This window comes from Rhinoderma darwinii, chromosome 7, assembly GCF_050947455.1.
Source record: "Rhinoderma darwinii isolate aRhiDar2 chromosome 7, aRhiDar2.hap1, whole genome shotgun sequence".
Taxonomy (NCBI): domain Eukaryota; kingdom Metazoa; phylum Chordata; class Amphibia; order Anura; family Rhinodermatidae; genus Rhinoderma; species Rhinoderma darwinii.
This window is the reverse complement of record NC_134693.1, coordinates 48755073-48819996: the sequence shown is the minus strand read 5'-3', so window position 1 is coordinate 48819996 and position 64924 is coordinate 48755073. Positions and strand designations below refer to the sequence as shown.

The 64924-nt window shown below is 41.8% G+C and overlaps 3 protein-coding genes across 3 annotated transcripts in view; 2 read left to right on the top strand and 1 right to left on the bottom strand.

Annotated features, from left to right (window-relative positions):
- Positions 1-4817: 4817 nt before the first annotated feature.
- On the bottom strand, positions 4818-21510 carry RTCA (RNA 3'-terminal phosphate cyclase). The gene is made up of 12 exons (XM_075833349.1): positions 21423-21510; positions 20619-20725; positions 19223-19323; positions 16320-16463; positions 12946-13069; positions 12356-12414; positions 11576-11717; positions 10815-10939; positions 9919-9977; positions 7133-7227; positions 6585-6689; positions 4818-5171 (listed from the first exon to the last, which is right to left on the bottom strand). Exons 1-12 carry the CDS (start codon positions 21493-21495, stop codon positions 5079-5081), a joined length of 1227 nt encoding a protein of 408 aa, XP_075689464.1. The 5' UTR covers positions 21496-21510; the 3' UTR covers positions 4818-5078.
- Positions 21511-21981: 471 nt separating this feature from the next.
- On the top strand, positions 21982-38066 carry DBT (dihydrolipoamide branched chain transacylase E2). Its single transcript, XM_075832223.1, has 11 exons — positions 21982-22077; positions 23878-23995; positions 24456-24531; positions 25086-25267; positions 26161-26285; positions 29302-29545; positions 32136-32302; positions 33364-33441; positions 33568-33759; positions 33846-33917; positions 37125-38066. The coding sequence occupies exons 1-11, from the start codon at positions 22027-22029 to the stop codon at positions 37290-37292; spliced, it is 1473 nt and encodes a 490-aa protein (XP_075688338.1). The 5' UTR covers positions 21982-22026; the 3' UTR covers positions 37293-38066.
- Positions 38067-62751: 24685 nt separating this feature from the next.
- LOC142657170 (dynein light chain Tctex-type 5-A-like) overlaps positions 62752-64924 on the top strand; it is a 4088-nt gene continuing 1915 nt past the window's right edge. Inside the window, exon 1 of the mRNA XM_075832222.1 lies at positions 62752-62990. The gene's annotated coding sequence lies outside the window, so the exon portion shown is untranslated. The remainder of the gene's footprint in view (positions 62991-64924) is intronic.

Sequence of the window (64924 nt, the reverse complement as noted above, 5' to 3'; positions counted from 1 at the left end):
AGTGGCAGAAGTGCTCGTATGAGCACTGGGCCGCTTAATTTGTGTTCGGCTTTTTCCTGAAAGCCGATGTAGCGGAGTACGGGCTCATAGACTTTCTATTGAGCCCGTACACCACTACATTAATTTCCAGAAAAAGTCAAACAGAATCGAAGCGGCTGAGTGATCACATGAGAACTTCTGCAGCTTTGTTTTAGCGATTGGTGGGGGTGTCAGTGCTCAGACCCCCACCAATCAAAACTTCCGACATGTCACTATGACATGTCAGAAGTTTGTTGAACGTTTAGTTACCCTTTAAAAAATGGTGGACAATAGTTTTGTGGCACGGTCTTATCTGTAGTCCAGCCCATGACAGGTCAGAGCAGAGCGCTTGTACACTGTAAGGGTACGATCACACATTCAGTTTTTCGATCAGTTTTAGGTGTAGTTTTTAATGCAGTTTTTTTTAGCCAAAACCAGGAGTGGATGCAACAAGGAGGAAAATATAAGTCTATTCTTTATAAGTCCCCTTTCTTTTGAATCCACTCCTGGCTTTAGCTAAAAAAAACAAAAAACGGATCACAAACTGAACCTAAAACCACACGTGATTCCATCCTCAGGCCAGTTTCCAATTAGTTTAAAACGGGCGTATTTGTGTGCCCGTATTACGGGTGCAAATCAAGGCCGACAGCGGGTCAATGATCACAGTGACTTCAATGGTATCTGATGGACAAGTTCACAATTTCATACAGTACCGTTGTAGAATTCATGCATAAAAAAAAACTGTATTGTAACCAGACACTATGAGAGCAAGGTAAAACTTAGGACACTGGTATTAGCGTGGTAGTAATCTTTTAATCTCACAGCTGACACAAGCCGGGATTGTCAACCTTCTACAAAAACCTCTGAAGATGAATCTCGGTTGCCATCTTACGGTTTCATCCAGCAACTTGTTTGGAAATCCATTTCACAGCTAAGAATACGCTCACATTGCATTGGAGTCATATGTCTAATGTATACCAAAAACATTTATTTTACAAACCGGTTTCTGTGGGCCTTTAGGCTGGATTCACACGAGCATGTTCGGTCCGTAAGGGACGGAACGTATTTCAGCCGCAAGTCCCGGACCGAACACACTGCAGGGAGCTGTACATAGTTATGTACGACGCTAGGAGTCCCTGCGAGACAACTGTCCCGTACTGTAATCATGTTTTCAGTACGGGACAGTAGTTCCACAGAGAGGCAGGGACTCCTAGCGTCGTACATAACTTTGATGCTAGGAGCCCGGCTCCCTACAGTGTGTTCGGTCCGGGACTTGCGGCCGAAATAAGTTCCGTCCTTTACGGACCGAACATGCTCGTGTGAATCCAGCCTTATAGTTTTAGCCTCTGTCTGGACACCATATTCAACACCCAAAAAACTAAAATAAAATAATCGTTATATTACCAACAGTATGTGGACACCCCTCATTATTGAGTTTAGATGTTTCAGCCACAGTCATTGCAAACAGGTGCATAAAGTCAAGCACACAGCAATGCAATCTACATAGACAAACATAGTAGTGCAGGCTGTACTGAAGAGATTAGTGACATTTAATGTGGACTGTCATAGGACGCCACAAGTCAGTTTGTGAAACTTCTGTTCCACTAGATCTGCCAGTCAACCCGTAAATGCTTTTAATGTGTAGTGGAAGCATCTAAGAGTAACAGCTCAGCCACAAAGCGTTAGACCAAGCAAATTCAGAGCCTGGCCACTAAGAGCTGAAGCTCACCTATCATGTGTTGCATCACTTCGTTCCAAATTGCCTTTGGAAGTGACATCAGCACAAGCAGGGCCGACCCTAGGATAGATGGCGCCCTTTGCGAAATTATCTTTCGGCACCGCACCCCATCATTAAAAAAAATGCCCCATAAAAATTTTTATAATGTCCCTTTAGTGCTCCCATACAGTATAATTATAATATTCAATAATATAATACATTACAACCCCTTCAAGGAAGCAGTATTTTGTCCTCTAATTGTGCCCACAGTATTATGCCCACTGTGGTACCCCTACACAGTATAATGTCCGCTTAGTGGCCCCCACACACTATAGTGCCCCCTGTAGATTTTGCCATATAGCCTCCCTGTAGACAGTGCCATAATCCCCCACCTCCTTTTTGTAGATCGTGCCATACAGCCCCCCCCCACCTCCCCTTGTAGACAGTGCCGCAAAACAAAAATTGTACTCACCTAGGCCCCGTTCCCATGACGAACTGAGCTGCTCCATGACGGGAACCTGTAACCTAGTACAGAGTTTCCCAACCTTTTCGGACTCGAGGCAGCACTGGGAAAATAAAATTTCCTCAGGTCCTCCCTACCAAAAATTGTTTTGAGAAAGACAGAACACGGCTAAGAACAAGCACTACACTCGTAGGGTATGTTCACACACGTTTTTTGTAAGGCAAAAAATATCTGTCTCAAAATTCCTTCAGCAACTGACAGCATTGTTTGACCTTTTTTTTGTGTTTGTTCTTAAAATGTTGAAGCGAATGCAAAAGATGTAGGCAAAAAAGCTCCAAACGGGTGCCGCAGGTATTTTCTGCCTATTAATTTAAATTGGAGGTCAGTGGCGGAAACCACTTGAAGACCATCAGCCCACCACTCACAGATTCCCCTTGTGGGTAGCGCCACACAGCCCCCATGTGGGCAGCGCCACACAGCACCCTGGTGGGCAGCGCCACACAGCACCCTGGTGGGCAGCGCCACACAGCACCCTGGTGGGCAGCGCCACACAGCACCCTGGTGGGCAGCGCCAGGACTTAGAAATGACCCCGATAGCTGGCGGCCGTCAACAAAGGACAACTGTGCAGGAGCATACCAAATACCCAGCTTTCCCGGCTATCAAATAAATGTGTGGAAACAAACAATGATACAACTTTTATTTAGTCTAGCTAAAAGGATTAATCCTTTTAGCTAGATTAAATAAAAGTTATAGACTGAATTGCTGCGTTTTTCAGAGGAGATATCACTATCTCTAGTGTTTTTGGACTTTGCAAAGGCATTTGACACTGTCCCTCATAGACGTCTAGTGGGTAAATTAAGGTCTATAGGTTTACAAAATATAGTTTGTAATTGGATTGAGAATTGGCTCAAGGACCGTATCCAGAGAGTTGTGGTCAATGATTCCTACTCTGAATGGTCCCCGGTTATAAGTGGGGTACCCCAGGGTTCTGTGCTGGGACCACTATTATTCAACTTATTTATTAATGATATAGAGGATGGGATTAATAGCACGATTTCTATTTTTGCAGATGACACCAAGCTATGTAATATAGTTCAGTCTATGGAAGATGTTCATGAATTGCAAGCGGATTTAAACAAACTAAGTGTTTGGGCATCCACTTGGCAGATGAAGTTTAATGTAGATAAATGTAAAGTTATGCATCTGGGTACCAACAACCTGCATGCATCATATGTCCTAGGGGGAGCTACACTGGGGGAGTCACTTGTTGAGAAGGATCTGGGTGTACTTGTAAATCATAAACTCAATAACAGCATGCAATGTCAATCAGCTGCTTCAAAGGCCAGCAGGATATTGTTGTGTATTAAAAGAGGCATGGACTCGCGGGACAGGGATGTAATATCTAGAATATGCAGTTCAGTTCTGGGCTCCAGTTCATAGAAAGGATGCCCTGGAGTTGGAAAAAATACTAAGAAGAGCAACGAAGCTAATTAGGGGCATGGAAAATCTAAGTTATGAGGAAAGATTAAAAGAATTAAGCCTATTTAGTCTTGAAAAAAGACGACTAAGGGGGGACATGATTAACTTATATAAATATACTAATGGCACATACAAAAAATATGGTGAAATCCTGTTCCATGTAAAACCCCCTCAAAAAACAAGGGGGCACTCCCTTCGTCTGGAGAAAAAAAGGTTCAAGCTGCAGAGGAGACAAGCCTTCTTTACTGTGAGAACTGTGAATCTATGGAATAGCCTACCGCAGGAGCCGTCACAGCAGGGACAGTAGAGGGCTTTAAAAAAGGGTTAGATAATTTCCTAGAACAAAAAAGTATTAGCTCCTATGTATAGAAATTTTTCCATCCCTTTTCCCATCCCTTGGTTGAACTTGATGGACATGTGTCTTTTTTCAGCCGTACTAACTATGTAACGACCATACGCCATCCATTCCCCCCATAAATAAAAAACAAAAACACATTCACCGCACCGCTCCTTTTCTCCCCTCATTTTTACAGCGCGGCTCATACAAGGTGTTCATGCCGAACAGTGTCAGAACCTTATATGTGACAACACTTCAACGTCAACAGTGCTATGGTGCATACTATATCCTGCCACTGCCCGACATCAGTAAGTTGTTTGAGCCGTGTCATGCGGAGGGGACCCGAAGGAGAGCAGATGAGTGGGGAGGTGAGCGTAATTAAAAAAAAGTTCTATTTCACTTTTAGTTTAATTGACGGTGCAATAGGTGTGTGTGGGGGGGGGGGGGGGGGGGTAAGGTACGAGGCCGAGCACGTATTGGAATTAAAGTCATCTAGGAGCTGGCATAGATTTTCACTATAATTTCTGGCATAAATTATAATAATTTTTTTCCGGAACTGTGGCCCCGCCCCCTTTCCACATAAGTGCTGAGGGTGGCATAAAAAGGTGGTGACTTTTGCCCCCTTTTCTACACCAGAAAACTGGTGCAGAAAAGTTGATAAAGTTCCCCTATTGTCAGTCAGAAAATCCCAACATTATTTCATATGTAATCTGTATGCAATCCATATTATAAAAAGGAGCGCAAAAACCCCCCAAAAGCCATAAGATACATTTTAATGTACAACTATACTGATAAAACGAAATTCAAATGTTTTCCCCAGTTTATTTGGAGTCATGGCGCATATCAGTCACTCAGCAGTAAAATATTAACTTAAACTCCGCTCATGCGCACGATCTGTCTGATTCCCTCAGACAGAACAGAATCAGAATGTAAAGCTGTAAACAAATGGTAATAAAGCACTTGATGATCACTGCCCTCTAGTGTCATGCTTTGTTCACTGCATGCTGTGCTGTTTTGGGAGACTTCACTCATTGTTCTCTTCTCTGGTATTCTTAGAGGATTGTCAAAGATTCTTATTCTGAAGGCCAATTCCTTGACACTCTATAATAAAGATGTCAGTGCCCGGCTCTTCACACTTTGTCACGGTAAATTTGGCCTGTTGGGAATAAAAAGGAATTCTTACAATATAAAATAGTATTATAGTGATGCTTCGCTAACAGGCGAATCAACTTCACCAATCAACTGTTCTATAGAACACGAAAAAAAAAAAAAAAAAAAAAAAAAAAAAAAAAGGAACCACGTACAACTGCACACACAAACACACAGGCCGGGTTCACACGTAGCGTGGATACTGCGGATTTTCCGCAACGGATTTCATTGCAGGAAATCTGCAGCGCATTACAGTAGCAGCAAAGCAGATGGGATTTGAACAAGTCTTCTCCACATGCTGCATAAAAAAAAACGCCTAAAAAAACCTTTTATAAATTGACTTGTGGTGCAAAATTTAAACCTACAGCAATTCAATTCATGCTGCGTTTTTGTTGCAGGTTTTCCCTATTGAATTCAATGGGGATGTAAAACCCGCAACAAATAGCCAAGTGTTGCGACTTTTGCGGCGGAATCGCAGCAATTCCACCGCAAAAACCGCAAGTCGGAAAAAGATCTCATACATATCCAGAACTCTCTGCTCTTGCGTCCAGCTCGGCCTCCAGGGACGACATTTCATCCCATGTGACTGCCGCAGGCAATCACAGGCTGCAGCTGTCACAAGGGATGAACCCTCATCCCAGGAGGCCAGGCTTCAGAACGACAGGACGTGTCACCGTGATGTATGAACATTTTTTTTTTTACAGCGCTGGGGAAATTCCGCCCGAAAAACTGCACCACAATGTGTGTTTTTTTTACGGAATGTGCTGCAGGTTCTAGGCCGGATATGCAGCGAATCCAACCATAGGGAACGGATAGGGCACTAGAGAGGTGTGTGGGGCCTTACTGTACCTCCATATGCCTCCAAAAAAGCATGGTACAGTGGCACAAAATCTCTGCACGGTATGGAGCTGTGTGCCACTGTACAGCTATACAACAGATATGAAAAATGCATCAAAGGGGCTCGGACTAAAAAACTTGCAATGATTGCTTCAGATTTATTATTGAATTACAGCCTTTTTGTGGTGTATTTTTCTTTTCATGAGTTGAATTATTTGCACCGTTATTATAAATTTGGATACGTTAGCACCAAATTGAACACCTTTTTTTCTTCTTAGTCAAATGTAATTACGATTACTCTATCGATGTGCCCTAATGTTCGGTCGATCTTGGTAATTTACTATCACTAACAGAGAACAGACAACAAATTCAGCTTGTAAGCAGGTGCAGTCTACAACCTCCAAAACGAAGAACTAGTTTAAGCATTTATAGGCATCTTAGAAAGTCCCTTTTTTATAGTGCATTTGCTGCTTTACAAATGTTTTTAACACAGCTTTGCACACAAAGAAAAAATACTAGAAGAATAGCACCCCAAAAATATGTTCTCTGCATCGAATAAGAAAATCTGGTGAATCATTCTTACCTTGGTAAGAAGTTCTACAAAATGGATGGCTGTCTGTGTATGTAAGGTCAGGGGTCCGGTCTTGATCCGTGAGACCCCATCTGCCAGGGCCATAAAAATGATCAACTGGAGAATAAAAAAGCAAAAAAAACAAAAAACACAAATATTAAAAAACTGAAACTACAGTTTGAAATTCTATGCCTAAAATCACCAATTGTAGTTTAGCTTCCATTTTCATTCTGTTCTGTAAAATTACATAAAACCCAGAATCTAACTAGTTGATATGGAGAAAGGTAATTTTTTTCTTGGTGACAGTTTTGATAGATATGGCCACATGTTTTATGCTGGATCTATAATAAAAAAAAAATTGAAAAGCACAACACATAAGTGCATAGGCGAAATAAAATTAGCAGTGGTGGTGTTAAAGGGTGGCTAGCACTCTCTAGATCAAGCATACTGACATTTCCATTGACTGTGGCCTGGTCTACATTACGTGTCTACATATTCTATAACTAACCCTCTTTTCTATATAATGTTTATCTTGTGTAATTCTTCCTGTACAATTTTACCTGGTCCTGTAAATATTCATCAACGCAGCCACCATGACGAAGGTTTCGGAGAAGGATTTCTGCAGCTTCAGCACCAACACGGTCTGAGGGTACCCCTTAAAAAAATATAAAAAAAAAAAATAATCAAGAACTGTGGGTAATATAATTGTATGAATTCCTCTTAACGACAGTTTTTCCTTTGCCAGAATCAACGTTTAAATTTCACAAATCTTCTTGTAGGAAATTCTGACAGGCGCTGGTAACTGCTCAGGAAAGAAAGTCTGTCAAGTAAAAAAAAATTGTCACCTATCCTCCATACGTGATTTTATTAAAGCAATCTGAAGATTACACGACCTCAGAATAATAAAAAAAGTCATTCATATTATGCCAACTTCTTAGTAAAACTATTTTTGAAGGGTAATATAAAAAGAGAAATTACCATTCTGGCATATCGGTTGTCTCCGCTCCTTCAAACTGTGATACATAGTGACCAAATGGGTTTCATGCCCTTACGGGAAGCAAGAGATAACACCACACGGGCAATTAATTTAATGTACCAGGCGGCAGTCATGTCACTCCCCACTTGTTTTTTGTCAACGGACGCGGAAAAGGCCTTCGACATGGTCAGTTGGGACTTTGTTGGCCACCCTACGACATATAGGAATAGGGACTCATATGATGTCATGGATCTCTGGTCTCTACTCCTCCCCGTCAGCTCAGGTCAAGGGGCACCTCTCATCCTCCTTTACGATTACTAACGCCACACGCCAAGGCTGCCCCCTATCGCCTCTGATCTTTATCTTATGCCTGGAGCCCTTGTTGTGTCATGTCCGCTCCAACCCGGACATTACAGGTGTGGACCTGGGAGGCAGATCCCATAAGGTTGCCGCTTATGCGGATGACCTGCTGTTCTTCCTCACAGCCACTAGAATTTCCCTGCCTAACCTGATGGCGGAGCTGAGTAGATACTCGAGATTATCCAACTTCAAAATAAACTACCAGAAGTCAGAGGCCCTTAATATCTCGTTACCACAGACTTTGGTCGCTGACCTGTCGGAGTCTTTTTCCTTCAAGTGGGCAAGGGACTCGCTTAAATACCTGGGAGTCCGACTTCCCAGTGATCTTTCTCGCCTTTATGCGGTGAACTTCCCTTTGCTTCTTCAACGTATAAAGGCGGACCTGGACTCGTGGACGTCGGGCACTTTCACCTGGTTCGGTAGGTGTGCGATTTTTAAAATGAACATCTTGCCACGGATTCTGTATCTCCTACAGGCACTACCGATCCATATCCCACGCCCGTTCTTTCAGTCCCTGCTGTCCCTGGTGCACAAATTCATATGGGCAGGGAAACCAGCACGTATCGCCCGATCTTTGCTCTTTCGTGTAAAGGGGGAGGGGTGCATTGGTCTTCCGGACTTTGTTTCCTATCATCACGCCTCCCACTTGACACGAATCTTAGACTGGTTTCGGCACGGCGGGATGAAAGAATGGGTGTCTATGGAACAGGCGTTTATGTCTATCCCATTGCAGGCTCTGCCGTGGTTGGGCAGACATGTTCCCAGGTTCGCGCGGTTACACCCGACAATCGGCCCCACTCTGGCAGTCGCAGCGCGGGTGTTTACTCGGGCAGAGTTCTCGCCGTCCCCCTCCCCGCTATTTCCAATCTTGGGCAACCCTGCCTTTCCACCAAGACTGGATAGTGGTCCATTTCAAGTATGGTTGCGGGCGGGTAAGTTGCAGGCCCTATAATCCGACATGCTTTATCCAGAATCTATGCATTTTTGATCTCGCCCTCCAATTTGCCGCTACCTCCGTACTTGCTCAGCTGGGAGAGGGATTTGGGAGAAACATTTACACCTGAACAACAAGACCGCCTGTTCACCATGACACATAAGTCCTCCATGGCCAGTAGATTCCAAGAGGCAGGGTTTAAGATATTGTCCCGTTGGTACAGGGTGCCTTCCAGATTGCATGCTATGATCCCGGCGGCCTCGCCATTATGCTGGAGATGTGGTGACCATGTGGGTACAATCCTGCATATTTTCTGGGACTGCCCACTCCTGACTGGGTTCTGGTCCGAGATGTGGCGCATTTCCTCAAAGTTTACAGATTACCTTCTCCCGAGATCCCCGGGCCTCTTCCTGCCTCATTTGTGTGAGGTCCCACTGCCCTCGTATAGACGTTCGGTAGTTCGACACTTGGTAAACGCGGCTAGGGCATGTGGAGACAGTCCTGTCCTCCGACAGTGGGCATGTGGTTCGGCAAGATCCAGGAAATCATGAGAATGGAGGACCTCACGGCATCAATGAAGGGGACTCATGCCTCCTTCCAAAAACATGGCGTGAATTGATTCGTTTCCAAACGACCGAGGAATATAAAATCATCATGGCCTCGTGAATTCCTGTCTAGATCCGGAATGTCAGGTCAGCCCCCCCCCCCCCCACCTCACCTCCCTTCATGGTCCCTCCCTCCCCATTTTTCTCTTCTTTCTTTCCTTACTAATTTGCCTCTCCTTCTCTCTGTCTCTGTTTCTCTCTTTAATGCTCTTATACTCACTCAGGACATACCATGCACGGCTGCGGGTTCAGGGTGCATATCGGAGATTCCTTAAATAAGTGTTTTCAGCGACATGGTACTCTCAGGTGACCCCATGTGTTGATGTGAGGCTGATAACTGACCTGTGATCTGTTGCATGTTTTTCACTGCCTTTTTCACACTATGTTGTGTATATTATTTGCACGATTTGTGATATAAAATAACAAAATGACAAATAAAAGAATTAAAAAAAAAAAAAAAGGAGAAATTACCTTTCCGTCCAAGAGAGGACCCCGCAAATAAACAGCCTGTAGAGGTCTCTGCAATAATTCTAGAAAACAAAAGGGAAATCTTTTTTGCCAGCCTGTGTCAGATGCTATTTATTACATTTCTCTTGAACTTGGATCTGAGGACATCATATGCAGAAAATGTCCTCTGGATAAAAGGTCCACCTTGGCACTGGGTCACACTATCTGTGGTAAATTCCCCGGGGTGTTCCTGCCATGTCTCTAGGGGCTACTTACACTGTCCTGAGGCTTTACATTTAATTGGTGCAAGCACAGTATATGATCATAGCCTTGTGTAGGATGATATAAATGATTTTGATTAAGGGGTACTTGCCTTCGTAACATTGAGAAACTCTGCTCTCGTATAGATGGTTTACTTTTTCATACTCATGTTATAGTAATGATGTGTTTCTATTGTACTCCATGTGCTAAAATGGTCGTTAAAAGTTCAGCTTTGTAAGCCCAGACACAAAACCAAGTAGTAAAATCTAGTTTTGGCTGGTTCATAAAGGAGCGGGCATAGGGACCATCTCTTTGTCCTTTTCCGTTACACATCTGGGTGTATCCCACTAGTAATGTATGCATGCTTTCTTATATCTTAAGTTGTTATTCCATACTACGATTGGTGATCGATGCCCGACGGACGTCGAATGCTTGGTGTTGTGTCAAATGATGCTCTAAAATGTACTCCCATTTTGCGATACAATAAAAGTAGGAGCCTGAGGGAATGTCCTTAGAGGCTCTGTGAGACCAACCACTGTGTCTGTTCACCGACAGCTGTCGTCCATTATAATTAGGAAAACAGGGTGAACAGATTTGATAGCATTTGTCTATCACCCAACCTTTGGATTACTCTAACACCCAGTACAAATAAAACGTACATGATCCCACTGCCATTTCCTACTGCTTGGCCTCCAGTTTCTTGAACACCTTGGATATTCACATAGAGATCTCGGAGCTCCCGTCGTATGCAACGTACTGCAGCTGAAATCATATCCTTTACCATCTAGAGAAATTAAAATATAAATAATTTGCTTATATATTCCAATGAGTAAAACCACTAGAGCAGAACCATAAGCTTAAATAGGCACAACCAGCCAACAGAAATGATAAGCGGTAGCTACATGCTACAGGCAGAGTTAAAGGGTAACTAAACGTTCAACAAACTTCTGACATTTCCGAAGTTTTGATTGGTGGGGGTCTGAGCACGGAGACCCTCACTAATCGTTAAAACGAAGTGGGAGAAGCGCTCGTGTGAACGCTCAGCCGCTTAGTTTCTATTCAGCTTTTTCCAGAAAGCCGATGTAGCGGCTCATAGACTTTCTATTGAGGCCGTACACAGCTACATTGATTTCCGGAAAAAGCCGAACAGAAACGAAGTGAGTGGCTCAGCGCTCACACGAGCGCTTCTTCAGCTTCTTTTTAGCGATTGGTGGGGGTCTCAGTGCTCGGACCCCCACCAATCACATCACTATGACATCATAAGATTGTTGAACGTTTAGTTACCCTTTAAGTTGCTCATCTCACATTTACGGTGTCCTGCATGAAGTAGAATTGACATTTAGAACTTTGCTAACACATATGACAATTGGCAAGTAACATCTAAACTTTTTTGCATTGGTTGCAACAAGCACATACTTACCTTGTATGGAAGGACACCAGCCACAAATGCCCGTCCATAGATCTTTGTGACTGTACCCCGATCTGTCAAGTTAATAGGCTTTAAGTATTTGACAGGGGAAACCCTGACTAAGATTTCTCCTCCACCACGAGGGTAGTAGCCCCTGGAAGAATAAAACAAAAACATAAAATAGTGAGAACCATGTGAAACTTTTTACTTTCTGCAACCATTATTGTAATTAGGGGAGATTTACAAATTCGGATGCAAATTGCACCAAAAGTGTGGCCAAATGTTTTACATGTTTGAGACACTTTTTACACTTTGAGTAGAAAAAGGGGAGCGGGCGAGTTGTAAAATGCATCATATTTAGTTGTGCAAATTTGTCTGGATCAAAATATTGGTGCCAAAAGTATGCCAGCCATGAAGAGGAATATGGAAGAGAAGACTGTATGAAAAAGAGAAAACTTTTTTAAGTAATGGTGTCAAATTTATCAGCGCATATGCACGATTTTGACAAATTTGTGCCATATTTGCAGATATTCCTGCACCCTACAACATTATTCATAGAACTCCCCATTGTCTATTTCCCTGCAAGTAAAGCTGAGAAGGGAGGGAGAAGGGGACAGATGAGAAGGGAAAGGTGTATGACCACGAATACTCAACTATTTTAACAGGGATGCAATAAATCAATACAGATGTCAATTATTGGTCACCGCAGGACAAAGTTAGGAGAGAAGGTCCTGTGATTATTACGTTATGCATGCTCGGATGTTTTAAATCTGCCTTTTGTTTTTACTGTACCTTTTTCTGATGTCACAATCTAATTTAAAGGAGAAATGTTCAGCAATTGGCTTAAAAACCTGTAGAGAAGATAAATTATCAATGGTTAGTTTAAATAAAATCTAGGATGGAATCCTACACACAGGGTCTCCCTTTTAAAAATAGAAGACGCTGGTCTCTGGAGAAATAATCTCCCTATTTAGGGCAACGGAGGTGTCAGACTTATTCTTCGCAGTGGAAAAATCCTAACATCCCGCAGCTTTCAAGGCAACAGCTTTAAATTATGATTAAGGTAACAGAAAAACCAAGTGTTGAGGCTTTATTCACATTTGGTATATGTACTGGAAAAATCTAGCAATCTATACACTGAATTATGGCCCTGACGTATGGATCGGTATGCCATAGAGTGACAGTGTATATATACACTGGGTAATAGCAAAACCACACCGATTTGTGATAAAACTGCATACCGGAACAGACCCAAACTACAGATGAGTAGTATAGTATGAAGGGGATAGTGATGGCTCTTGAATATTAGTGGATTATTGTTATCAATGAGTTTAGGAGTTTGCATGAATGAAGTGTGCTACAACTGCAGGATGCATACAAACCATGGTGGTGTAGTCAATCTGCGGGGCCATCTCTGCATTTGTGCCACCTTTAAAGATCAATTCAGAAGGTGTTTCAGCAAAGAGGACACAGGGAAGGGAGACCTGAAGTAGTAAGCACACACTCCTACAAAAGACAACAAGAGGGGATAGTAGTGGAAGAAAAAAAATCAATAGTGAAATAGCTAAAGGGGTTGTCTCATTACAGAGATTGCGGTTATATCGCTAGGATGGAGATTCTGACCACAAGAATGAAGTGTCCACAGTGCTAGTAAAGCACGCCACTTCGCCTTGTTTTCTTATGGGGAGGCTAAATACTCGACCCATTATAGTCAACAGCCAACCATGCGGCCAACTGGAAAAAAAAGACAAAGTGGCCCAGCTCTACTCTAGCGGCAATGCCACTTAGTTTATAACAATTGACGGGTTCACAGTGATCGGATGTTAGTGGCATATCCTAGCAATATGCCACGGATGTCTAATGAGTCAACCCTTTTTAAGCAGATTATAACATAATTAAGGGAATTTTTTTTCCTGCTGGACACAAGGCACGGTCCTTAAAAAACAACAAAAACGTACTATTTTTTCACAAAATATATATGAGTTTAAAGATGAACGCGTTTATAATATACATTTCTTAGAAAAATTTCTTCATTTTGGGGAACTGGGGGCTATCAGCAAAACCATCCTGGTATCCAAGTGAAAACGGTCTGCAAAGATTGGGGTCCACCCATCACGTGACCGCTGAGAAGATGGAGAAAAGAAATGGCCATTGGATAATCACTTTCCTCCTTCCCTGAACCAAGCCAGAATATTAATGATAGGAGTGGAGTCCCAATACCACTGCAAGAGATGAGACTCAAATATTGTTAATGTAAAGGGTCTGCAGGTCAATACGATTACATCCATCCCAAATTTATATTTTTTAGACTGTGCTTCTTTTACAAAGAAAAAAACTAATTGTTAAACAAAAAGTTTTTTATTTTTCTGTCGATCAAGCTGCGTGTGGGCTTTTTTTTTTTGCTCGATGAACTGTAGTTTTTGGTACCATTTTGAGGTATATGCGATTTTTTGACCACTTTTCATTCAATTTTTTTGTGGGAATTAAAAGACAGCAATTTGGCGTTCAATGTGTGGGTTAAATAGTTACCTTGTAATACTTTGGACTTTTAAGGATGCGGAGATACCAATTATGTTTATTTTTTATTAATTTACTTTAGTGACCAGCATGTTTAGGCCTTAGTGACCAAACAAGGTTTCACGTTTTTCCCATCGTCGAATTCAAAGAGCTAGAACTTTTTTATTCTTGTGTCGAGATAGCTGTATAAGGACTTTTTTTTTGTGGGACAAGTATTTTTTAATAGCACCATTTTGGGGTATATATAACTTAATGCTTAACTTTAATTAACTATTTTGTGGGGGGGGGGAGGAATAGAAAAAAAACCTGTGATTTTGCCACTTTCTTTGGGTCTTAAATTTAAGCAGTTTACCATGTGGTATAAATAACATCACTTTATTCGGCAGGTCGTTACAATTGTGGCGATACCAAATTTATATAGTTTTCTTTTATGTTTTACTGCTTTTACACAGTAAAAACACTTTTTTCAAAATTAGTTGTTTTTGTGTCGCCATATTTTAAGAGCCATAATTTTTTAATTTTCTGATGACATAGCTGTATGAGGGACGACTTGTAGTTTTTATTGGTACCATTTGGGAGTACATATACATTTTTTTTTAAAGGCAGGATAAACAGAAAACAGCCATTCTGGCATTGATTTTTATTTTATTTTTACAGAGTTCACCGTGCAGGTTAAATAATGTAATTGTTTTATATTAGGGTTGTTACGGACGCGGTGATACCAAACATGTGTAACTTTTTTACTTTTTCATAAGGCCCCATACACATCCCTGTAAAAGTAATCCGTAATTACGGACCCATTCGCTTCTATTGTCCACGGACACCTTCCCGTTTATTTACGAGAAGGTGTTCGGGCCATAGAAGTGTATTGCAAAAGATAGGACACGTCCTATCTTTTGCGTTTTACGTGCCGTGCTCCCATACTATGTATGGGAGTACGGGCCGAGAATGTGGGCAGCTGTCCGCAGCCGGCCATGCCCGCAATCGCAGCCTGTCCGTGTACATGGGGCCTAAGAAAGCATTTTGTATGGGGAAAAAGGGAGTTTTTCATTATTTTATTTTATTAATTCGGGATAATTTATTTTATATAAACTTTATGAAACCTTTTTTTTTTGTCCCACTAAAGGACTTTACTATGCGATTATTTGATCGATCGGTTTTATAACACACTGCAATACTTCTGTATTGCAGTGTATTATTGCCTGTCACTGTAAAACTAATAGGCCATGCCTCTCACTATTGACCGCCGCATCTGAGGGGTTAAATGGACGGGATCAGTGCAGATTTTAATCCTGCACGCTCGAGCAGGTCTGCTCCCAGCCCTCCGGTAGCAGGGAACTTTTACTGCTCCCGGTGGTGCGGATTTATTCTGATGCAGTGCCGTAAAAAGGCTACTGCATCAGAATAAAGCCCGTTAGTGACCGCCGTAAAAAACACCTATGGGCGGTCACTAGCAGGTTACGTTTTAAAAATAAAATAAAAATTATAGAATTAAAAACAAAAGTAATAAAACAGTTAAAAGTTGTTTTTTCTTATTAGTCCCTGCCAGGGGACTTAATCGATCGTTGGATCGCTTGCACAATATACTGGAATACGTCAGTAGGCCCCAGACTGCTACGACAATCACCAGCAAATTGAAATCGCGTCGCGGGGGGCTAACGGGCTGGCGGAGGGGGCCGCCCCCTCTTTATAACAGCATAGATGCCGGAGTCAATAGCTATTGCTGTGGCATCTAAATGGTTAAACGGCTGGTGATTGGAGTTATCCAGTCGTTGCAGTGAGATGTCGGCATCCACACAGCCGACAACCGCTTAGTATGGAGCGGGCTCAAACTGTACATCCAATGTCAAGAAAAGGTTAATATAGATAATGACACAAATTCCTAAAAATAAGATGTTTAACATAAAAACTTGATTCAAACAATAGATAATTTTCTGATATCACATTCCTTTGAATACTTCTATGGCGAAAAAAATAGAATGCTGAATGGCTGGAATCCAAGTCACATAATCGCCATGGTAGGAAAGATCCTCTACAAATAAAAAGGGATCACTAGGATGTTAAAATGACACTTATAATACAATAAGTAAGAAAAAAAATACTCTAAAAAAAAAAAGAAAGAAAGGACTACATTTAAAAGCTGGGCAAATATAATTTAGAATTCTATATTAGCAACACTTTGAAAATGAGCAGTAGAATAGTGGTAATCTAATAACTAAAGAAAATATTGTTTACTAACCCAGCAGTCTTTGTATCAGCGGTCAAACATCCCCCCTTTATTCTTGCTGGGGTAAAGTTTATCTCTGTAGAGCCAATGATCGCATTTTCCAGTTGGCCAGCACACAAATCACGAACAGTCTCCAGTCCTGATAAATGTTGTGGCCTGTGACGAAAATGACAATAGATAAAAAAGGGCAAAACAGATATGCCTCCCTGAAATAGGCAGTATCCATTTCACTATATCGAAGTCCCTGGACAAGAAGCCATTTTTTTTAATTTTTTTTTAGAAGTTTTATTTTAAAAAATAAGGAATATTACAAATTTAATCGTAGATTATAAGGGTAAAATGCAAATTTACTTGTGGTGTTAACTTTTCATATTTTAAATTGAAAACTTTTTTGCGCTTTCGGCTTGATGTGTATCACAACAAACAACACGGTGTAAAGAGGCAGCACTTCATATTCCCTATATTAGGTTGTTTTTTTTACTTTTTTTCTTTCTAATTATATTTTTATTACATATATGTAGTCAAATATAAAAATCCAACAAATGTATTTCTCCCATCCTCCCCCTAAACAAAGCCCTGAAGTGGAGAACAAAGAAAAAAAAAAAGTGTTTTTTTTTGTGGAAGGAATAGAAGTTTAAGGGTGGTATACAATTATGTACATTTCCTTTCTGCACTCGATAATAAGGTGGGAGTGAAGTTATCCTATCATGGGTTATAAGCTGGCCATAGACATTAGATTTGTTATCAAAAGTTCCCACAGACTTGGAGCCCTTTTACACCGGCCAATTATCGGGCAAACGAGCGTTAACAGAACACTCATTGCCGATAATTGCCGTGTAAACAGGGCAACGATTAGCCAACGAACGAGCAAACGCACGTTCATCGGCTGAAATATTATTGTCGGCTGAACATTCAGTAACCAGGGAGACGTGCTGCCGACATGATAGTAATGTATTGGGATGAGCAATCGGAGTAACAAGCTCTCATCCCCATACTAGCTCCTTGTGAAAGATGTCTCGTCGACGGGCCCTCGTTGTCCCGGCCAAAACGGGCCAGTGTAAAAGGACCTTAGTTTGTAATTTGGCAACACTGTCGCCTCTATAGTGACCATAAGTCACCCCCGAATGTTTGTGGTCAACTTTAGAAGATGAACTGAGGTGAGGTACTGAATTTCAGAACCGTGAACGAGCTATACATTGGTTATTTATTGATTAAGTCATGTAAATATACCGGAGGCAGTAACGTGGTTTAACCCCTTAAAGAGGACCTGTCACTAGCTCCTACAAAGTGAGTTATTAGACTCACGTAATTGCTGCTGTGTCGGAGTCTAGCGATGTTTGTTCCTTACTTCTGTGTCCCCCCACTGCTGAGATATTGCCTCCTCTTTATTTATTAAATAAGTAAATTAACCGCTGGCTAGTCAAGCGGGTTTGGCCGCCAGCGATTCCCAATGGGCGGAGATCGCAGAGAGCCTCTGACGCTGAACCATCAGCGCGAGGCCGTTTCCTCCAGATATTCCTAGGCCAGTGTCATCGCGTGAGTCTCACCTGGCTAACCAGCGGTTCATTTACATATCGTTTAATAAATAAAGGGGGGCAATACCTCAGCAATGGGGGGGGGGGGGGGGAATCAGGGTGTCTGCACTATATCGTTTTATCTCAGGGCAGCATAAAATAGTGACAGAGTTATGACATATTATGACGCAATCTGGTATTCAAGTGTATAGAAACGTGCACACCTGCCTACTGTGAGTGCTGGTGGAGATGCATGCTCAGTCACTATCCCCACAGCCAGGTTGCATAGGGATCCTCTGTTTACTGCAAAGCAGCCAATAGAAATAGCCATTTGCTCTGCTTGTCAGGGAAGGAGCAGAGCCACTGCACTAGCATGGGAGCATAGCTGGGGAGACTCCTCAGCTTGTTAAGATTGTAAAGCTCTGGATACTGACCGCAGATATGAATCCTGCACATGCCCACTCAGTCTTTATGGTTTTATTTAATTATATTTTTATTGATTTTTAAGAGAGTGCATACTGTGGATGTCACACATATCTTCACTACTCTGGATCCCGTGTTACCTATTTGCAGGGGAAAGGGACTCCATGTTCTGCTGCTAGAGGAAGAAGGGGACAGATCCTGCTTAGAGCCCCTCCCCTAGCAGCACAGATTATCAGCAGCACCAAGGGGGACACAAGGAAATAAAAAATTTATTTTTATATGCAATAAATATTGCAAATTACTTTAAAACCGCTATTCACAGCATTTCTTGACTTTTGTTATGAAAATTATTCTTAGTATAAAGATTCCTAGACACTGCCTATATTGGCCTTCAGTAAGGTTACAAATGCAGCAATACCAAATATGTTTTTTTTTTTTTTAACATTTTGTGCTGATGGGATGAACCCTCTACCTCTGTTAAACTCCTTAGATGACAAAGGTGCTATTTACCACGGGGGCTAAAGGCCGGGATTGGAGTGATCTCTGTGTAAGTTACAGCTGCCACCCACTAGTGATGACGTGAGCACAGGTCGAGTGCCCGCACCATCACCATGAAGTAAAAGTATGGTGCTTTGTGGGATTGACCCGTTAACAACATGCTATTAAATCATAGAAATGGGTTAGATATAAGTGCATGGAGGACACTAAAGCAATGGAGCCAGACACATCCATACTCTGTAGCATTTCATATCAAGAACAGTAAGAGCAAGTCCACACTTAGCAGATTTGTTGTGGTTTTGAAGGAAAAACTGTAGTAGAAATGCTGCGGTTTTGCAAATCTGCAACATATTTGCCATCATTTTCAGAAAATCTCGTCAAAACACCGCAACAAAGACATGACGTGAGTCCTCATCCTAATGGAGCATCATGGAACAGTCTACTTCCATTACATAATAAAAAAAATAATATATGATCCACCTTAAGCCTGGCGTGCTTCGTCCTGCCCGGATCTTTGACACTCGGACTCGAATACCCAGAAGACAGCTCAGAGCAGTGCAGATACGCAGGATTTGACCTCCCTAGAACACGATCACCAAAAAAATACTGTATAGTTAATCTATAGTAAACTTCACTTATTCCATCCTGACAAACCTCTAAGGAATTATTTATTATATTCACATACAAATACATAATCTATCTACAGTACGTTTTACTGCAACCAGTTGTATGTTACTTATCGTACACAGTCTTTAATCAGGTCCGATGAGAACATGTTACACAGTTGCCAGCAGCTCTGGTGAACTTTTTAGGGTATGTTCACACTAAGTTTTTTTTACGAGTTTTTTGACGCGGAAACCACGCCGCAAAACTCGTCAAAAACCGTCCGAAAATGCCTCCCATTGATTTCAATGGGAGGCGGAGGTGTCTTTTTCCCACGAGCGGTAAAACCGTCTCGCGGGAGAAAGAAGGGACATGCCCTATCTTCGGGCGTTTACGCCTCTGACTTCCCATTGACAGCAATGGGAGGCAGAGAAAGCACATTTTGCTGTGTTTTATGCCCGCGGCGCTCAATGGCCGCGGGCGAATGCAGCATTTTTTTTATTTTTTATTCAAATTAAGTAATGCATTCTATAAGATATGGAGATAGACACATTTGCACGGATTTATGGCTGTGTAAAAAGGGAAGCAATACAGGGACTGCGCTGATACATGAAGTGAAGGCAACAGCATCCTGGACACACAGACCTCACATCCAGCATGTTTTATTAAAAGGAACAAGTCCACATGAGAAAAGTCCGAAACTAGGAGCTGGTTGCTAAAAATCATGGAGTGAGAGAATAAAAGAGGGAATGGAGATTGCAGCCGAAAACTCTTTGAACCTTTTTGAAGTAAAAAGGTGTCCATAGCCCTTAAGGGAGAATTCCAATTAAAGGCAACGTTTATACTGCTCTTTTTAGGCTTGTTCTGAACATTGAGATTTAAAGAGGACCTGTCAAATATCATGCTCCCCTCCGCCTTCTCCCTCCCTGTTCTTGTGATTGAAATATCGACCTATTTCTGTAGAAGAAGAGATATGTCAGTCACAGGGAGGAGGGCGGGCAAAGGTGAGACGCTCATCAGACACATCTCCCCAATCCTGGCAAGTTATACCGACCACAACCCGGCGTATAAGGTAGTAGATTACATGAATACAATAAGACTGCACGTCCCGGTCCCCAACTCTTGTTGCTCACAGATAGGGCAGCATGATATTTATGAAAGGTTCCCTTTAAGCTTCTCCACAATTTATTTTCATAAGTTTATCAAAGGGGAACTTTTCTGACTTTGGTTTGAAATCTGCACAAAACTGTGAGCACATAAGGGGCTCCCTCACCCCCTCCATAATGCTGCCATCCACGTCCACGGGTCCCCCCTCTTCTGCCATCGTCCCGGAATAGGTCACCGATGCTTCAGATGTAGTATCTGCAGATAGTCCAGGAGCTGTCCTGAAATAGGAAATATAATGAGATAACACTGCAGTTAAAAGAAAAGTACATCCCCGGTCCTCACTGATCCTACAACGTCTGACATACTGGACTACTGAAGTGCAACGAATCCGTTTTATCAGTCAACTACTCTAAAGGTGCCTCACATGTAGTAGTAGCAATGAGGCACAAAAGCCACGTCACTGCAAAAAGCGTTATCATTTTCACCCTAAAACAAGCTTGCGTTATCGGCAGCCGTACTAAACGTTACTAGAACTGCGCTCATGGAACATGGCCTTGCCATACCACATGTAAAAACGGCCTACAACCTAGCTAGTGATTTGTGGCCCGTGCCTCTCCAGCTGTTGTGCGACTACTCCCACCGTCATGGCATGATGAGAGTTAGGCCTCATTCATACAGTCATCATTTTAGCATCCATATTATGGAAGCAAGAACGATTCCTCATAGAACCCTATGGTGACCCATGTTCAGTTCACTTAAAAAACCATGGGCATTATGAATGAGGCCTCTGAGTTTCACAATAGCTGAAGAGCCACAGATCTATGGAAACATTATAGTCATACATACTCGTTCAGCCAGGAATGTCAGTGCATGCTGGGAGTTGTAGTCTCACAATAGCTGAAGAGCCACAGGTCGCAGACTACCAGTAACCTCACCTACCAACCCTGCAGTCTCTATTCCTGAACCTCACCACAACACTGTGCTCTGTGCAGCTCCCAGCCGGCTCCTGACACACGCAGTGCCCGCCCCTTCCTGTCAGGCATTTAACCCTGTCATCACTAGAGGGATACTATGCACCCACTGTATGTCAACTGAAAGAAATGGAAATTGTATCTGAGCTGCACCAACTTATAACCTGCGATGGAATTATTATGTAAAAGCTGAGATAACTGCAGAGGACGCCACTAGTCCATATTTAACAACGCCATGTAAGAAGATTAATGAAAAAAAGAAAACAAGAACCAGCGGCTCTAAATACTAAAAAGAATAACCGGCAATTTATTAATTGTTTAATACAAACATGTTTATTAGATTCACTATAGCTAGCCTAAAAAATGGCGGACATTGCCTCAAACAGCGACACATTGGATACCAACACCGCCCCCTGTATAAGCCCCGCCCTCCACACTGACAGGGAAGGGGTTTAGCCTGACACTGATTGGCTGTTGGCCTCGCACACCTCTCTCCCACCCTCTTCTCCTTGGAATTGACACATTGTTTCTGGTGCTCTCTGCTGATTGGTTGTTGGTAGCAGGTTCCTAACGGGATTGGTGGTCCCAGCTTTTCCGGGTAAGATGGCGGCTGTGAGAGCACTGAGGAGCTGCAACCGGTCATTCGGCCGCCTGGTGAGATAAGCAGCTGTTTATATTATTAAGTGCCGTGTTATAGGTATGAGACAGCAGCAGACAAGCTGATTAGCTGTGTGTCACCCAGCGACCGTGTTAGTGCCTCATTGCTCATTACACATGCGTCCTGCCCTTGTATGAATCTCCCTCAGTGATCCAGAGGATCTCTCAGAGGAGATCAAGAAGCTTCTTTTTTTATAGTAATAACCTGATGGTGTTATTATATCCACTTCTATTTATATTTGTTTTGCCTGTTACTGAGTAATGCTACAATTGTACTATTTAATCAGCTATTGGACAAGAACATATGCAGCGATGGCAAACAAAATAATGTTCCTGTTATCTCAAATATTTTTCCATCTGTGCCCCCTTTACTAACGAACATCCTGATAGTAAAATGCTGTGTAGATCTTCCTGTCCATGGCCAGCTTTTTATCCTGTTCCGTTGTAACTATTGACACTTCAGGCACGAGGTACATAGTACTAAAATTAAATGATGCCCCAGAGTCATTCACTATGAGAAGTCCATGTATGAGCTCATGCACAGGACCGTATTAAAGATCTATGTTGTATGGATAGAAAATACGTCGCCCATAGAAATCTACGGTCCTATACTGCACCTCTATATGCCACGTAGGGGTCATTTTCCCCTTAAATTCTGTATGAATCGTATGATGTATTACAGAAGTATGCTCCCTCCGTATAGAGATTGGAGATACCATTCAGCGCCGCATATAGCGCCTACATCTCCGTACTACGGAACCGTAGATACTCTGTGAGCTCCCACACTTGTTCGGTGCACACCTGCATGAAGAATAACTGTTGAAAGGTGGTATCCTGAACACCATTGGTCCCACACATTTTGCCATTTTGTGCTGTGACAGACGTTTAATTTCCTAAATGTTTTTAATTTAGTCTAATTTATTTGAGTTCCTTAAAGGGAACCTGTCACGTTGAACATACAGTACTGATCTGCGTCAGCATGTTATAGAGTAGGTGAGCAGATTGATATGTAGTTTTATAGGAAAAGATTCAGTATCACTTGTAACTTATTCATTTTAACCTCTGTTCTGGGATTATGAGTCCAGTGGGCGGTCTCGCTAAATGATTGACAACCTTCCCTGTATGATTGTGCATACAAAGTTATCTGTCAATCGCTGTGTAGGATCGCCAATGAAACCCTAAGCCCAGAATTAAGAGGTTAAAATGAATAAAATACATAAATCTTTTCCTACGTATCTATATATCATTCTGGTCACCTGCTCCATAACATGCTGCTGAAGATCGCACTGCATGTTTAACGTGACCGGTTCCCTTTAAAGTGCAAGTTCACCTTTGTGACCTTACGCTAGCATTAGAAAACTGCATATGCAGCCATTCTCTAACATACTTCTATTATCAGATTTGTTTTCTTAATGAAAGTTCTCGTCACTGCCCTATAAGATATCAGCTTAGTAGAAGTTGCGCTCTCTCTCCCCTACTCTGTTTTCGTGAGACCTTCCCTGTGATCCTGAAGCAGATAAATGCTGTTTTATGACAACCTGCTGCTCCATAAGCAGAACACAGGCTGCTGCAAAGATCAGCCTCCGCTGCAAGACTACGGGAGGGAATTTGATTCCACCTTCACTGACCAGTTCTACCATTGGATCACTCCTCCCCATAGAATGATCCAATAATAGAAGTATGTTTGGAAATAACTGGATCAGGTTCACCGTTGACGTTCTAGTTTTATGTTTTTTGGTCTTCTTTGTTGTTCATGTTTTTGCCACTGACCACTCTCTTGGACACTCGTTTCCCCAGGCCAGTTTTAGACAAGTGATCCTATGCAACCGGTTTTTACTAGTAAAGTCATGCAAAAAGCAGCCGCCTTCTGTGATCCTGCAATCTCTGCAGCTGAGAAACTTCCGAACCGCCTCTGGTAAGCAGCCACTATCTCACTGTAAAGAGGGCATAATATGGTGTTGGTATTAAAAAGCAAAACAAGCTCAGGATTTGGATCTGGTGTCTATCTCCTGCGAATTAAACAAATTTTAAAATTCTGTCCAGATGGTATAGGACCCCGGTCTCTTTACCACGCTTCTATCCTTTGATTCCTTACCACCTGCTGGTGGTGTCACTCTGCAGAAAGTACTATGCCCAATATTTGGTGGGAATGTCCAGGTGTCTTTGCACTATGGGAAAAGTTGTAAGACTGAAATTCCATTGTATAGATGAGTGTAATGCTGTTTTTTACTGACAGCCCATATAATATACTTAAATTAATTTGTAGTGCTAGTAGTTGAGCTTTCTAGATAAGTGACAACGGTCTTATGTCTCTTCTTTTACATCCCATGCCTATCTGGTTCATGAACCTATAATGAGTTTTCTCTATTTTTCAGCCTTGAATGGCCAGATTGTACAGTTCAAGTTATCAGACATTGGAGAGGGAATCACAGAGGTTACAGTGAAGGATTGGTAAGTTATAGAAATGAACACGATGCTATTTGCTATCTTAATTTTTCCTAATGGAGGAAAGGACAAAATTGAATTAGACAGTCATAGGGAAAAAAACATAATCTGATTGTTCTGGGATTTTGCAGACAAATAAAATAAGCAGCGCTACAAAATGATGGGGGCCATAACTGCAGGAGAGGCGTTACATATCTCCATAGAAAATTATATAAGTTATTTTCCCAGGGGGTATTATTAGGTATATTGAGCATGTTAAAAACCCCTTTTCCTTTTCAGCAAGGGCCATTTTTTTATGCATATGACTGTCCATGTGGTATCCGTATCGTTTCCTTGTGCCATACGTTTTTCTCGTCCGTGTTTCTCCTCTGCGAGCACTTTCTGGTTTCACTTTTCTTTTTTCTCTGCATTTTTTTTTAGCAACTGATGCATGAAAAAAAGACAGCACATGGATGTCGTCCACGTGCTGTCCGTTTTTATTCACACACCCATTGACTTGTCATATGTAAAAAAAAAAAATAGTTTTATAATCTAGCTCTGTCCTTCTTCTATTTCTTTAGGTATGTGAAAGAAGGTGACACGGTGTCTCAGTTTGATAGTATCTGTGAAGTTCAAAGTGACAAAGCCTCAGTGACCATCACCAGTCGCTATGATGGGATTGTCAGGAGGCTGTATTACAATGTAGATGACATCGCTCTGGTTGGGAAACCTTTGGTGGATATTGAAACGGATGCTTTGAAAGGTTTGTAAATGAGCTCACTATGTGTCAGCCTTCTCAGCCGGGGTTTTTTTTTGTTGAATGAAAGATATTCTCCACCTTAGTTTAATCCTACAGATATAGTTAAAGGGGCTGTCCAGTGAATGGAGCTTTGCTGCAGTACTCTGCACAGCAGTTGGTCGGGAGCACCTCTGTGGGGGGAGAACTATGAAAGGGATGCTAGACCAGCGCTGTGGCCCCTCCATTCTCAAGATCAGTGGTAATTGGACCCACGCCGATCAGAAAAAGATGACATATCCTAGCAATATGCCATCACTGTCTGAGATGAAAAAACACCTTTGATGCAATAGTAAAATCCCACCATTCCCAACCTAGGGCTGAGTAGGGCTGTGCAATTAAACCCCCACCAGTTTGTTGTCAAAGGGCTCAAACACTCGGCTATACGTACGGCTCTAATTCCTTTTATAAAATATATATATATAATTAATTTTTTTACATATTGGCTGGAAATGGTATTGGGTCTGTTTTTTTGCATGAAAAAATAAGTTGTAGTGGAATGCAACACCAATGTGGACCATAAATATAGCTGTGTGAATGGACCCAAAGTCACATTTTAGCATCTGTATTATTGCCTTAAGGCCCGGACACCCTGCCGTTTAATAACCCCGACAAATCACCATAGGGTTATATGGAGATCTAAGTTTGGTGTCTGAATGTGTTTTTTTTTGCAAAGTTGCAGAAGCCCTACATGGAATAATCAACCTTTTCCTACACTGTGGAGTTAATTATTCCAGAGAGACCCAAATTCTGCTATTTGACAATGCATGGGTGGAGTTCGGCTTTAGTGCTGGATGTATAGGGATCTGCGTTCTGTATATATTTTTTTTACACAATATATGTATATTTATTCTCCCTAGCTGTGGCTTCTGAAGAAGATGTGGTGGAGACTCCTGCAGTTTCCCAAGAGCACACACACCAAGAAATAAAAGGACATAAGACACTGGCCACTCCTGCTGTCAGACGCCTTGCAATGGAGAACAATGTGAGTTTCCTCGGTTTGTATCAGAAAGATTCTCCTAAATACTTATTTATATAGCGCCTTCAACTACTGTAAGGGCTTGTCCACACGCTGCAGAATGGCTGCATTTTTTCTGGCAGGAATTTCGGGCGGAAAAAAATGAAGCAGAATACAGTAGCAGCATAGTGGATGAGATTTAACAAATATCCACAAGCTGCGTAAAAATTCTGAGCAGAAATTGACCTGCGGTGCGTATTTTTCGAACTGCAGCATGTCAATTCCTGCTGCAGAAAGTGGCCAGAACTGCTGCATTTTTCAGAGGAGATGTTTCCATCCACAAACACGTTAAAACGCAGCAAAATACGAACCATTTTCTGCCGTAAACACCGCAGGAATTTGGGAGTTTTTGCCGCAGCGGAATGTCTGCTATTTTCAACAAAATTGCTGCAGAAATTTTCTGCAGCAATTCCGTTACAGCGTTACGGCTTGTCTACACGCATTTTGCACAATATTGGAGTAACAATTACCCACAACTTCTGACAATGGACATTATGGCTGTCTCTAGTGTCCAGCTCTTACCTGCCTGCACACAGCATTTGCTGAACCTAGGTATGAACAGTGCAGAAACAGCCAATATGTAAGCACCAGGATCCTGCATTTGTTTCTTGTATCATTTAGTTGTAAACTTGCTAACGTGTAGGAGGAAAGAAGTTATGTATAAAATATATGCCTTTTTTTTCCCCCTTTATTTCTCATAGGCCTCATGCACGCATCCGTCACTGTTTTCACATCCGTTTAAAACTGATCCGTGTGTCCGTTGTGACATCCGTGTGGTTTCCGTTGTCATTCCGCATCTCTTCTGTTGTTCCGTTTTAAATGGACGTTGTGCGTCCGTTTGTTAAAATCCATCTTGTGTGTTGAATGGAGGGAACTTTGGCACGCCCTGCCGTTGCTTGGCAACGTGCAAAACGGACGGCACACGGACCCAAAAGCTTCAATGGGCGAGACGGACACTGAACAACAGGCAGAAGTACGATATGTTCTCATTTTGATGGAATGGACGCACGGAACCGTTAAAACAACGGAAGTGTGCATGGCCCCATAGAAATGAATGTGTCAGTGTGCTAGCCGTTAAAAAAACGGATAGTACCCTGAAGAAAATATGCACACGAGCATTTGTGCCGTCTGAGTCCCGTCAGTGACCCAAGGAAAGATAGGACATGTTCTTTCTTTCCTCGGATCGGAGACTCGGAGCACTTTTCACAGACCCGATTCACCCGCTAAAGTGAATGGGTCCATGAAGACTATCGGGTGCCACTCGGATGCTGTCAAAAACGGCTCGAGTGGCATGACGGTCGTGTGCATGAGTATTTAGTCTATTTGTTATGGTTATCCGAATGCCTCTTTTGTCAATAGGTAACTGACCACATTAACCCTTTAGGTCATGGCGAATTTTGACCTTGAGAACAGAACAATTTTTTTATATTTCACTCTTTGCGTCCCGACGCTCATAACTTTTTTTTATTTTTTGTATGACGTAGTTGTATGGGACTTTGTTTTTTGCAGGACGTGTTGTACTTTATGTAGGTACCATTTTTTTGGTGCAAATACATTATCGCTTAATTTATATACATTTTTATTTTGGCGAAAATGCAGAAAAAAAAGCAGTTCCGCTGCCGGTTGACTTTTTTACACCATATACCGATCATCATAAATAATGTTATACATTTGTTGTTACGGTCATGGCGATACCAAATATGTCTATATTATTATTTCATGTTTTGGGACTTATATTTTAAAATGTTTATTTATTGTAAAAAAAAAATGTGTATTTCTGTGTTTGTTTTTTATTTAACTTTAATGTAACTTTTTTTTTAATCCCATAAACGGATTTTTCATTAACATTTTTAACTGTAATGTACTGGCATAGATCTATATGCCAGTACATTAGCCTGTGTACTGATTGTACACATGCAGTTGTTAGGACACACCTCAGTATGCCCTAACAATAGGGAATATGTTCAGACAGCCCTGGGGTCCTTCAATGGACCCTGGGCTGTCCGGCCGGCCATACAAGCTATGGGCTTTGATCGCGTCACAGGGATTTTCTGTGACGCGACCAATGGGCAGTCCCCCCTCCTCTTATTTACTTTGAACGCCGCAATCAGCTTTGATCGCAGCATTCAAGGGGTTAACGGCGGAGAGAAGAGGTTTTTTTCTTCTCTCCGCCGTTAGCGGGGCTGCGGCTTTGTATTACAGCCATTGCCCCGTTCCCCATCGCGCGCAGACACTGGATGTCACACAGTACGAGAATGCTTGTCCTAATGCGCGAAGTACCCGCCGCTCAGGGCGAGCATTCTCGTCCTGTGTCGGCAACTAGTTGAAGAACTGTTATGGTGTAATCAAACGTTACAGTTTAGGTGCGGTTAGAACCGCAGTGAAAAAAAATCCATCCCAAAAAACGCACCAAATTGGCTTAAATATGAATGCAGTTTTCGGATCCCTTTTTTATTTATTTTTTTAATACGGCTCTAACCACACCTTAACCGTAGTGTCTGAATACACCCTTACTGCATTCTGCAGCCTTCCCTACTGATAAAAGTAATTGGCATGTTAGACCACATGTGACCATCCTTCAGTCTGCGCAGCTTCATATACGGTGTGGGGTAGTTGCATTGTACGATCTCGTTCTGTATCTTCCTCTGCAAATCTTTTTGAACAAATGTGTCCCAGATTAGAGCACTGTATTTCTATCAGCGCATTTTTTCCCAATAAGAAGCTCTAAACCCCCGTCTGCCCAGCATGCAGCCACCTCTGAAAATGTTAAACTTCTGGGGTACCGCGACCACTGCTAGTTTTCATCTGCTGGCTCCATTACACTCCAAGAGCGCCATAGGTATCCGTATTTAGTAAAGTAGTTCTTATTGTTGTATAAAACAATCCATGTGCGTGACATGACCAGTGACTTTACACTGTTGGATCAGAAAAGTTTTACTCATGGTAATGGAAAAAATTTTGAGCAATTCTGATGCGCTTCCAGATAAAGCTGAGTGAAGTGGTCGGCAGCGGACGGGATGGACGTATTCTAAAAGAAGACATTCTCAACTTTTTGGCTAAGCAAACAGGCGCCATATTGCCTCCCTCTCCTCAAATGGAGATCATACCACCGCCTCCAAGGAAAGACCTCTCCAAGCCACCTCTGAAGGATAAAGCTCCCAGTATTCCAGTTTCATTTACCCAACCAATCACCTTCTCAGGAAAGGATGTCACAGAGCCCTTGAAAGGTAACATGGGGTATTACTGCACCAGAGCTTTCATACCAAAGTTAACTCGTAGTTTTTCATAAGAATATAAATGTTTCGATAGATGGCGAACTTTAGTCAAGTCTTTTTAAAGGGGTTCTCTAGGACTTAACCCTTTCACTGCTAAAGATGTATGTAATATGTTATGACTTTAAACGATTTCCGTGGCTAGAATTTAGGGGCTAGAGCTTAGTTCTTAGTTCCCAGAATCTTAGCTTTAAAATTAAAACAGGCTCAATATTCTAGGTGCAATATTTGGGGTGCGGCACTCATTTGAAGTCGGGGAGCAGCATGAAAAGTTTTGCTACCTTGTTCTGTGTTTCTGTAAGGGAGGGCTGGGGGGGGGGGGGACTGCAAGTTATAGCAGGAAGAAAGAACAAATCTCACCCGCCGTACAGCCTCCAGTGACCCCAGGCAGCAGGTACAGGAACCCCTCTTAAATTTTGGAGGGGTGTTTTTTTTTTTTGTTTTTTTTCCTACTAGGATGAGATGTTAATCCCTACCTCACCTAATCAAGCCATTTGTCAACAAGATTTTTGGTGATTATGTGAAGATGTGTGCATGTAGACATAGGCATAAGTGACATGTATGAACTCTGCACATCCTGAACTCTTATTTTTAAGCGGTATTGTGCGACCCAGGCTCTGCTTTGGTCAGACTTTTAGCCACAAATGCAAATTTGCATGCATTTCTTACAAAACCTTACGCTTTGATGCAAAATTGCATAAAGATGATTGTAAAGTGCTGGTTTGCATTTTCACAATGTGTCAGGTGTGTACTTTCAGAAAATAAATGGGTATAATATGATATTTTTTTATTTATTTTATTTGTGTTTGTTAAAAGTGGGCAACTTGCTTGGCAGTAAAATGGTTATCCATTGGCTTATCCTGGCCAATTAATGGCCACATAAAGCATCGGTAGGGGTTTAACCCCAACATTACTGAGAATTATGAAGAGTGCCTGCAGAAATAAAGAAATATTTTTTCATGCGTCAATCCCTTTTAAGTGTGTGTAACTTTTGTAAGGGTGTATTCACACCATGCTCTTTGCCGCACCATTACTGCGCAGCAGTAAACCACATTTAACTATGGTAAAAATGCTGCAGAACTGCATTTATAAAATATGTCTAAATATCATTGTTTGTAAATATACTGCACCCTAGGAATACACATGCAGCTTTCATGTGTTTAGCCCCACAAATATATCAATAAGAAGTAAGACATGCTTAAAGAGAACCTGTCGTGTATCTCTCCCCTTCTTCCTGGCATCCCCTCGATTGCCAGTGCTGTAATTTTTGTTTTTGGCCCTCTTGTTGTCCTGCTACGGCCCCTGCTTTGCTTCGCGCCTGATATGCTAATTTTTGAATAAAGGTACGGATAGGAGGAAGCTTCATCTCTCCTCAGTAGGCGTTGCCTCCTGCATCACTGTGACGCTGTCCAATCAGAGCGGGCCTTCAGCATCACTGAGGCTGTCCGCTCTGATTGGACAGCGTCGCAGTGATGCAGGAGGCAACGCCTACTGAAGAGAGATGAGGTTTCCTCCTATCCATACCTTTACTCAAAATTAGCATATTAGGCACAAGCAGAGCAAAGGCCGTAACAGGACAGCGGGAGGGCCAAAAAAAAATTACACCGCTGCAACCGAGAGGATGCCAGAAATAAGGGGAGGTATGTCATTTTAAAAAAAAACCTGACCGTTCCACTTTAAGGCTATGTTCACACTGAGTTTTTTTTGACGCGGAAACCGCGCCGCAAAACTAGTCAAAAACGGCCTGAAAATGCCTCCCATTGATTTCAATGGGAGGCGGGGGTGACATGCCCTATCTTCGGGCGTTTACGCCTCTGACCTCCCATTGACTTCAATGGGAGGCAGAGAAAGGGTATTTCGCGGCGTTTTATGCCCGCGGCGCTCAATGGCCGCGGGCGAAAATCACCGTGCAGGGAGAGGAAAATCTGCCTCAAACTTCCAAACTGAATTTTGAGGCAGAAATTCCGCCTGCAAAAAACTCTGTCACAAGTAGCAGAACAATTGCAATTCTCATGTGACAAAAGTTTGAGTAGTTCCAATTTTTTTTTTTTTTTTTTTTTTAAAGGGGGGTATTTGGTTGCCTTTTACAGCAGTGTAATGTTACAGTGTAGTGAACATGATTTAAAAATAAAATACAGGTCACGCAATACGGTTGAAAACTTAAAACCACAGTAAGCCCTATCCTGCGTGACGTCTTCATGTTTTTTTCACATTTAACTTCAGGGGAAAAACATAAACATTGATCGTCTGTGCAGTTTTCTATATATTCGGCCTAGAACTGCTTCTGTACGTACACTGCAGGTTTTAGGGTGGTAGTGGTGTGGCAGAAAGCCATATGACTGAGGGCTCCAGTTTACAGCTGAGGTTCATTGATAGATCTGCAGCAGTGATCCTAGAGCAAAGTTACTGTGATAGTATTGTATAGTGTATCACATCTACTAAATATAGGCCTCCTTATTTTATGCTACCACCTGGCAGTTTTATCTTGGCTACTAATTTTTCTGATGCTTCTTTTCTGTGTATTTTATTGTTTTTACGTTTTCAGGCTTCCACAAAGCCATGATGAAAACTATGACCGCAGCATTAAAAATCCCGCACTTTGGTTACTGTGATGAAGTGGATATGACAAGACTTGTCCAACTGAGAGAGGAACTTAAGTCTATGGCTGAATCTCGTGGAGTCCGACTGTCATTTATGCCTTTCTTTCTCAAGGTGAGTTTCAAGCAAACAGTCCTGAATAAATATGTGCACCATAGCAGTGCCGATAACCTGCAAAGTATCAGTGCGGCACTTACAGTAATATGGTTTTTTCATTACTACTTTTTGTCCATCGATGCCTCTAACCGTGCAGATTATAAAAGGAAAATAGAACATGGGTTACTATGGGCAGCAAGGTGGCTATTAGTATTAGTGCATGACACCCATAGACAAAGCTATCAGAAGTCTTTTAGCAATATGACTCTTTGTTAAAGTGACACGCACTGTGTATTCTCCTTCACAATCATCCTCACTCCTGAAATTGGCTTACATTTAGAAATTATTATTTTCCTCTGGTAGATTATTGTGAGTGATGACAATCTCTGTACAGTGCTGTGGAATTTGTTGGCACTCAATAAATGAATAAATTAAATGTAGGACGGATCTAAAACCACATAGATTGTTCCACTGTATTGACTTTTTACAGTATAGCTGCATGGTGCCCTTTTTTTATGGCTCCTGACACCCTAGTCCCATGCCTGCTAAATGAATTCCATGAACCCACAAGATATTAAAGGGGTTCTCCTTAGGATAGGTCATGAATGTCAGATAGGTGCGAGTCCGACTTCCGTCAACCCCACCTATAAGCTGACTGACTGGGGCCTCTTCACAATTTACAGGCACCACACCGCACACTTCCGTAGCGGCTGTGCCTGGGATTGTAGTTCCGGGCACGGCAATCCCAGGCACAGCCACTACAGATGTGTACGGCGCTGTCTATGGTAGACAGTGAAGCGACCGCGGTGACTAATGCTGTGGCCACGGCACCTTCTGCCACTTGATCGGCGGGGGTCCCAGGTGTCGGATTCCCACCGATCTGATATCGATATCCACAGGATAGGCCATCAATATGAAATAACCGTATAACCTCTTTAATTTTCATTTCTAAATCTATACGGTAGATTGTTCTTGCAGATATTTACACAGACAATAAACTAGTAGTACTGCCAATGTGGTGAGCATATGTTCCTCATGTACTTTCTTGGGATTTTTATCATGATTATTGTTTTCTACAGGCAGCAAGCCTTGGTCTTTTGCAATACCCAATACTCAATGCCTCACTGGATGAAAATTATCAGAATATCACCTATAAGGTTTGTTTTTAATTGTCGTACGAGTATGTGTCCAAATTGTGCAGGTTCGTTAAAGAAGATATTTAAAAAAAGAATGGAATATGCAGATATATAAAGTTTTGTAAGAACATGATTTGTGTCTTCTAGGCTGCTCATAACATTGGGATTGCTATGGATACTCAACAGGGGCTCATTGTCCCTAATGTGAAGAACATACAGGTTCAAAGTATTTTCGAGATTGCTGCTGAGCTGAACCGTTTGCAGAGCTTAGGGTCCTCAGGACAACTAGGGGCTGCAGATCTGACTGGAGGCACATTTACTCTGTCCAACATTGGTTCGGTAAGCCAACTGTTCAAAACCTCTTGTAAATAAAGGCATGCAAAATCTTAGCACTGTGTATTGACTTGTTATGGTTTCCTTTCTAGATTGGAGGTACATATGCAAAGCCTGTTATTATGCCCCCAGAAGTGGCAATTGGAGCCGTTGGGAAATTACAGGTTCGTAATTTTTACGTGATTGTGTATTTCACCCGAACGCATGATTGGAGGGGCATGGCACATGCTCTATCGCTTCTCCAATCGGGCTACTCATCAATGTTGGGAGGCCCCTATACGCATTAGAGGGTTGGCCGATCCTGCCATTATTAAGCTTGAATCAGAGAATAACAAGAGGATTGTTTAAGGTAATGTGGGTGGATATTCTATAAGTGTGTATTTATGTACATTGATAAATAAGGAAAGGGTATTTTTTCTGTACCTGGACTCTAACATGCCTGACCTATAACAAGATGATTTCTGATTCCATCCACACTTATTTACCTAGAAAATATGTTGTTGTTTTTTTTAAGTTACCAAATCTTTTACTGACTGGTACTAAACAAGTGATGGTAAAGCTATACTGTAAAGACAATCTGTACGGTCAGTTTCACCCCACTGGTAAAATACTGTATATTGATATATTTTTGTTAACAGTAGTAAGGGTTTAACTGATGGACTTCCAAGAGATGGCAATGCGATATGCTGCCAAACTCCAGCAGTTTTTAGAGGTGAATTGCGGAGAGAAGTTGGTTTAATCACCAAAAAGTGAGCAACGTTTCGGTCCACATCTGAACCTTTCTCAAGCTTGAGAAAGGTTCAGATGTGAACTGAAACATCGCTCACCTTTTGGTGATTAAATAATAAGTCTTGCAATGGTGGACCTGTGACATGAAACAATCTTCCACAACCTCACCTTTGTAGCAGAGTTTTGCTGTTCCTCACCCAGTTTTAAGCCCCCTACACAGCTTTTTCTGTTACAGTTAAAGCCTGTGTTTCAATCTACATATGGAAATGATGATCACTATCATCTTGGTATCTAGTTGGTATAATTGGTGATTCATACACCTGACTATAATCCTACAAAATTCATGGCTTTGTGCAAGTATACCTAGAAGAATTGATGCTGTTTTAAAGGCAAGGGGTAGTCACACTAAATATTGATTTGATTTAATTTTATTTTCTGTTTATTCACTCTGTATTTTGTTATTTGATTAAAAAAAACTATTAACACTTCTATATTTTTTATTTTTTTTTTAAAGCATTTTTACTTGTGTGTGTGTATATTATATATATATATATATATATATATATATATATATATATAAAAAATTATGTGACAACTTGGGGTACGTTAGCTCACAGGATCACCATCTCCAGGGTAAGATTGTTGGCACACTTAGGAATTTTCACTCCCACACAGTGGATTCGGTATGAAACTGGCCGCAACCAGCTTTATTGTCTTCATACAGGAAAAGCAGTTTTACAAAACAGTTCAAAAATAAACCCTAGGCCGTCCAGCCTCTAACTAAACATACAGCTTCCCTAGCTATCAGGGTGAAAGGCCTTCTGCCCAGCACCTCACAACAAACATGTGTTCTTACCAGAACATCTGCCTCCCACAGGGTGGCAATACCTGTCTTCCTCAGACTGGGAGCATTGTGTGAATAGATCACACCTTTCTTAAAGGAGCCTTAAAGAGGCTCTGTCACCAGATTTTGCAACCCCTATCTGCTATTGCAGCAGATAGGCGCTGCAATGTAGATTACAGTAACGTTTTTATTTTTAAAAAACGAGCATTTTTGGCCAAGTTATGACCATTTTCGTATTTATGCAAATGAGGCTTGCAAAAGTACAACTGGGCGTGTTGAAAAGTAAAAGTACAACTGGGCGTGTATTATGTGCGTACATCGGGGCGTGTTTACTACTTTTAATAGCTGGGCGTTCTGATGAGAAGTATCATCCACTTCTCTTCAGAACGCCCAGCTTCTGGCAGTGCAGATCTGTGACGTCACTCACAGGTCCTGCATCGTGTCGGCACCAGAGGCTACAGTTGATTCTGCAGCAGCATCAGCATTTGCAGGTAAGTAGCTACATCGACTTACCTGCAAACGCCGATGCTGCTGCAGAATCATCTGTAGCCTCTGGTGCCGATGTGTCCTCGCTCGTCTGACACGATGCAGGACCTGTGAGTGACGACACAGCGTGATCTCTTGAGAACACGCTGTGTCTGCACTGCCAGAAGCTTGGCGTTCTGAAGAGAAGTGGATGATACTTCTATACACAACGCCCAGCTAGTAAAAGTAGTAAACACGCCCCGATGTACGCACATAATACACGCCCAGTTGTACTTTTAAACACGCCCAGTTGTACTTTTGCAAGCCTCATTTGCATAAATACAAAAATGGTCATAACTTGGCCAAAAATGCTCGTTTTTTAAAAATAAAAACGTTACTGTAATCTACATTGCAGCGCCTATCTGCTGCAATAGCAGATAGGGGTTGCAAAATCTGGTGACAGCCTCTTTAACAGCTGGCTAATGAGACTCATAAGGCAGCCCAAACCCTGGACTGTCCTAAAGACGAAGTGGAACCTCCACTATTCTCTTACATTCCAGCAACCCAGACCCTCCTCCAGGTTTCCTGCCTAACAAGGAGAAAGCACATTTTCTCTTGAAACATTCCTTTTAAATATATAACGCTGGGCCCAAATCCTGCCCCTTAGTAGCTACACTGCTACAATATATATATATATATATATATATATATACATACACACACATAAACAAACAAACACATAGAAAGCAGCAGCATTCCAATGTGGACGTGGGTGCCCAGCAGGTAATCCCGATCCAAGGACTGTACATTCCTTCACCTCTCCCCTGTTGGAAAGTCTATATCTACCTTAGTAGTTGTTTCAAAACATTCCCAAGAAGTCATGTATTCGCCCATTTGCGAATTTATTCAAACATTGCCAGGTGGAATAACAGAGAGTTGCAAAGATGCTCCAGAATTGCTATTTGAGCACAGGATCTCTTTGAACATTGTTCCTTTACTTCCTAAATTGTAATCATGTAAATGGCCGGTCATCCAGTAATTTCGTATTAATCGCATTAGATCTATTGTTACCAGATGAGCAGCATTTCTGGACCATCAGGTTCTGCATTAATGGTGGGTTTTAGTTTACTTCGCTCCTGTTCTAGTACTTTAACTAATGCCATTTTGGCAACTTTTCCCTCAAACACATTAAACCCAATAACAAATATCATCATATGGATTGTTTATAAAGGTCACATTATGTCATTACGGCGGCCAGTTGCTCAATCTGCATAGATTCAGCAAAAATAAATAAAAAATCCACATAACACGTTTTGTCTTTTCTAATTTACAGGCAGTTCCAAGGTTTGACTCCAGGGGGCAGGTTGTAAAAGCCCAAATCATCAACATCAGTTGGTCAGCAGACCACAGGATTATTGACGGTGCAACAATGTCCCGATTTTCTAACCTGTGGAAATCATACTTGGAGAATCCATCCTCCATGCTTCTGGATTTAAAATGAAAAATCTGTAATGTTAGGGCAGCGGGCACTTTTTCCTCCATCAGCGGGGACAAGGTGCTCTTCTCAGTATAGAAAACCTCAACTTGTTTTCCCACCCAGTGGGAGCCGCGTAAGTTTAATTGCCTTCTCCCTGCCCTGCGGACAAGTATTTTGTAAGCACAACTACACGTCAGCAAAGGTAAAATCTCGGGGTTTATACTTTTAACTGTTTCATTACATGTTGGGCAACAGTTTTTACCCATTTATAAAATCACTCCATTACATCCTACCTAAAAAGGTGTTTAAATGGACATCAGCAACATGGACACATCTCCAATACAACATGCTATTTAGGTCTCCCACTCTTCAAGCTGCAGAATCCTTTGTTAAGTAGATCTATGTTCTTCTGATACGGACATCTGGATATCCAAGAGTGTGTTATAAACCACCCTTAGAAGAAACAGGATCTGAAATGCACTGGATCCAATTCTGACTCTGTTAGAAAACTGAAAAGGAAAGCTGGATAAATCCAGCAATGTGATTGGTTGCAGCCTGACTGATCCTCGTCTGACATTGAGGTTCTAGGTCATTCAGAAGAACTTTATCCCAGACTGTTACACTACATAAAGATCAATCTAAACATACGATGATTGTGCTGATTCTTACTGTGTCTGTTACAAAGTGGGAAATTTGTACAATGGTTGTAAATGGTCCTAAGAAGAGACTCGCACTCCATGTCCCCATACTGCTCAGTACTGCTGGTACATATGAATAAATTGGGACTGTTGGAAAATACTCTGTCCATTTTATCTTTTTTCTTTCTGGAAGGTCAACAAGTTCATCTGATCAGGGTTTGTATTATTGAACTAGACAGGGTTCACATTGTGCGGCATTTTTTCCATGGTTTTGTTGCGTTTATGAAACTCAAAGGGATTTTTAAACTGAGGTGAATACCTGCACGTTTTTACAAAGTGTTTAGCTGTAAATTACCTATGAATTGAAAAACAGTTTATCGCTGAAATACTTTTTAAAAACTTGTGGATATTTGTCGAAATTTAAAAAAGGGCATGCGTTTTTACAGAAAATGTAATGCGTTTTTTGGCAACTATCCAAAAACACAAAAATGAATAATGCGAACCCAGCCTTAGGCAGTGTTTACATTGCGTTTCTGTTTTATTTTTAGTATGTATGCCAGGAAAGTTCTTGACGTACACGCTGAATGCGTCCATAGGGCTTTATTTACCCGACTAAAGCCAAATACATCTATATACTTTTTTTGGGGGTATTCAAAAGGATCCTGCAAAAACTTCTTTTTTTTTTTCTTTTTAACATGAGAGCCTATGAGTGATATATGCCACTGTATGGTATATGCCAAAGGCATCCCTTAAACATCTATGTCAAGAGATTCTCAAAAACTTTTCGTGACATGTATGTTAAATTGGTGCCAACAGTTTATAGGTGAAGGATGCCACTGTTTAATTCATACGTCGGAAGCTTTTCCCAACGGATATGCTAAACGTAGGCCAAAAAACGTAATGTGAACAAGGCCTTAAACTCAAGCTATTTGCTAATTTGGACAATGCTAACTGAGTACATTCTAATAAACAATCACCTCATTACCTACTTAATAAATATTAATTCTATCCATAAACATTTAGCTGGACATGCACATTGCATTAAAGGAGTATTCCCATCTTGAGCATTTATGCTATATCTAGAGGATATGCCTGATAGGCACGTGTCCCACCTCTGGGACTCTCGTGTATCGGGAAGACTGGAGTCCTATGACCCTTATTTGCCGTTTCTAAACCGTTCTTGGAGGTGGCTTTTATTATTGAAATAAATAAAGAGTTTGCCACGTTTGCACGCAGCTCTCAATTGATGACTCTGGGAGTCACAGAAAGAGCTGATCAAGCAGTTTTGACAGAATAGGCTAAAAATTTAATGAGTATGGGGACAGCACAACCGTTAACAAAAAAGCATTGTAATCGGCCCGATCCCTTTTTACCCTGAAATCTAAACCACAGCCAGAGGTGTCTGGAGGTGACAGAGGTGTCTTGTACTGCCCTCCCCCCCCCCCCCCTCCATATTTAAAAAACGGTTTATGGGGGAGTCCAGAAGGATAGCTGTTGGATCGTGACTGTGTTTTGCCAGCGTTAGACTTCTGTAGGCAGATCCTGACATGATCTGACAATCTAATTTCTCTAATGGGTAATCAGGAAAATCAATGATCCAACAAGTTTTTGCCAGAAACGTGCATCTCCCAAGCTATTTGTCCTCTCTATTCTTATGGCTTGTTTGTTTGGTTGGGCAGGACAGGTATGATAATATGGAGCAAGGACTAATCACTGTATGCGATTTACTTATAAGCTAAATAACCAATGTCTGATAGATGTGGGTTCCACCTATGGGACCCACACCTATCTCTCGAACATGGGTAATCCAACTCGTCTGGTGAGGTGGCCACTGCATCAATACAGAGCAGGACAGGATTCCGGAAACAGCTGAGCTATGCTCATTGCTTAACTCCCGTAGAGGTAAATGGGAGTTACGGAAACAGCGCAGCACAACGAGCTAGGCTGTTTCCAGAATCTGATCCTGCTCTGCACTGACTCTCTGCCTAAGGCCTCATGCACACTTCCATTGCCCGTCGTACGGCTGCTAAAGACGGATCCGTGAAGTATGGACCGCACACGCTTGGCTTCCATGTGCAGTCTGTTTCAACGGATGAATGGAATGGCCGAGACTGTTCCATCAAAAATGGACAGGAGAAGGACCTGTCCTATTTTTGTTGCAACAGCCACCGGTTCCGTTAAAACAATAGAAGTGTGCATGGCCCCATAGAAATGAATGTAAAAATGGATGGCACACTGAAGAAAATAACTGAAGTGGGCATGAGGCCCAAGTGCCATGGCCAACGGCCGTATCACCAAGCAGGTCTGGGGATACCCGTTCGGGAGATGATGCAGGTCCCGGAAGTGGGACCTGAATCTATCAGACAACTATGGCATGTCCTGTAGATATTCCATAAATGTCTGTCATGAGACAACCCTTTTAACCCCTTAGCGCACCAGGACGCACCAGTATGTCCTGCATTGAAGTGCTTTAAAGCACATGGACGTACCGGCGCATCCTGGCTAATTTCTGTCACCCTGTCAAAAGACAAGGTGACAGAAATGTGCCGACAACTGTTTATGACAGTTGATCGACACAGTAACATGGCAGGGGACCAATAATAGCGGTCCCCTGACGACGATCGCTGTAATTGGTCAGTCTTCTGTGACTGACCAATTACAGCGCATGACAACAGCAACTGGGCTGTCAGCGTCTGATCTCTTCAGTCCGAGAGTGAGAAGTGAAGAGTTCAGACGTGCCCAGCGACAGTGTGAATTCACCTGTCTGATCCAGCGAATTTAACCCCACATTAACCCCTCCACTGCCGCTGTTTACCTGCTCCCTGCTCCCTTCTTGTGCTTCTACTTGTGGGAGCTTGTCTTTTAAAAAAATAATAATAATTATAATAATAGAGAAAGAGACAGGGATAGAATAGAGAGAGAGAGGGAGAGACAGAGAGATAGAAATTTTACTGATAGTGAATTTAGGGATAACATACAGGTTTAGATTATTAGGGGTTAGTCAGATATAATTGTATAGGTAGATAGGGATAGTTGGCTAGGAATAGTTAGGGAGGTTTTATAAAAAAAATAAATATATATATATAAAAAAAATTGTTTCAAATTATATAGTTCACTGTTACAATACAGTTTATTGTAACAGATTAATTTTACTATAGAGAGATACAAAGACTCTTTGCTGTATCAGTTTTGCACGTGTAAAAATATATATAAAGGGCAGTATGGCAAAGCGATCATATACAGCGGAAGAGGCATACGAAATGCTGTGCTCTGATACTGAATCCGCTAGTGACGGATCTGAATTTATTCTTTCATCTTCCAGCGATGATGAGGAAATTCCTCAGTCACGAAGTGGGCCGCCATCAAGTCTACCCTGATAATAGCGAACATTTCTGGGTTCCCCCCGTTAATTATACCCCCCAAGTTCTAGAATTTAACGCTACTTCAGGGATTCATGTAGACACAGCGGGTCTTGATGATCTAAGTTTTTTCAAACTCTTTTTTTCAAATGAGTTTGTTAATTTTATGGTTATGCAAACTAATTTATATGCGGAGCAATTTATTGCCGCTAATCCGCAGTCATTTTTTGCCAAGCCAAACAGGTGGCATCCTGTTAATGCATTGGAAATGCATAAATTCTGGGGGTTGCTGTTAAATATGGGCATCTCAAAAAAACCCTCTGTGAGATCATATTGGTCAACAGACGTGTTGCACCATACACCCATGTACCGCAATACTATGTCCAGGGGAAGGTTTGATGCAATAATAAAATTTCTGCACTATAACAACCTGCAGTGCCCACCCCCAAGTGACCCCAATTTTGACCGCCTTTATAAAATCCGGCCTGTGATCACACATTTTACTAAAAAATTCAGTGAAATATACACCCCTGGAAAAGAGATCGCAATTGATGAATCCCTCGTTCATTTTAAAGGCCGGCTAAAATTCAAGCAGTACCTCCCCAATAAAAGAGCCAGATACGGCATAAAAATTTACAAATTATGTGAGTCTGCAACTGGCTACACATACACATTCAGGATTTATGAGGGCAAAGACACAAAGATTTAGCCCCCAGACTGCCCTCCTGTCCTAGGTACAAGTGGTAAAATTGTTTGGGATCTCTTGCACCCCCTGCTAGACCACGGCTACCACTTGTACCTAGACAATTTTTACACCAGCGTTTCACTACTTAAATGCCTGATTGTAAAAAAAAAACGTAGCCTGTGGAACAGTACGGAAAAATCAGAGAGGCCTCTCAAAGACACTCCTAGGCCAAAGACTACAAATTGGCGAAAGCAGGGCAATGTGCAGTGATGGGGTGCTCTTCTTAAAATATAGGGACAAGAAAGACGTCCATATGCTCACAAGTATACATAATGACTCAAGCACTCTCGTCCCTGTGCGAGGCAGATCTGATGAGACCCCAAAGCCTATTTGTATACAGGCGTATAATAAATATATGGGGGGGGGGGGGGTCGATCTCGCCGACCAAATGATTAAGCCCTATGATGCGATGAGGAAATCCAGGACCTGGTACAAAAAAATTGTCATGCATCTTGTCCAGGTAGCGATGTACAACTCGTACATTTTGTACAGATCTGCCGGCCATCGCGAAAAATACCTGGAATACCAGGAAAAGATCCGAAAATTTATTTTTGAAGGCAGTGAGGAGGAAGGAGAACCTTCGACATCAGCCAGTGAAGCCTCAAGAATAGTTCAAGGGCAACATTTTCCTTCAGAGGTGCCTCCCACAGAAAAAAAGTTACGGCCACAAAAAAAATGTCGTGTGCTACAAGCGAGGAATCCGAAAAGATTCTCGCTATCAATGCGACACATGCCCCTCCAAACCTGGCCTTTGTATAATATATTGCTTTAACCCCTTACGGACGCAGCCTAGTTTTGGCCTTAAGGCTCAGAGCCCATTTTTCAAATCTGACATATTTCAGTTTATGTGGTAATAACGTTGGAATGCTTAAACCTACCCAAGCGATTCTGAGATTGTTTTCTCGTGACACATTGGGCTTCATGGTCGTGGTAAAACTTGGTCGATATATTCAGTGTTTATTGGTGAAAAATTGCAAAATGTAGAGAAAATGTTGAAAAAATTGCATTTTTCAGAATTTAAATGCATCTGCTTGTAAAACAGACGGTTATACCACCCAAAATAGTTACTAGTTCACATTTCCCATATGTCTACTTTAGATTGGCATCGTTTTTTGAACATTCTTTTATTTTTCTTGGACGTTACAAGGCTTAGAACATAAACAGCAATTTCTCATATTTTTAAGAAAATGTCAAAAGCCTTTTTTTTAAGGTACCTCTTGAGTTCTGAAGTGGCTTTGTGGGGCCTATGTATTAGAAACCCTGATAAAACACCCCATTTTAAAAACTAGACCCCTCAAAGTATTCAAAACAGCATTTAGAAAGTTTTTTAACCCTTCAGGCATTTCAGAGGAATTAAAGCAAAGTGGAGGTGAAATTTGCAAATTTCATTTTTCTTGCAGAATTTCAATTGTATTCATTTTTTTTTCTGTAACACAGAAGGTTTTACAAGAGAAACACTACTATATATGTATTGTCCAGATTCTGCCGTTTTTAGAAATGTCCCACATGTGGCCCTACTGCGCTCGTGGACTAAAACACAAGCCCTAGAAGCAAAGAAGCACCTAGTGCATTTTGAGTCCTCTTTTTTATTAGAATATATTTTAGGCAGCATGCCAGGTTTGAAGAGGTGTTGAGGTGCCAAAACAGTAGGAATCCCCCAATAGTGACCCCATTTTGGAAACTACACCCCTCAAGGATTTCACTTAGGGTTGTTGTTACCATTTTGACCGCACAGTTTTTTCACAGCACGTATTTGAATTGGGCTGTGAAATGAAAAAAATGTCATTTTTTCCAATAAAATGTCATTTGTGATCAAAATTTCTTATTTTCACAGGGAACAAAATACCCCATTTTTTTTTTTTAAACTCGTTTTATTAAGAACTGTTACAGTAACAAGTATAAAAACAGTCACACATTGCTAATTACAATATATGGCATATTAGATCAAGGATATGTACAAATAGCAAGTCAAGTAATGAGTACATATAAAGCATTACAAACAGATGATTTCCCATTAATAATGGCGCTTAGACTGGTTTGCTAGGACGTATGTATGACAGTTCAACAAAAAGACAAAAACCATAAACAGATATACAGGAAAACAAAACAACCTAGGACCCATGTTACCCATGAGCAGCTGATAGATCTGGTACAGCCAGTCCATGGAGATACATAATAAAAATTTGTGGGTCACCTATAATCCTATCTCACATTATCTGGTGAACCAGCGGCGGGGTTGACTGTCAGAGGGGAGTTATTCCAAATATCCCAGACCTTAGAAAATGTAGTACTACAACCACGATTTAGAAATACAACTTTCTCAAAAGGTATTACAGAATTTACCAATCCCTTCCAATAACCAATGGATGGAGGTCGATCATTCATCCAATGTTGTGCTATGGTTTTCCGTGCTAGAAATAGTTTCTCTCAAGAAAATACTAGTGTGGTGATTCCATGTCTCCCCATCCAGTATACCAAAATACCCCATTTTGTTGCCCAATTTGTCCTTAGTGTGGCAATACCCCATTTGTGTTGATAAACTGCCGTTTGGGCCCATGGGAGGGCTCAGAAGGAAAGGAGCGCTATATGTTTGTTGGAGTCCAGATTTTGTTGGATTGGTTTTCGGGTGCCATGTCGCATTTGCAGAGCCTCAGAGGTATCAAAGCAATGGAAACCCACCAAAAGTGACCCCATTTTGGAAACTACACCCCTCAAGGAATTCATTTATGGGTAATGTGACCATTTAGACTCCATAGTTTCTTCACAGAACTTATTTGAATTGGGCTGGGAATGAAAACAAAATTTATTTTTTTCAAATAATATGTCGTTTTGGCTGAAAATTTCTTATTTTCACAAGAAACAAAATACCCCATTCTGTTGCGCAATTTGTTCTGAGTGCCGCAATACCCCATTTGTTGTGATAAACTGCCGTTTGGGCCCATGGGAGGGCTCAGAAGGAAAGGACCACCATTTGGCCTACTGGGGATTTTCTAGTGCGAAGTCATGTATGCAGAAGCCCCTGAGGTACCAGTACAGTTGAAACCCGCAAGAAGTGACCCCGTTTTAAAAACTACACCCTTAACCCCTTCCCGCTCCTTGACGTACTATTACGTCATGGCAGCTGTATCGTTCGCGCTCCATGCCGTAATAGTACGTCTCGGGAGTAACGGCCGTTTCGGCCGTCCTCCCGACACATACAGGAGCTGTGACGCTGCTGTCTTGTTCAGCAGCTGTCACAGCTCCTACAGCGGGGACCGATCGCTGTGTCCCCGCTGATTAACCCCTTAAAAGCCGCGTTCTATAGAGATCGCGGCTTTTTAGGGGTTAAGCTGCCATCGCCGGCCTGCTACGCGATAGCGGCCGGCGATGGTGACTATGGCAACCGGACACCAAACAATGGCGTCCGGCTATGCCATAGACGGAAGCCTAGTGGGTCCTGACAACGTCAGGACCCACTATGCTTGCTGTCAGTGAGTAGCTGACAGTTCTAATACACTGCACTACGCATGTAGTGCAGTGTATTAGAATAGCGATCAGAGCCTCCTGCCCTCATGTCCCCTAGTGGGACAAAGTAATAAAGTAAAAAAAAAGTTAAAAAAAGATGTGTAAAAATAAGAAAATAAAAGTTTTAAAAGTAATAAAAGTAAAAGTCCCACTTTTTCCCTTATCAGGCCTTTATTATTAATAAAAATATATAAACAAACAAATAAACTATACATAATTGGTATCGCCGCGTCCGTAACGGCCTGAACTACAAAATTATTTTGTTATTTATCCCGCACGGTGAACGCCGTAAAAAAAAATATTAATAAACCGTACCACAATCACAATTGTTTGGTCACTTCACCTCCCAAAAAATGGAATAAAAAGAGATCAAAAAGTCGCATGTACCTAAAAATGGTACTGATGGAAAATACAGTTCGTTACGCAAAAAATAAGTCCTCGCACGGCTTTATTGATTGAAAAATAAAAACGTTATGGCTCTTAGAATAAGGTAACACAAAAAGTGAATGATTGTTTACAAAACGTATTTTATTGTGCAAACGCCATAAGACATAAAAAAAAACTATAAACATCTGGTATCGCCGTGATCGTATCGCCCCGCAGAATAAAGTTAATATATCATTTATAGCGCACGGTGAACGCTGTAAAAAAAAAGTATACAAAAACAATAGTAGAATTGCTGTTTATTAGTCCCCACGCCACCTAAAAATGGAATAAAAACTGATCAAAAAGCCGCATGCACCCCATGAAAACTACAATGGATTCCTCAAGGGGTCTAGTTTCCAAATTGGGGTCACTTTTGGGGGGTTTCCAATGTTTTGGCACCACAAGACCTCTTCAAACCGGACATGGTGCCTAATAAAAAAGAGGGCTCAAAATCCGCTAGGTGCTCCTTTGCTTCGGAGGCCGGTGCTTCAGTCCATTACCGCCCGAGGGCCACATGTGGGATATTTCTCTAAACTGCAGAATCTGGGCAATAAGTATTGAGTTGCGTTTCTCTGATAAATCCTTTTGTGTTATAAAAAAAATGGTATAAAAAGAGTAAATTTCACCTCTACTTTGCTCTAAATTTCTGTGAAACACCTAAAGGGTTCATAAACTTTCTAAATGCTGTTGTGAATACTTTGAGGGGTCTAGTTTCTAAAATGGGGTATTTGATAGGGGTTTCTAATATATGGGCCCCTCAAAGCAACTTCAGAAATGAACTGGAACCTAAAAAAATAAATAAATGAGGCAATACTTCGCTTCTTACATTATACTGATAATGAGCCGTGCCCACTCCGAGATGACCCCAGTTTTGACCGTTTGTATAAACGGAGACCCCTATTAGACCGTTCCAGTGCCCGGTTTTCCCAAGCATACACCCCCGAGAAGTGTTTTTCTATTGATGAGTCCCTGGTACATTTTAAAGGGAGGGTTCAATTCCGCCAGTACCTGCCAGGTAAGAGGGCAAGGTATGGCGTGAAGATGTATAAGCTGTGCGAGAGTGCATCAGGGTATACCTACAGGTTTAGGATATATGAAGGAAAGGCCACCCCCAAACCAGACTGCATCCTGGACTACAATAGGTACATGGGAGGGATGGACTTGTCAAATCAAGTCCTGAAGCCCTACAGCGTCATGCGGTGTAGTATAAGAAGCTGGCCGGGCACATCATACAGATGGCTTTGTACAATGCGTATGTGCTACGTCGATGTGCAGGCCAGAGGGGAACTTTCCTGGAATTTCAAGATCTAATCTTTAGGGACCAGGAAGGGGGGGCACCCAGTACTTCTGGAAGCGGGGCCACACGCATCGTACCAGGGCAACACTTTCCAAGAGAAGTTCCCCAAACCGGTGGAAAGGGAAAGAGTCAAAAGAGGTGCAGAGTCTGCTATAAGAGGGGGATAAGGAAGAACACAATATACCAATGTGACACGTGTCCCGAAAAACCAGGGCTCTGTATAAAAGATTGTTTTAAAATGTATCATACATCCCTTGATTTTCAATTTACCCTGATGCACTCCGCACAGCTTACCCCCCTCATCTTTCCCTTCTGAGCCCTGCCGTATGCCCAGGCAGCTGATAACAGCCACATGTAGGGTATTGTCGTACCCAGGAGAACCCACATTACAATTTAAGGGGTGTATATCTCCGGTGGCGCATGCTGGGCACACTATATTGGACACTGAAATGGCATATACATATATAAAATTGCAAATCTCACACTGCACCATCTGCTGCGCATTATCTTTTACACAGTACCTGTGGGGTCAAAATGCTCACTACACCTCTAGATGAATGTCTTAAGGGGTGTAGTTTTTAAAATGGGGTCACTTCTCGGGGGTTTCAACTGTACTGGTACCTCAGGGGCTTCTGCACACATGACTTAGCACCAGAAAAGCTCCAGTAGGCCAAATGGTGGTCCTTTCCTTCTGAGCCCTCCCATGGGCCCAAAGGGCAGTTTATCACCACAAATGGGGTATTGCCGCACTAAGGACAAATTGGGCAACAAAATGGGGTATGTTGTTCCTTGTGAAAATAAGAAATTTTGATCAAAAATGACATCTTATTGGAAAAAATATCATTTTTTTCATTTCACAGCCCAATTCAAATAGGTGCTGTGAAAAACCTGTGCGGTCAAAATGATAACAAAAACCATAAATGAATTCCTTGAGGGGTGTAGTTTCCAAAATGGGGTCACTTCTGGTGGGTTTCCATTGCTTTGATATCTCTGAGGCTCTGCAAATGCGACATGGCACCCGAAAACCAATCCAGCAAAATCTGGACTCCAACAAACACATAGCGCTCCTTTCCTTCTGAGCCCTCCCATGGGCCCAAACGGCAGTTTATCACCACAAATGGGGTATTGCCGCACTAAGGACAAATTGGGCAACAAAATGGGGTATGTTGTTCCCTGTGAAAATAAGAAAATTTGATCAAAAATGACATTTTATTGGAAAAAATATCATTTTTTTCATTTCACAGCCCAATTCAAATAGGTGCTGTGAAAAAACTGTGCGGTCAAAATGATAACAAAAACCATAAATGAATTCCTTGAGGGGTGTAATTTCCAAAATGGGGTCACTTCTGGTGGGTTTCCATTGTTTTGATACCTCAACGCCTCTTCAAACCTGGCATGCTGCCTAAAATATATTCTAATAAAAAAGAGGCCTCAAAATGCACTAGGTGCTTCTTTGCTTCTAGGGCTTGTGTTTTAGTCCACGAGCGCAGTAGGGCCACATGTGGGACATTTCTAAAAACTGCAGAATCTGGACAATACATATTTAGTAGTGTTTCTCTGGTAAAACCTTCTCTGTTACTAAAAAAAAATTGAATAAAATTGAAATTCAGCAGAAAAAATGAAATTTGCAAATTTAATTTCCACTTTGCTTTAATTCCTGTGAAATGCCTGAAGGGTTAAAAAACTTTCTATATGCTGTTTTGAATACTTTGAGGGGTCTAGTTTTTAAAATGGGGTGTTTTATGGGGGTTTCTAATACATAGGCCCCTCAAATCCACTTCAGTACTGAACTGGCACCTTCAAAAAAAGGCTTTTGAAATTTTCTTAAGAATATGAGAAATTGCTGTTTATGTTCTAAGCCTTGTAACGTCCAAGAAAAATAAAAGAATGTTCAAAAAACGATGCCAATCTAAAGTAGACATATGGGAAATGTGAACTAGTAACTATTTTGGGTGGTATAACCGTCTGTTTTTCAAGCAGATGCATTTAAATTCTGAAAAATGCTATTTTTTGTAAATTTTCTCTAAATTTTGCAATTTTTCACAAATAAAGACTGAATATATCGACCAAATTTTACCACGAACATGAAGCCCAAAGTGTCACGAGAAAACAATCTCAGAATCGCTTGGATAGGTTTAAGCATTCCGACGTTATTACCACATAAAGTGAAATATGTCAGATTTGAAAAATGGGCTCTGAGCCTTAAGGCCCAAACTAGGCTGCGTCCTTAAGGGGTTAAGGCATTCATCTAAAGGTGTAGTGAGCATTTTGACCGGAGACCTACACCCCATAAACTGTAATGTGGGTTCTCCCGGGTATGGCAATACCCTACATGTGGCTGTTATCAGCTGCCTGGACACACAGCAGGGCTCAGAGGGGAAAGACGAGGGGGGATAAGCTGTGTGGAGTGCATCAGGGTAAGTAAAATTGGGGTAAATTATAAACCAAGGGATGTATGATAAATTTTAAAACACTTTCATACAGAGCTCTGGTTATTCGGGACACGTGTCACATTGACATATTGTGTCATCCATTATCGCCCTCTTATAGCAGACTTTGCACCTCTTTTGACTTTTTCCCTTCTTGCCAGTTTGGGGAACTTCTACTGGAAAGTGTTGCCCTGGTACGATGCGTGTGGCCTCGCTTCCAGAAGTACTGGGTGCCCCCCCTTCTTGGTCCCTAAAGATTAGGTTCTTGATAATGACCTCTTGAAATTTCAGGAAAGTTCCCGTCTGGCCTGCACATCGACGTAGCACGTACGCATTGTACAAAGCCATCTGTATGATGTGCACGGCCAGCTTCTTATACCACACCGCATAGCGCTGTAGGGCTTCAGGGCTTGATCTTACAAGTCCATCCCTCCCATGTACCTATTGTAGTCCAGGATGCAGTCTGGTTTGGGGGTGGCCTTTCCTTCATATATCCTAAACCTGTAGGTATACCCTGATGCACTCTCACAGCTTATACATCTTCACGCCATACCTTGCCCTCTTACCCGGCAGGTACTCGCGGAATTGAACCCTCCCTTTAAAATGTACCAGGGACTCATCAATAGAAATACACTTCTCGGGTGTGTATGCTTGGGAAAACCGGGCACTGGAACGGTCTAATAGGGGTCTCCGTTTATACAAACGGTCAAAACTGGGGTCATCTCGGGGTGGGCACGGCTCATTATCAGTATAATGTAAGAAGCGAAGTATTGCCTCATTTATTTATTTTTTTAGGTTCCAGTTCAGTTCTGAAGTTGCTTTGAGGGGCCCATATATTAGAAACCCCTATGAAATACCCCATTTTAGAAACTACACCCCGCAAAGTATTCACAACAGCATTTAGAAAGTTTATGAACCCTTTAGGTGTTTAACAAAAATTGAGAGCAAAGTAGAGGTGAAATTTACATATTTTTTTTTGTCAGAAAATCTTTATACCATTTTTTTTATAACACAAAAGGATTTATCAGTGAAACGCAAATTAATACGTATTGCCCAGATTCTGAAGTTTTTAGAAATATCCCACATGTGGCCCTAGTGCGCTAATGGACTGAAACACCGGCCTCAGAAGCAAAGGCGCACCTAGTGGATTTTGAGGCCTCTTTTTTATTAGGCACCATGTCCGGTTTGAAGAGGTCTTGTGGTGCCAAAACATTGGGAACCCCCCAAAAGTGACCCCAATTTGGAAACTAGACCCCTTGAGGAATCCATTGTAGTTTTCTTGGGGTGCATGCGGCTTTTTGATCAGTTTTTATTCTATTTTTAAGTGGCGTGGTGACTAAAAAACAGCAAATCTACTATTTGTTTTTTTTTTCTTTTTTTTTTTTTACAGCGTTCATCGTGCGCTATAAATGACATATTCACTTTATTCTGCGGGGCGATACGATTACGGCGATACCCTATGTTTATAGTTTTTTTTATGTCTTATGGCGTTTGCACAATAAAATACGTTTTCTAAACAATCATTCACTTTTTGTGTTACCTTATTCTAAGAGCCATAACGTTTTTATTTTTCCATCAATAAAGCCGTGCGAGGACTTATTTTTTGGGTAACGAACTGTAGTTTCGATCAGGACCATTTTTCGGTACATGCGACTTTTTGATCTCTTTTTATTCCATTTTTTGTGAGGTGAAGTGACCAAAGAATTGTGATTGTGGTACGGTTTATTATTATTTTATTTTACGGCGTTCACCGTGCGGGATAAATAATGAAATAATTTTGTAGTTCAGGCCGTTACGGACGCGGCGATACCAATTATGTATAGTTTATTTGTTTGTTTATATATTTTTATTAATAATAAAGGACTGATAAGTGAAAAGGGGGGATTTTTACTTTTATTACTTTTAAATCTTTTATTTTCTTATTTTTACACATCTTTTTTTAACTTTATTACTTTGTCCCACTAGGGGACATGAGGGCAGGAGGCCCTGATCGCTATTCTAATACACTGCACTACATGCGTAGTGCAGTGTATTAGAACTGTCAGCTACTCACTGACAGCAAGCATAGTGGGTCCTGACGTTGTCAGGACCCACTAGGCTTCCGTCTATGGCATAGCCGGACGCCATTGTTTGGTGTCCGGTTGCCATAGTCCCCATCGCCGGCCACTATCGCGTAGCAGGCCGGCGATGGCAGCTTAACCCCTAAAAAGCCGCGATCTCTATAGAACGCGGCTTTTAAGGGGTTAATCAGCGGGGACACAGCGATCGGTCCCCGCTGTAGGAGCTGTGACAGCTGCTGAACAAGACAGCAGCGTCACAGCTCCTGTATGTGTCGGGAGGACGGCCGAAACGGCCGTTACTCCTGAGACGTACTATTACGTCATGGAGCGCGAACGATACAGCTGCCATGACGTAATAGTACGTCAAGGAGCGGGAAGGGGTTAAAACCTTCCACTCCTCTTTAGATTATTAATTTTGTTAATTTTATTTCCATCTTTCACATTTATTCACTGCCACTTTTTCCCCTTTTAATTTTTTTTTTTAAACTCGTTTTATTAAAAGTAACTGTCAGTCAATCCATCACATACATCAGGAGAACATTATACATTCAATAGTGCATATGTCAGAAGACTCAATATATACAAAGGGATTACTCGCAGGTATCCATCATAATAACCCGTGGTTCGCAGACCACACACACATAATACAGGATTCTCAATGCATTCCACCCCGACTTTTATTACATTACATCATGAGAATAGGAATACTCCCACATTTCAATATTCTATCACTCCGCCCCAATCCTCTTGTACATCATACCCTGGAGCACCTGGACATGTCATCCTCCCTAGTCTTTTACCCTCTCCCACCCCCAGCTTGCGCCAGAGCAGCTGTCAGCCCTTGGACTGTACAATGAGTGAGGCTCGATGAGCACCACCCATCCCAGATCAGATCAAATTTAGCTGGCTTTCCCCGGTGTTTATACACTATTTTCTCAAATGGAAGCATGTCATTGACCATTTTGCGCCATTGCGCTACTGTCGGGATCCTATCCGCCATCCATCTCATGGCCACCGCCTTTCTTGCCATAAACAGTGTTTCTCTGAGAAAGATCTTCTCATATACTGACCATTGCTCCTCATTTAGCAGTCCCAATAAACACACCTCCGGCCTGCAAGTTATCGTCCTCCCCATCACTGCCGTTAATAATGCAACCACCTCCTCCCAAAAACGAAGAATCCGGTGACAACCCCACATTAGGTGTATAAAGTCTGCCCTCATCTCTCCACACCTATGACATTGTGAGGACTCCAATCTTCCCATACGATGTAACTTTACGGGCGTTAAATAACATTGGTGGATGATGAACAGTTGCACATGTTTATTATTTGCAGCTGGTGAAACCAGCAGATGGGAGCCCTGCGCCTCCCTCCATTCCTCTGCTGTGAGTTGTGGGATTAATGCACGCCACCTATCCTCCACCCCCAGGGGCTCCATTTGCATTTTAGCCTCCATTAGATAAGAATAAATTTGGGAAATAGCACCCCTTGTAAACGGCGTGCACAGCCTCACCACCAAGTCACAGCTAGAGTATGTCACGGAGTTCAATGGGAATTGTGCTATTAGAGCATGATGAAGCTGTATGCAATATAATTCATCCCCTGGCGGTATATTGAATGCTGCCCGAATCTCGCTCACCGTCATCACCGACCCTTCTTCCGTTAGCAGTCGTGATACAGTAACTACCTCTCTAGATGACCAGTAACGTTTCCCCACCAACCCATGCAAATGAGAAAAGCTCGGGTTATCCCACAGCGGACTCTCCGCCACCACCCCCACACATCCCAGTACATCTTTAGCCTGTTGCCAGACTCGTCTCGCCAGCTTATGTAAGGGTAACAGAGAGCGGTGCCTAAAATCATGCGGCTCCAGTATCGGCCATAGAGTTTTTAAGCCCAGTACTCGGGCTAGATGATTCTCAGCATTAGTCTTTAGGGGGGGGGAGACCCAAGAGATCAAATACCTTAGCTGCCCCGCCAAATAATATAGAAAAACATCCGGTAACGCAGCCCCAGCCTCATCTTTAGGTCTTTGTAGAATCGACAACTTGAGTTTAGATCTCCCCCCCCCCCCACACAAACGGCGCAAACAACGAGTTTATTATTTTAAAGAACCTTTTAGGAACCAACACATCCATGTGCTCCAGCACATACAAGAACTTTGGCATTACTATCATTTTTAATAGATTGACACGTCCTGCTACTGACAAAGGCAGGCCCTTCCACACCTGTATTTTGTCCCTTAGATACGTAACCAAGGGCGCTATATTTAACCCATACGATCTAGTGCTATCTCTAGCAATATTAATCCCCAGGTACTTGAACTCTGATCTTACCGGCAGTCCGCTAAACTGGGTGCCCCATCCACAATTATCCTGTCTCAATGGCATCAGATACGATTTAGACCAATTAATTAGTAACCCTGAGTATCTTCCAAAATCGTTAATAAAGGAAATAGCTCTGGGGAGGGTGGCATTGGGGTTCGCCATAAACAACGCCATATCGTCCGCATATAATCCTATCCGGTCCTCTCTGTCTCCTATTCTAATTCCCATATATGCAGGATCCTTCCTAATTTTAAGAGCCAGTGGTTCAATGGCTAAAGCGAAAGAGAAGTGGCGAAAGAGGGCACCCCTGCCTCGTGCCCTTATGGAGTCCAAAGGAAGGGGACAGGGCCCCATTCACCAACACCTGCGCTCGTGGAGATTTATATAACAAGGAAACCCAATTGATAAATCTCTCCCCAAACCCAAATCTTCGCAGTACTGCCAGCAGATAAAGCCATTCTACCGAGTCAAATGCCTTTGCCGCGTCCAGAGATGCCACTGCCCAGTCCTGCTGCTCCTCCCATCCGATCTGTGTCACCACCTGTACCCGCCTAATATTTTCTGAGGTGGACTTGCCAGGTATAAAGCCACACTGGTCTGAATGGATGATCTCTTTTATCACTCTGCAGAGCCTACTAGCTAACATCTTAGTCAAGATTTTGTAATCCACTGTCAGCAATGAGATCGGTCTATATGAACCACATTCTTCTGGTTTTTTGTCTGGCTTCAGCAACACAATTATGGTGGCGTCACACATGGATTCCGGAAGAGCGGAATTCCGATAGCTGTGTTCAAACAGGGCCAGCAATTGGGGGGCCAGCAGCTCTCCATATTGTAAATATACCTCCAGAGGAATACCATCCGGCCCTGAAGCCTTCCCCTTAGCCAATGAAGCCATTCCCTCCAAAACCTCATCTAACGTAAATGGAGCCTCAAGCGATGCCACCCCCTCCGCTGTCAATGAAGGAAACGATATTCCGTCCAAGTAGCTCTCCATCTCCTCCATCCTATAATCAACTTTCGATGCATACAGCTGATCATAAAACTGTGTAATTTGCTCGAGAATCTCTCCCGGGGAGGTGTAGATCTCATCTCCAGGCCCCGCTATGCCCATCACCGGGGGGGATCTAGAGCTGTTCCGTACCATTTGTGCCAGAATTTTACCCGATTGGTTGCCCAGTTCAAAATGGGATTGTTTGCTAAAGAATAAGCTACGCGATGTCTTATCCCTCAGGATCTGCAAATACTGTCTACCCAAATCCAGCCATGCATTCCGGTTAGCTGGTGTGGGATCCTGAACAAATGCCCCTTCCGCCTGTGAACATTGATATGCTATGTCCTCCTCCTGCAGGGCGGATGCTCGTTTTACATAGGATATGGAGGATCGGAGACACCCCCTTAAATAGGCCTTGAGGGTATCCCACACCAGTGACCGATTTTCCATCTGAGCATGCGCTTCTATAAAAATTGATAACTGATCCGGTATGCGATCATTCTGTTGGATGAGCTGAAGCCAAAACGGATGTATTTTACCCATCCCACTTCTGCCTACCTGTGGCCTTTTTAATGTCAATAATATCGGGCTATGATCCGAGATCCCCCTCGGTAAATGATCCACTGATTCTATCCCCTGGAAAACCGCATGTGATCCAAATATATAATCAATTCTGGACAGCGCGTTGTACTGCAAGGTGTGGCATGTAAATTCTCTGATCCCTTCATGTGTCACCCTCCACAAGTCTATCCATCCCATTTCCTTTACCAACATGCTCAACTGAGTGGGACTACCAGGGCCTCTACTCCCATTCCCCGGCAGTCTATCCATACCTGGGTCCATAACCAAGTTGAGATCCCCCATCATGATCACTCGAACCCCGGGGTGTGCTGCCACAAACCGGACGGCCTCCTGAATTACTGCCAATGAGGCTGATGGAGGATTATACACCCCCATGATCACATATGGGCAATCATCTAGAACCGCGTGTAAAAAAATGTACCGCCCCTCCGGGTCTACACTGGATTGTAGCAATTTCCAACGAAGCTCTGCGTGTACTAAGATGGCCACCCCTCTGGAGTACGAAGTGTGCGAAGCGTGTCCCACCCACTGTACCCAGGGCTTATTCAGAATCGACACAGTGTCCGGTGTCATGTGTGTTTCTTGTAGACACGTTATATGTGGACGCTGTCCCCGCACAGTAGCAAATATCATATGCCTCTTTTCAGGAGACCCCATTCCCCGGACATTCCAGGACATTAACCGTAATCCTGCCATTTCATACTGTTAACACACATTGGAGCATTACTGCCCTGAAACCTATCCCCCAGTCCCTGAGTAACAATTATCCCAGTCCCGTATGCATTGCCCTCCATGACTCGTAGGTATGCAATATCTAAGCCGTGTTCTGCTGTAATGTGAATTGACTCAATATCCTTCATAACAACTTCAAAAACAAACATTGCTCAACAGGAGCTAACCTTTGTAGCCTATACTCTAGGGGGTAGTTTCTACGGCTAGCGTGCTTCTGCCGTAAATACACTGTCTGTATAAGTGTAGCACACCCCCGAGCCAGCATCCCCAGGCCCTTTTAAAGACATTTTAATACCTGACGTATAATATCGGTCCCCCATACCTTCAATTTAGAACATATAAGGATGTTACTATGGGCCTTAAACTGCCCATCCTATGACATGGGCCTCATGCCCCCCATAACAAGTTGCAGACAATACGGTACATCATCACATCATTATCTTAGAAGGATACTTTTAGCTGGAACGTCCGTGCTATAAGCAATATGGGGTATCCATGAGTTCCATATGTCAGATATAACTTCCATCCTGCATAGCCACAGCTCTCATCTTCGGGGAGATTGCCTATGCTTTCTTGTAATCCATTCTTCCGCCTTGGATTCGTAAAGAATATGGCCCTGTCTCCATCCACAACCCGCAATCTAGCCGGATATGCCATCGAATAAGGAATCTGCAGGTCCCGTAGTCGGCGCTTGATAGGGACATAAGACGCCCTCTGTCTCTGCAAATCAGGAGAAAAATCCGGGTATATGGACACAGAAGCATTTCCAAATCGAATCCCTCCGGCCTTCCGAGCTTCCAGCAGAACCGTATCCCGATCTTTGCAGTTCAGCATCCGAGCAAGCAGAGGTTCCCCTTTTAATTTTATAAATTTATCCTTATGCCACTTGCTTTATTGCCCATTACAAACTTGAACACAAACTAACCAAACAAAACTAAAAATTCTCATTACACCCCTAGATGAATAAAACATACAGAATATTTCTGTACTACAAAAAAAAGCAGAACAGACATTTGTTTCTCTATTGTTACCAACTGCAAAAAAATGAAACTAACTGACACATCTGAAAAAAATAACAATTGTTACTCTGTACAACCTCATACATTTCTGACAACCCCCTGGGCTTTAAAAATTCTTATTACACCACTAGATGAATACCTTGAGAAGTGAATAATTATAATATCTTTTGAAAAACCTGAGGTTTTTATATTTTTGCTTGTCTTTGCCTGTTATTATGACCATATTCTGCCAAATTCAGCGGTTATATTTATTCTCATAACTGGTGATATGGGCATCTTGCATTTTTTTTTTTGGAGGATATCAAGCTGTTCATGATCAATACAGTATGGACTCTAGATCGTTCTATTCTGTTTCTTCACTGACCTCTTAAAACCGACAAAACTTCTAGTAAAGCTGACAATACTTTGGGGACTGGTGGTCCTTTACTATCCATATATACGGAGTTGGACACTGCCCCTTAAATATTCTGCAGGTGACAGGTTGTTTTGCGCATATTTCAGTTCCTACCTTTCCAGGCAGGGACCTGTTATGGTGTGCCAACGTCACTTGGCACGTCCGTCTCTCATATAGTGATTGATGGTGCTAAAGAGGTGTTGTACAACCAGTCCCTTTGAAAAAAGATGATGAATATATTTCCCTGCAACTGTTCTTTCATCCTGTGAACACGCTTTAGTTTCAACACGGTTGTATCTATATTTTTCCTCCAATTTTTAGATAGATTGCCCCCTTCACTACAGGACAATTTTTCCTTGCTTGCTAACTTACTATATATCAAACCAGGACTATGTTTGATGGTCAACAACTTTGTTGGCATTATATGGTCATGCAGTAACTACAGGCAAAAATTCACTGTTAGGGACAAGCCCTTTTTACCAGTAAAAATTGGCGCTCCTCTATTGTTTGATCCCCCAGAAATGCAGCATATTTCTAAACATAGGAGTAACAGAGTAAAGGAATAAATTGTGAGAATACATGCCATTTATATATGCTGTACCAGAATGGCATATTTCCATTTTTTTTTTACACCTAACCCCAATTATTTTCCGCTTTAAAAACTTTTATCACTACATCCTTAGATGAATAGTTTGGGGGGTATAGTTTTCAAAATGGAGTAACTTCTGGGGATGATGTATATTTTTGGGCCCTGTCGTGTAGCAGACTATGGCCAAAGTAGAGATATTACTGAACACAGAAGAAACGGTGCAATAAATATTGGGGTGCATTCCTTCAGTATCATGAATTTTGCATGACAAAAATACCCTTAAAATGAAACTTTGCATAAGTTCTGGACCCAAATGTGGGCTCAAAATGCGCACTACACCCCCTAGATGAATACCTTAGGGGGTTTAATTTTGAAAATGGAGACAATTCTGGAGGTCTTACATCATTCTGCAAGTCGAAATCCCCAGAGGCGTGGAATAGGGCCTATAATTTAGATAAAATTGTGACCTGAAAGACGCAGGATGCTCCTTTTGGGGCCCACCATTTGATCGAGCAGCAGATGGGGGTATTTATAAACATAGAAGAACAGGGATAATCAATGTTGGGGTGCAATTATTCAGTTTAATGTACTTTGTAGGAAATGTGTAAGAAAAAAATCTGATTTAAATTCTTCACATGGAAATGCATCATATCCTACCAAAAACTTGGACTCGAAATACTCACTACTCCACTAGATATATACTTTAGGGGGTGTAGTTTCCAAAACCTTTGGGGGCTACCCCTATTCTGGTACCTCTGCAAATGCGACATGGCTCTCAAAAACCATTCCAGCAAAATCTGCGCTCCAAATGGCGCTCGTTCCCTTCTGAGCCCTGCCGTGGGTCCAAACAGCAGTTTATTACCACATATGGGGTATTGCTGTAATCGGGAGAAGTTGCTTTACAAATGTTGGGGTGCTTTTTCTCCTTTAGTCCTTGTAAAAACTAAAACATTGTATGTTATTTCAGAAAAAAAGTAGATTTTCATATTCACAGACCAGTTCCAATAAATGTAGCAATAAACCTGTGGGCTCAAAATGCTAACTATACCCCTAGAAAAATTCCTTGAGGGGTGTAGTTTCCAAAATGGGGTCACTTTTGGGAAGTTTCCACTGTTTTGGCAGCACAAGACCGCTTCAAACCCGACATGGTGCCTAAAATATAATCTCAAAAAAAGCAGGCCCCAAAATCCACTAGGTGCTCCTTTGCTTCTGAGGCCGGTGCTTCAGTCCATTACCACTCTAGGGCCACATGTGGGATATTTCTAAAAACTGCAGAATCTGGGCAATAAGTATTGAGTTGCGTTTCTCTGGTAAAACCTTTGTTGTTAAAGAAAAAAAATTATTACAAATGAATTTCGTAAAAAAAAATTACATTTATAAATTTCTTCTCTAGTTTGCTTTATTTCCTGTGAAACGCCTAAAGGGTTAAAATAATTTCTGAATGCTGTTTTGAATACTTTGAGGGGTGCATTTTTTAAATTGGGGTGATTTATGGGGACTTTCTAATATATAAGGCCCTCAAAGCCACTTCAGAACTGAACTGGTCCCTGAAAAAATGGCCTTTTGACATTTTCTTGAAAATGTGAGAAATTGCTGCTAAAGTTCTAAGCCTTGTGATGTCATAGAAAAATAAAAGGACGTTCAAAAAACGATGCAAACATAAAGTACACATATGGGGAATGTTAACTAGTAACTATTTTGTGTGGTATTATTATCTGTCTTACAAGCAGATACATTAAAATTTTGAAAAATGCTAATTTTCACAAATTTTCTCTAAATTATGGTGTTTTTCACAAATAAATACTGAATTTATCGACCAAATTTTTTCACTAACATCAATTACAACATGTCACGAGAAAACAATCTCGGAATCGCTTGGCTAGGTGAAAGCATTCCGGAGTTATTACAACATAAAGTGACACATGTCAGATTTGAAAAAATAGGCTGTGTCCTTAAAGGGAATGTGTTGCCAGAAAAACATGTTTTTTTTTAAAAAATTAAACATTTAGTGTGTGGGTGATTAAACATTGTTCAAATTTTTTTTATTTTTTTGCACGAGTCCAGGAAATATTATAAATTATTTCTAATTTATAATACTACCCATTTTTGGTCACTAGATGGAGCTGTTCCCAAAATTGCAGCATTGCAACGTTGGGTTAAAAGCCCTCGCTCTAGTGAGCTCTCAGCATCCCCCCCTCCTTTATCCTGGCTAGTGCCGGGATAAACGAGGGGTTTGAACGATGTAACCTCCTACACTGTGTGTCGCCATTTTTTGAGCTAACCCACAGTGTAGTAGGTTTACATACAGTAGTAAACACACACAAACACGAACATACATTGAAATCTCTTACCTGCTCCTGCCGCCGCGGCTCCCTCCGGCCCGTCCGCTCCGTTTGCTGCCGCTGGTGCAAGTGCACAAATCCGGAAGCCGCGACCAGAAGTAGTAATATTACTGTCCGGCCGCGACTTCCGGTCCACAGGAAAATGGCGCCGGACGGCGCCAATTTCGAATAGGACTGTGTGGGAGCGGCGCATGCGCAGTTCCCACACAGACGCCGTACACTGCAGTCAATGGGACGGGAGCCGTTCGCAGTCCCTATGGGACTGTGGCTGCCGTATTCCATGTCTGTATGTGTCGTTAATCGACACACACAGAAATGGAACAAAAAATGGCAGCCCCCATAGGGAAGAAAAAGTGTAAAAATAAGAAAAAGTAAAACACAAACACACAAATGAATATAAACGTTTTTAATAAAGCACTAACATCTTTAACATATAAAAAAATAATTTGCGATGACACTGTTCCTTTAAGGCCAAAACAGGCTGTGTCCTTAAGGGGTTAAGGAACTGTGAACCTTGTAAAAAGGATGTTTTGTGTGCAACTCGTCGGTGCAAAAAACAGTCTCTTCAGACTATTCCTGGAAATCCAGGGCGGCTGGTTACTGGACAGATATATATTATTTTCTATGAAAATTCTATTGGTGACTAAGTAGCAACCTGAGAGCGCAGACACTGGAGAGAGGAACACTTAGCAGCACATGGACCGGTTTCTTCTGTGATATATGAGGATAACTTTGCTTATCCTAGGAATCTATGCTTTGACCTCTGTGTGTTATTATGTCTGTTGTTATGTAAGTAGTGTGTATGGAATTTACATAACTCGCTATGTGTTCCTCCCTAAAACAAATATTCTCTGTAAGCTGTAGGAAAATGTAAAGCTTCCTGTAATCCCAGAATTCTATAGAAACACTTCACCAACCGGAATGTTACTCAAGCCTCGTGTGTTGTCAATTATGGTTTCCTTCAATAAGTGCCAGAGTGAATGGCTAAAGGCGTTCCCACCCTAAAAATAAAACACATGCAAAAACTGTATGAATAAGGCCTAGAACTCTGTTGCAACAATCACCCACTTTTCGAATGTTACAAAAAAAAAACACAACATAAAATGACCTATAAAACAAGACATAGAAACCCCCAAGATGATAACACTATTAAAAAGTATGTGAATGGGAAATAGTAATCTTACAAATATGACGTATTTACATTTTTCTTTCCAGACTAAAAAAAGTCCCTTTCTGTTACAGCTGGTCATGCGTCATAAACAACCAAATGAAGTCGCATTGGGATCAGTAGGGTTAGGCCTTCTTCAAACAGGGTTTTTGTCTGGCGTTTTATACTGCATGAAAAAAATGGCAACAGTTTTTTAATGTAAAGTTTTTTTATGGTGTTTTTAAATGCTTTTTGGTGGCGATTTTTATTTTGTTCATGCATTTCGAAGTCCTAAAGAAAAGTCTTTGGAAAAAATGACACACAACGGATGACAAAGGAGTGAATTTTCTAAGTGGGGCCCTATGAATACCTTTGGCTTATGCTTCAGGAGCATTCCTGCCGCATGTACCAAGCGTATTGTAAAAAAAAAAAAAGCCTAAACAAAAAAAGCCATGCCACCACGTAAATTACATTATTTTCAAATTCTGTCTCCATTTCATTTAATTACAAGGTCTGTTTAGGTCAACATCATGAAAGCTCTGTCAACATACGCCGGACTGAGTAAAATAAATTCTCCTGTAAAGCGGCTTTGTATCTGGGAATAAATGGTTACTGCGTTTATTGAAGGCATATGATTGGTTTACAAGAACAGAGAAAGAACAAGAGAAGGAGATTTTGTGCTCCTATGTGGGGACCTGGAGCTTTATGATGAGAGGTTTCGTTCCCTTATTACCATATGTTAGGAGCCTCCTAGAATAACAGGACTACAATTTATGGCCTGGTGGTGAGAGGAGGGGAGGAAGGGCACTGGGTCTCATGGCAACGCCATAATGCCAGAATAACATCCAGTTGTGGGAGTGGGCAGCTTTATTTATTTCTAGCTAACAGAACAGCCTGGAGACAATGTAACCGAGAACTTCAAGGACTGAAGAAGACGGGGTGAGAAAAACAAAGCAAGAAAGTGGATAAACGGCACAAAATCCACACAGGGCAGAAGAAGAAGGATGTATGGGCTGGAGTGAGAGAGAATTGTGGTAGCTTAAGGTTAAAATTGAGGATCAGGGGGACCAGAAAGTAACCTCAAAGCACCTGAAGAACAAGCATTCATCTCTTGGAAAGCAATTTTCTCATAAGATTGGTATGTGGAACCAGAAGACTTCTAGACACTTGTACAACTGTATATATGATGAGTAGTAGCGGTGATTGTATCCTGATTTATATTAATTATAAGACCTCCACGTGACTGCACAGGATGATGCCTGGAATATAACAACAAATGTCAATAAGGACGGCTGGGGCTAGACAGACTTTTTTTTTGTAGTGACCGATAAATCGCTGTCCATAGGAATGCATTGAATAGCTTGAAAATCTCTTCAAAATCTCCAGTCAAGTGATTTGCTAGCAATTTTCTTTCTTAATCGCTTCACACTGGAATTTCAGAGCTACACACTTTTCATGAGCGATTTTGAAGAGATTTTTAAAGCTACCCAATGCATTCCTATGGACAGCGATATATCACTGCAATTTTTTATAATATGATAAAAAGTTCCAGCCTAATGCATTCCTATGAATGGCGATTTATCGTTTACTAGAAAACAAAAGTCATGGTCTTGTCCCAGCATTATAGTAAGGGCAGAGATTTGTCATCCTCACAAGTTAAAGGGTAACTAAACTTTTAAAAAACTTCTGAGATGTCATAGTGACATGTCAGAACTTTTGATTGGTGGGGGTCTGAGCACTGAGACCCCCACCAATCGCTAAAACGAAGCAACAAAAGCACTTAGGTAAAGACTTAGCCGCTTAGTTTCTGATTGACTTTTCACGGAAAGCCGAGCAATTGGTGTACAGGCTCATAGACATTCTATTAAGAGCTCATCTGAGCGCTTCTGCCGCTTCGTTTTAGCGATCAGTGGGGGTCTCAGTGCTCGGACCCCCACCGATCAAAACTTCTGACATGTCACTATGTCAGAAGTTTTGTGAAAGTTTAGTTTAATTATTTTTTGTTTAGGGTCAAATTAATTCCATTAGTTTATATTTGCATTAGAGTATTACATGTAGAACTATAGATTATACCTGTATAGACTAAGGCTGGAATCACACATGCCGTTTTCTGAGCTAAACACAGGAGTGGATACATTCTTTTCTTTATACTTCTTTTTTTTCTTATTATAACTTATACCTTTATATTTAGCACACACACTGTCTAGGTTTAGGGTTGGCTGGAAATTGCTAACTACTGGAATTCATAGTCTCTACTGTAAAATTTGGTGTAGGAGAGATAATGGTCTGAAGCTGTTTCTCAGGGTTTGGGCTAAGACCCTTTTTTTACCAGTGAAGGGTACTGTTAATACTTCAGCATACAAAAACATTTTAGATAATTGTAGCTTCCAACTTTGTGGGAACAGTTTGGGGACGGTCCTTTTCTGTTCCGGCATGACTGTGCCCCAGTGCACAAAGCAACGTTCATAAAGACATGGTTGGGTGAGTTTGGTGTGGAAGAACTTGACTGGCCCGCACAGAGCTCTGACCTCAACCCCATTGCACACCTTTGGGATGTATTGGTACACCGATTGGGAGCCAGACTTTCACGTCCATCGCCAGTGCCTGACCTCACAAATTCTCTTTTGGCTGAATGGGCACAAATTCTTTTAGAAACACTCCAAAATCTTGTGGAAAGCCTTTTCAGAAGAGTAGAAGCTGTTACACTATGTACTTCATGAGCTTTGTTGCTATAGGGCCCTCCTGAGTCAGGACCTAGGCCCACTGGAGGATCCTCTGGTGGGTCAGTCCAACCCTAGGTATAATTATTTGTTAATGCTGCAATTTCTTAACACACTGTCATGTGGTCTTTTGCTTCTACAGCGCTGCGGAATATGTTGGCGCTATATAAGTAACATAATATTCTAAGGCTGCGTTACACACAAAATCGAATTGTCACAAAATGCATTTTGATCGCAATGTCTGCACCCAACATTAATTGATAATGCAATTACAAGACATGAATGACTCAATTGCGTATTGAGATTTTTCTTTATAGATTATAAAATGTAGGTGCAGCTGTGGCCAGCCATG

Bases quoted from the DNA above. Each gene is read 5' to 3' on its own strand.
- DBT (XM_075832223.1), top strand. From the start codon at position 22,027: ATGGCGGCTGTGAGAGCACTGAGGAGCTGCAACCGGTCATTCGGCCGC. The intron at 33,760-33,845 runs GTAAGCCAACTG...TTTCCTTTCTAG, and splicing joins CTCTGTCCAACATTGGTTCG to ATTGGAGGTACATATGCAAA. The intron at 33,918-37,124 runs GTTCGTAATTTT...TCTAATTTACAG, and splicing joins GAGCCGTTGGGAAATTACAG to GCAGTTCCAAGGTTTGACTC.
- RTCA (XM_075833349.1), bottom strand. From the start codon at position 21,495: ATGCCTGACAGGAAGGGGCGGGCACTGCGTGTGTCAGGAGCCGGCTGG. The intron at 6,690-7,132 runs GTAAAATTGTAC...TTTATTCTCCAG, and splicing joins ATGAATATTTACAGGACCAG to TTGATCATTTTTATGGCCCT. The intron at 5,172-6,584 runs GTAAGAATGATT...TATTCCCAACAG, and splicing joins TTGTAGAACTTCTTACCAAG to GCCAAATTTACCGTGACAAA.